Here is a 69654-nt window from a genome sequence, read left to right on the forward strand (position 1 = left end):
GATAAACAGGAGGCTGGAAACAGAATGGGAGAAACAGGAGTCTGGAAACAGAGGGGCAGTAAAAGGAGTCTGGAAACAGACGGGCAGAAACAGGAGGCAGGAAACAGAGGGGCAGAAACAGGAGTCTGGAAACAGAGGGGCAGAAACAGAAGGCTGGAAACAGAGGGGGAGAACCAGGAGGCTGGAAACAGAGGGGCAGAAACAGGAGGCTGGATACAGAGTGGCAGAAACAGGAGGCTGGAAACAGAGGGGGAGAAACAGGAGGCTGGAAACAGAGGGTGTGAAACAGCAGTCTGGAAACAGAGGGGGAGAAACAGGAGTCTGGAAATAGAGGGTGAGAAACAGGAGTCTGGAAACAGAGGGGCAGAAACAGGAGTCTGGAAACAGAGGCTGGGAAACAGGAGGCTGGAAACAGAGGGGGAGAAACAGGAGGCTGGAAACAGAGGGGCAGAAACAGGAGTCTGGAAACAGAGGCTGGGAAACAGGAGGCTGGAAACAGAGGGGGAGAAACAGGAGGCTGGAAACAGAGGGTTAGAAACAGGAGTCTGGAAACAGTCGGGGCAGAAACAGGAGTCTGGAAACAGAGGGGCAGAAACAGGAGGCTGGAAACAGAGGGGGAGAAACAGGAGGCTGGAAACAGAGGGTGAGAAACAGGAGTCCGGAAAGAGGGGTAAAAACAGGAGGCTGGAAACAGAGGGGGAGAAACAGGAGGCTGGAAACAGAGGGGCAGAAACAGGAGTCTGTTAACAGAGGGGCAGAAACAGGCGGCTGGAAACAGAGGGGCAGAAACAGGAGGCTGGAAACAAAGGGTGAGAAAAAGGAGTCTGGAAACAGAGGGGCAGAAACAGGAGTCTGGAAACAGAGGGGGAGAAACAGGAGGCAGGAAACAGAGGGGCAGAAACAGGAGGATAGAAACAAAGGGTGAGAAAAAGGAGTCTGGAAACAGAGGGGCAGAAACAGGAGTCTGGAAACAGAGGGGGTGAAACAGGAGGCAGGAAACAGAGGGGCAGAAACAGGAGTCTGGAAACAGAGGGGCAGAATCGGGAGTCTGGAAACAGAGGGGCAGAAACAGGAGGCTGGAAACAGAGGCTGGGAAACAGGAGGATGGAAACAGAGGGTGAGAGACAGGAGTCTGGAAACAGAGGGGCAGAAACAGGAGTCTGGAAACAGAGGAGCAGAAACAGGAGGCTGGACACAGAGGGGGAGAAACAGGAGGCTGGAAAGAGAGGGGGAGAAACAGGAGGCTGGAAACAGAGGGTGAGAAACAGGAGTCTGGAAACAGAGGGGGAGAAACAGGAGTCTGGAAACAGAGGGGGAGAAACAGGAGGCTGGAAACAGAGGGGCAGAAACAGGAGGCTGGAAACAGAGGGGCAGAAACAGGAGTCTGGAAACAGAGGGGCAGAAAGATGAGGCTGGAAACAGCGGGGGAGAAACAGGAGGCTGGAAACAGAGGGGCAGAAAGAGGAGGCTGGAAACAGAGGGGCAGAAACAGGAGGCGGGAAAAAGAGGGGCAGAAACAGGAGGCTGGAAATAGAGGGGGAGAAACAGGAGGCTGGAAACATAATGGGAGAAACAGCAGTCTGGAAACAGAGGTGGAGAAACAGGAGGTGGGAAACAGAGGGGGAGAAACAAGAGGCTGGAAACAGAGGGTCAGAAACAGGAGTCTGGAATCAGAGGGGCAGAGACAGGGGTCTGGAAACAGAGGGGCAGAAACAGGAGTATTGAAACAGAGGGGCAGAAACAGGAGGCTGGAAACAGAGGCGGGGAAACAGGAGGCTGGAAACCAGAGGGTGAGAAACAGGAGTCTGGAAACAGAGGGTGAGAAACAGGAGTCTGGAAACAGAGGGGGAGAAACATGAGGCTGGAAACAGAGGGGAAGAAACAGGAGTCTGGAATCAGAGGGGCAGAAGCAGGAGGCTGGAAACAGAGGGGGAGAAACAGGGGGCTGGAAACAGAGGGTGAGAAACAGGAGTCTGGAACCAGACGGGCAGAAACAGGAGTCTGGAAACAGAGGGGCAGAAACAGGAGTCTGGAATCAGAGGGGGAGAAACAGGAGGCTGGAAACAGAGGGGCAGAAACAGGAGGCTGGAAATAGAGGGGCAGAAACAGGAGGCTGGAAACAGAGGGGCAGAAACAGGAGTCTGGAAACAGAGGGGCAGAAACAGGAAGCTGGAAACAGAGGGGGAGAAACAGGAGGCTGGAAACAGAGGGGTAAAAACAGGAGTCTGGAAACACAGGGGGAGAAACAGGAGGCTGGAAACAGAGGAGGAGAAACAGGAGGCTGGAAACAGAGGGTGAGAATCAGGAGGCTGGAAACAGAGGGGCAGAAACAGGAGTCTGGAAACAAAGGGTGAGAAACAGGAGTCTGGAAATTAGAGGGGGAGAAACAGGAGGCTGGAAACTGAGGGGGAGAAACAGGAGGCTGGAAACAGAGGGTGAGAAGCAGGAGGCTGGAAACAGAGGGGCAGAAACAGGATTCTGGAAACAAAGAGTGAGAAACAGGAGGCTGGATACAGAGGGGCAGAAACAGGAGGCTGGAAACAGAGGGGGAGAAACAGGAGGCTGGAAACCAGAGGGTGAGAAACAGGAGTCTGGAAACAGAGGGGGAGAAACAGGAGTCTGGAAACAGAGGGGGAGAAACATGAGGCTGGAAACAGAGGGGAAGAAACAGGAGTCTGGAATCAGAGGGGCAGAAACAGGAGGCTGGAAACAGAGGGGGAGAAATAGGAGGCTGGAAACAGAGGGTGAGAAACAGGAGTCTGGAACCAGACGGGCAGAAACAGGAGTCTGGAAACAAAGGGGGAGAAACAGGAGGCTGGAAACAGAGGGGCAGAAACAGGAGGCTGGAAATAGAGGGGCAGAAACAGGAGGCTGGAAACAGAGGGGCAGAAACAGGAGTCTGGAAACAGAGGAGCAGAAACAGGAAGCTGGAAACAGAGGGGGAGAAACAGGAGGCTGGAAACAGAGGGGTAAAAACAGGAGTCTGGAAACACAGGGGGAGAAACAGGAGGCTGGAAACAGAGGAGGAGAAACAGGAGGCTGGAAACAGAGGGTGAGAATCAGGAGGCTGGAAACAGAGGGGGAGAAACAGGAGGCTGGAAACACAGGGGGAGAAACAGGAGGCTGGAAACAGAGGGTGAGAAACAGGAGGCTGGAAACAGAGGGGCAGAAACAGGAGTCTGGAAACAAAGGGTGAGAAACAGGAGTCTGGAAGTAGAGGGGGAGAAACAGGAGGCTGGAAACTGACGGGGAGAAACAGGAGGCTGGAAACAGAGGGTGAGAAACAGGAGGCTGGAAACAGAGGGGCAGAAACAGGAGGCTGGAAACAGAGGGGCAGAAACAGGAGTCTGGAAACAGAGGGGGAGAAACAGGAGGCAGGAAATAGTGGGGCAGAAACAGGAGGCTGGAAACAGAGTGGGAGAAACAGGAGGCTGGGAACAGAGGGTGAGAAACAGGAGGCTGGAAACAGAGGGGGAGAAACAGGAGGCTGGAAACAGAGGGTGAGAATCAGGACTCTGGAAACAGAGGGGCAGAAACAGGAGTCTGGAAACAGAGGGGCCGAAGCAGGAGCCTGGAAACAGAGGGGCAGAAACAGGAGGCGAGAAAAAGAGGGGAAGAAACAGGAGGCTGGAAATAGAGGGGGAGAAACAGGAGGCTGGAAACAGAGGGTGAGAAACAGGAGTCTGGAAACAGAGGGCGAGAAACAGGAGGCTGGAAACAGAGGGGGAGAAACAGGAGGCTGGAGACAGAGTGGGAGAAACAGGAGGCTGGAAACAGATGGAGAGAAAAAGGAGTCAGGAAACAGAGGGGCAGAAACAGGAGTCTGGAAACAGAGGGGCAGAAACAGGAGTCTGGAAACAGAGGGGGAGAAACAGGAGGCTGGAAACAGAGGGGCAGAAACAGGAGTCTGGAAACAGAGGGGCAGAAACAGCATGCTGGAAACAGAGGCTGGGAAACAGTAGGCTGGAATCAGAGCGGCAGAAACAGGAGGCTGGAAACAGAGGATGGGAAACAGGAGGCTGGAAACAGAGGGGGAGAAACAGGAGTCTGGAAACAGAGGGGCAGAAACAGGAGTCTGGAAACAGAGGGGCAGAGACAGGAGACTGGAAACAGAGGGGCAGAAACAGGAGGCTGGAAACAGAGGGGCAGAAACAGGAGTCTGGAAACAGAGGGGCAGAAACAGCAGGCAGGAAACAGAGGGGCAGAAACAGGAGTCTGGAAACAGAGGGGCAGAAACAGGAGGCTGGAAAAGGAGGGGGAGAAACAGGAGGCTGGAAACAGAGGGGCAGAAACAGGAGTCTGGAAACAGAGGGGCAGAAACAGGAGGCTGGAAACAGAGGCTGGGAAATAGTTGGCTGGAATCAGAGGGGCAGAAACAGGACGCTGGAAACAGAGGCTGGGAAACAGGAGGCTGGAAACAGAGGGTGAGAATCAGGTCTCTGGAAACAGAGGGGCAGAAACAGGAGTCTGGAAACAGGGGGGCAGAAACTGGAGTCTTGAAACAGTGGGGGAGAAACAGGAGGCTGGAAACAGAGGGGCAGAAACAGGAGTCTGGAAACAAAGGGGCACAAACAGGAGGCTGGAAACAGAGGGGCAGAAACAGGAGTCTGGAAACAGAGGGGCAGAAACAGGAGTCTGGAAACAGAGGAGAAGAAACAGGAGTCTAGAAACAGAGGGGCAGAAACAGGATGCTGGAAACAGAGGGGGAGAAACAGGAGTCCGGAAACAGAGGGGTAAAAACAGGAGGCTGGAAACAGAGGGGGAGAAACAGGAGGCTGGAAACAGAGGGGGAGAAACAGGCGTCTGGAAACAGATGGGGAGAAACAGGAGTCTGGAAACAGAGGGGCAGAAACAGGAGTCTGTTAACAGAGGGGCAGAAACAGGCGGCTGGAAACAGAGGGGCAGAAACAGGAGGCTGGAAACAAAGGGTGAGAAACAGGAGTCTGGAAACAGAGGGGCAGAAACAGGAGTCTAAAAAGAGGGGGAGAAACAGGAGGCTGGAAACAGAGGGGCACAAACAGGAGTCTGGAAACAGAGGGACAGAATCAGGAGTCTGGAAACAGAGGGGCAGAAACAGGAGGCTGGAAACAGAGGGGGAGAAACAGGAGGCAGGAAACAGAGGGTGAGAATCAGGACTCTGGAAACAGAGGGGCAGAAACAGGAGTCTGGAAACAGAGGGGCCGAAGCAGGAGCCTGGAAACAGAGGGGCAGAAACAGGAGGCGGGAAAAAGAGGGGAAGAAACAGGAGGCTGGAAATAGAGGGGGAGAAACAGGAGGCTGGAAACAGAGGGTGAGAAACAGGAGTCTGGAAACAGAGGGCGAGAAACAGGAGGCTGGAAACAGAGGGGGAGAAACAGGAGGCTGGAGACAGAGTGGGAGAAACAGGAGGCTGGAAACAGATGGAGAGAAAAAGGAGTCAGGAAACAGAGGGGCAGAAACAGGAGTCTGGAAACAGAGGGGCAGAAACAGGAGTCTGGAAACAGAGGGGGAGAAACAGGAGGCTGGAAACAGAGGGGCAGAAACAGGAGTCTGGAAACAGAGGGGCAGAAACAGGAGGCTGGAAACAGAGGCTGGGAAACAGTAGGCTGGAATCAGAGCGGCAGAAACAGGAGGCTGGAAACAGAGGCTGGGAAACAGGAGGCTGGAAACAGAGGGGGAGAAACAGGAGTCTGGAAACAGAGGGGCAGAAACAGGAGGCTGGAAACAGAGGGGCAGAAACAGGAGTCTGGAAACAGAGGGGCAGAAACAGCAGGCAGGAAACAGAGGGGCAGAAACAGGAGTCTGGAAACAGAGGGGCAGAAACAGGAGGCTGGAAAAGGAGGGGGAGAAACAGGAGGCTGGAAACAGAGGGGCAGAAACAGGAGTCTGGAAACAGAGGGGCAGAAACAGGAGGCTGGAAACAGAGGCTGGGAAACAGTTGGCTGGAATCAGAGGGGCAGAAACAGGACGCTGGAAACAGAGGCTGGGAAACAGGAGGCTGGAAACAGAGGGTGAGAATCAGGTCTCTGGAAACAGAGGGGCAGAAACAGGAGTCTGGAAACAAAGGGGCACAAACAGGAGGCTGGAAACAGAGGGGCAGAAACAGGAGTCTGGAAACAAAGGGGCACAAACAGGAGGCTGGAAACAGAGGGGCAGAAACAGGAGTCTGGAAACAGAGGAGAAGAAACAGGAGTCTAGAAACAGAGGGGCAGAAACAGGATGCTGGAAACAGAGGGGGAGAAACAGGAGTCCGGAAACAGAGGGGTAAAAACAGGAGGCTGGAAACAGAGGGGGAGAAACAGGAGGCTGGAAACAGAGGGGGAGAAACAGGCGTCTGGAAACAGATGGGGAGAAACAGGAGTCTGGAAACAGAGGGGCAGAAACAGGAGTCTGTTAACAGAGGGGCAGAAACAGGCGGCTGGAAACAGAGGGGCAGAAACAGGAGGCTGGAAACAAAGGGTGAGAAACAGGAGTCTGGAAACAGAGGGGCAGAAACAGGAGTCTAAAAAGAGGGGGAGAAACAGGAGGCTGGAAACAGAGGGGCACAAACAGGAGTCTGGAAACAGAGGGACAGAATCAGGAGTCTGGAAACAGAGGGGCAGAAACAGGAGGCTGGAAACAGAGGCTGGGAAACAGAGGCTGGAAACAGAGGGGGAGAAACAGGAGGCTGGAAACAGACGGTGAGAGACAGGAGTCAGGAAACAGAGGGGCAGAAACTGGCGTCTGGAAACAGAGGGGCAGAAACAGAAGGCTGGAAACAGCGGGGGAGAAACAGGAGGCTGGAAACAGAGGAGCAGAAACAGGAGGCTGGAAACAGAGGGGCAGGAAGAGGAGGCGGGAAAAAGAGGGGCAGAAACAGGAAGCTGGAAACAGAGGGGGATAAACAGGAGGCTGGAAACAGAATGGGAGAAACAGGAGTCTGGATGCAGAGGGGCAGAAACAGGAGGCTGGAATCAGAGGGGGAGAAACAGGAGGCTGGAAACAGAGGGTGAGAAACAGGAGTCTGGAATCAGAGGGGCAGAGACAAGAGTCTGGAAACAGAGGGGCAGAAACAGGAGTCTGGAAAAAGAGGGGCAGAAACAGGAGGCTGGAAACAGAGGGGCAGAAACAGGAGTCTGGAAATAGAGGGGCAGAAACAGGAGGCTGGAAACAGAGGGGGAGAAACAGGAGGCTGGAAACAGAGGGGCAGAAACAGGGGGCTGGATACAGAGGGGCAGAAACAGGAGGCTGGAAACAGAGGGGGAGAAACAGGAGGCTGGAAACAGAGGGTGTGAAACAGGAGTCTGGAAACAGAGGGGGAGAAACAGGAGTCTGGAAATAGAGGGTGAGAAACAGGAGTCTGGAAACAGAGGGGCAGAAACAGGAGTCTGGAAACAGAGGCTGGGAAACAGGAGGCTGGAAAGAGAGGGGCAGAAACAGGAGTCTGGAAACAGAGTGGCAGAAACAGGAGGCTGCAAACAGAGGGGGAGAAACAGGAGGCTGGAAACAGAGGGTGAGAAACAGGAGTCCGGAAAGAGGGGTAAAAACAGGAGGCTGGAAACAGAGGGGGAGAAACAGGAGGCTGGAAACAGAGGGGCAGAAACAGGAGTCTGTTAACAGAGGGGCAGAAACAGGCGGCTGGAAACAGAGGGGCAGAAACAGGAGGCTGGAAACAAAGGGTGAGAAAAAGGAGTCTGGAAACAGAGGGGCAGAAACAGGAGTCTGGAAACAGAGGGGGAGAAACAGGAGGCAGGAAACAGAGGGGCAGAAACAGGAGTCTGGAAACAGAGGGGCAGAATCGGGAGTCTGGAAACAGAGGGGCAGAAAAACGAGGCTGGAAACAGAGGCTGGGAAACAGGAGGATGGAAACAGAGGGTGAGAGACAGGAGTCTGGAAACAGAGGGGCAGAAACAGGAGACTGGAAATAGAGGAGCAGAAACAGGAGGCTGGACACAGAGGGGCAGAAACAGGAGGCTGGAAACAGAGGAGGAGAAACAGGAGGCTGGAAACAGAGGGTGAGAAACTGGAGTCTGGAAACAGAGGGGGAGAAACAGTAGTCTGGAAACAGAGGGGCCGAAGCAGGAGCCTGGAAACAGAGGGGCAGAAACAGGAGGCGGGAAAAAGAGGGGCAGAAACAGGAGGCTGGAAATAGATGGGGGGAAACAGGAGGCTGGAAACAGAGGGTGAGAAACAGGAGTCTGGAAACAGTGGGGGAGAAACAGGAGGCTGGAAACAGAGGGGGAGAGACAGGAGGCTGGAAACAGAGGGGCAGAAACAGGAGGCTGGAAACAGAGGGGCAGAAACAGGAGGCGGGAAAAAGAGGGGCAGAAACAGGAGGCTGGAAATAGATGGGGGGAAACAGGAGACTGGAAACAGAGGGTGAGAAACAGGAGTCTGGAAACAGTGGGGGAGAAACAGTAGGCTGGAAACAGAGGGGGAGAAACAGGAGTCTGGAAACAGAGGGGCAGAAACAGGAGGCTGGAAACAGAGGGGCAGAAACAGGACGCTGGACACAGAGGGGGAGAAACAGGAGGCTGGAAACAGAGGGTGAGAAACAGGAGTCCGGAAACAGAGGGGTAAAAACAGGAGGCTGGAAACAGAGGGGGAGAAACAGGAGGCTGGAAACAGAGGGGCAGGAACAGGAGTCTGTTAACAGAGGGGCAGAAACAGGCGGCTGGAAACAGAGGGGCAGAAACAGGAGGCTGGAAACAAAGGGAGAGAAAAAGGAGTCTGGAAACACAGGGGCAGAAACAGGAGTCTGGAAACAGAGGGGGAGAAACAGGAGGCAGGAAACAGAGGGGCAGAAACAGGAGTCTGGAAACAGAGGGGCAGAATCGGGAGTCTGGAAACAGAGGGGCAGAAACAGGAGGCTGGAAACAGAGGCTGGGAAAGAGGAGGATGGAAACAGAGGGGGAGAAACTGGAGGCTGGAAACAGAGGGTGAGAGACAGGAGTCTGGAAACAGAGGGGCAGAAACAGGAGTCTGGAAACAGAGGGGCAGAAACAGGAGGCTGGAAACAGAGGGTGAGAAACAGGAGTCTGGAAACAGAGGGGGAGAAACAGGAGTCTGGAAACAGAGGGGGAGAAACAGGAGGCTGGAAACAGAGGGGGTGAAACAGGAGTCTGGAAACAGAGGGGCAGAAACAGGAGGCTGGAAACAGAGGGGCAGAAATAGGAGTCTGGAAACAGAGGGGCAGAAACATGAGGCTGGAAACAGCGGGGGAGAAACAGGAGTCTGGAAACAGAGGGGCAGAAACAGAAGGATGGAAACAGCGGGGGAGAAACAGGAGGCTGGAAACAGAGGAGCAGAAACAGGAGGCTGGAAACAGAGGGGCAGGAACAGGAGGCGGGAAAAAGAGGGGCAGAAACAGGAGGCTGGAAACAGAGGGGGATAAACAGGAGGCTGGAAACAGAATGGGAGAAACAGGAGTCTGGAAACAGAGGGGCAGTAAAAGGAGTCTGGAAACAGACGGGCAGAAACAGGAGGCAGGAAACAGAGGGGCAGAAACAGGAGGCTGGAAACAGAGGGGCAGAAACAGGAGTCTGGAAACAGAGGGGCAGAAACAGCAGGCAGGAAACAGAGGGGGAGAAACAGGCGTCTGGAAACAGATGGGGAGAAACAGGAGTCTGGAAACAGAGGGGCAGAAACAGGAGTCTGTTAACAGAGGGGCAGAAACAGGCGGCTGGAAACAGAGGGGCAGAAACAGGAGGCTGGAAACAAAGGGTGAGAAACAGGAGTCTGGAAACAGAGGGGCAGAAACAGGAGTCTAAAAAGAGGGGGAGAAACAGGAGGCTGGAAACAGAGGGGCACAAACAGGAGTCTGGAAACAGAGGGACAGAATCAGGAGTCTGGAAACAGAGGGGCAGAAACAGGAGGCTGGAAACAGAGGCTGGGAAACAGAGGCTGGAAACAGAGGGGGAGAAACAGGAGGCTGGAAACAGACGGTGAGAGACAGGAGTCAGGAAACAGAGGGGCAGAAACTGGCGTCTGGAAACAGAGGGGCAGAAACAGAAGGCTGGAAACAGCGGGGGAGAAACAGGAGGCTGGAAACAGAGGAGCAGAAACAGGAGGCTGGAAACAGAGGGGCAGGAAGAGGAGGCGGGAAAAAGAGGGGCAGAAACAGGAAGCTGGAAACAGAGGGGGATAAACAGGAGGCTGGAAACAGAATGGGAGAAACAGGAGTCTGGATGCAGAGGGGCAGAAACAGGAGGCTGGAATCAGAGGGGGAGAAACAGGAGGCTGGAAACAGAGGGTGAGAAACAGGAGTCTGGAATCAGAGGGGCAGAGACAAGAGTCTGGAAACAGAGGGGCAGAAACAGGAGTCTGGAAACAGAGGGGCAGAAACAGGAGGCTGGAAACAGAGGGGCAGAAACAGGAGTCTGGAAATAGAGGGGCAGAAACAGGAGGCTGGAAACAGAGGGGGAGAAACAGGAGGCTGGAAACAGAGGGGCAGAAACAGGGGGCTGGATACAGAGGGGCAGAAACAGGAGGCTGGAAACAGAGGGGGAGAAACAGGAGGCTGGAAACAGAGGGTGTGAAACAGGAGTCTGGAAACAGAGGGGGAGAAACAGGAGTCTGGAAATAGAGGGTGAGAAACAGGAGTCTGGAAACAGAGGGGCAGAAACAGGAGTCTGGAAACAGAGGCTGGGAAACAGGAGGCTGGAAAGAGAGGGGCAGAAACAGGAGTCTGGAAACAGAGTGGCAGAAACAGGAGGCTGCAAACAGAGGGGGAGAAACAGGAGGCTGGAAACAGAGGGTGAGAAACAGGAGTCCGGAAAGAGGGGTAAAAACAGGAGGCTGGAAACAGAGGGGGAGAAACAGGAGGCTGGAAACAGAGGGGCAGAAACAGGAGTCTGTTAACAGAGGGGCAGAAACAGGCGGCTGGAAACAGAGGGGCAGAAACAGGAGGCTGGAAACAAAGGGTGAGAAAAAGGAGTCTGGAAACAGAGGGGCAGAAACAGGAGTCTGGAAACAGAGGGGGAGAAACAGGAGGCAGGAAACAGAGGGGCAGAAACAGGAGTCTGGAAACAGAGGGGCAGAATCGGGAGTCTGGAAACAGAGGGGCAGAAAAACGAGGCTGGAAACAGAGGGTGAGAGACAGGAGTCTGGAAACAGAGGGGCAGAAACAGGAGACTGGAAATAGAGGAGCAGAAACAGGAGGCTGGACACAGAGGGGCAGAAACAGGAGGCTGGAAACAGAGGAGGAGAAACAGGAGGCTGGAAACAGAGGGTGAGAAACTGGAGTCTGGAAACAGAGGGGGAGAAACAGTAGTCTGGAAACAGAGGGGCCGAAGCAGGAGCCTGGAAACAGAGGGGCAGAAACAGGAGGCGGGAAAAAGAGGGGCAGAAACAGGAGGCTGGAAATAGATGGGGGGAAACAGGAGGCTGGAAACAGAGGGTGAGAAACAGGAGTCTGGAAACAGTGGGGGAGAAACAGGAGGCTGGAAACAGAGGGGGAGAGACAGGAGGCTGGAAACAGAGGGGCAGAAACAGGAGGCTGGAAACAGAGGGGCAGAAACAGGAGGCGGGAAAAAGAGGGGCAGAAACAGGAGGCTGGAAATAGATGGGGGGAAACAGGAGACTGGAAACAGAGGGTGAGAAACAGGAGTCTGGAAACAGTGGGGGAGAAACAGGAGGCTGGAAACAGAGGGGGAGAAACAGGAGTCTGGAAACAGAGGGGCAGAAACAGGAGGCTGGAAACAGAGGGGCAGAAACAGGACGCTGGACACAGAGGGGGAGAAACAGGAGGCTGGAAACAGAGGGTGAGAAACAGGAGTCCGGAAACAGAGGGGTAAAAACAGGAGGCTGGAAACAGAGGGGCAGAAACAGGAGGCTGGAAACAGAGGCTGGGAAACAGAGGCTGGAAACAGAGGGGGAGAAACAGGAGGCTGGAAACAGACGGTGAGAGACAGGAGTCAGGAAACAGAGGGGCAGAAACTGGCGTCTGGAAACAGAGGGGCAGAAACAGAAGGCTGGAAACAGCGGGGGAGAAACAGGAGGCTGGAAACAGAGGAGCAGAAACAGGAGGCTGGAAACAGAGGGGCAGGAAGAGGAGGCGGGAAAAAGAGGGGCAGAAACAGGAAGCTGGAAACAGAGGGGCAGAAACAGGCGGCTGGAAACAGAGGGGCAGAAACAGGAGGCTGGAAACAAAGGGAGAGAAAAAGGAGTCTGGAAACACAGGGGCAGAAACAGGAGTCTGGAAACAGAGGGGGAGAAACAGGAGGCAGGAAACAGAGGGGCAGAAACAGGAGTCTGGAAACAGAGGGGCAGAATCGGGAGTCTGGAAACAGAGGAGCAGAAACAGGAGGCTGGAAACAGAGGCTGGGAAAGAGGAGGATGGAAACAGAGGGGGAGAAACTGGAGGCTGGAAACAGAGGGTGAGAGACAGGAGTCTGGAAACAGAGGGGCAGAAACAGGAGTCTGGAAACAGAGGGGCAGAAACAGGAGGCTGGAAACAGAGGGTGAGAAACAGGAGTCTGGAAACAGAGGGGGAGAAACAGGAGTCTGGAAACAGAGGGGGAGAAACAGGAGGCTGGAAACAGAGGGGGTGAAACAGGAGTCTGGAAACAGAGGGGCAGAAACAGGAGGCTGGAAACAGAGGGGCAGAAATAGGAGTCTGGAAACAGAGGGGCAGAAACATGAGGCTGGAAACAGCGGGGGAGAAACAGGAGTCTGGAAACAGAGGGGCAGAAACAGAAGGATGGAAACAGCGGGGGAGAAACAGGAGGCTGGAAACAGAGGAGCAGAAACAGGAGGCTGGAAACAGAGGGGCAGGAACAGGAGGCGGGAAAAAGAGGGGCAGAAACAGGAGGCTGGAAACAGAGGGGGATAAACAGGAGGCTGGAAACAGAATGGGAGAAACAGGAGTCTGGAAACAGAGGGGCAGTAAAAGGAGTCTGGAAACAGACGGGCAGAAACAGGAGGCAGGAAACAGAGGGGCAGAAACAGGAGTCTGGAAACAGAGGGGCAGAAACAGAAGGCTGGAAACAGAGGGGGAGAACCAGGAGGCTGGAAACAGAGGGGCAGAAACAGGAGGCTGGATACAGAGGGGCAGAAACAGGAGGCTGGAAACAGAGGGGGAGAAACAGGAGGCTGGAAACAGAGGGTGTGAAACAGCAGTCTGGAAACAGAGGGGGAGAAACAGGAGTCTGGAAATAGAGGGTGAGAAACAGGAGTCTGGAAACAGAGGGGCAGAAACAGGAGTCTGGAAACAGAGGCTGGGAAACAGGAGGCTGGAAACAGAGGGGGAGAAACAGGAGGCTGGAAACAGAGGGGCAGAAACAGGAGTCTGGAAACAGAGGCTGGGAAACAGGAGGCTGGAAACAGAGGGGGAGAAACAGGAGGCTGGAAACAGAGGATTAGAAACAGGAGTCTGGAAACAGTCGGGGCAGAAACAGGAGTCTGGAAACAGAGGGGCAGAAACAGGAGGCTGGAAACAGAGGGGGAGAAACAGGAGGCTGGAAACAGAGGGTGAGAAACAGGAGTCCGGAAAGAGGGGTAAAAACAGGAGGCTGGAAACAGAGGGGGAGAAACAGGAGGCTGGAAACAGAGGGGCAGAAACAGGAGTCTGTTAACAGAGGGGCAGAAACAGGCGGCTGGAAACAGAGGGGCAGAAACAGGAGGCTGGAAACAAAGGGTGAGAAAAAGGAGTCTGGAAACAGAGGGGCAGAAACAGGAGTCTGGAAACAGAGGGGGAGAAACAGGAGGCAGGAAACAGAGGGGCAGAAACAGGAGGATAGAAACAAAGGGTGAGAAAAAGGAGTCTGGAAACAGAGGGGGAGAAACAGGAGTCTGGAAACAGAGGGGGTGAAACAGGAGGCAGGAAACAGAGGGGCAGAAACAGGAGTCTGGAAACAGAGGGGCAGAATCGGGAGTCTGGAAACAGAGGGGCAGAAACAGGAGGCTGGAAACAGAGGCTGGGAAACAGGAGGATGGAAACAGAGGGTGAGAGACAGGAGTCTGGAAACAGAGGGGCAGAAACAGGAGTCTGGAAACAGAGGAGCAGAAACAGGAGGCTGGAAACAGAGGGGCAGAAACAGGACGCTGGACACAGAGGGGGAGAAACAGGAGGCTGGAAACAGAGGGTGAGAAACAGGAGTCCGGAAACAGAGGGGTAAAAACAGGAGGCTGGAAACAGAGGGGGAGAAACAGGAGGCTGGAAACAGAGGGGCAGGAACAGGAGTCTGTTAACAGAGGGGCAGAAACAGGCGGCTGGAAACAGAGGGGCAGAAACAGGAGGCTGGAAACAAAGGGAGAGAAAAAGGAGTCTGGAAACACAGGGGCAGAAACAGGAGTCTGGAAACAGAGGGGGAGAAACAGGAGGCAGGAAACAGAGGGGCAGAAACAGGAGTCTGGAAACAGAGGGGCAGAATCGGGAGTCTGGAAACAGAGGGGCAGAAACAGGAGGCTGGAAACAGAGGCTGGGAAAGAGGAGGATGGAAACAGAGGGGGAGAAACTGGAGGCTGGAAACAGAGGGTGAGAGACAGGAGTCTGGAAACAGAGGGGCAGAAACAGGAGTCTGGAAACAGAGGGGCAGAAACAGGAGGCTGGAAACAGAGGGTGAGAAACAGGAGTCTGGAAACAGAGGGGGAGAAACAGGAGTCTGGAAACAGAGGGGGAGAAACAGGAGGCTGGAAACAGAGGGGGTGAAACAGGAGTCTGGAAACAGAGGGGCAGAAACAGGAGGCTGGAAACAGAGGGGCAGAAATAGGAGTCTGGAAACAGAGGGGCAGAAACATGAGGCTGGAAACAGCGGGGGAGAAACAGGAGTCTGCAAACAGAGGGGCAGAAACAGAAGGATGGAAACAGCGGGGGAGAAACAGGAGGCTGGAAACAGAGGAGCAGAAACAGGAGGCTGGAAACAGAGGGGCAGGAACAGGAGGCGGGAAAAAGAGGGGCAGAAACAGGAGGCTGGAAACAGAGGGGGATAAACAGGAGGCTGGAAACAGAATGGGAGAAACAGGAGTCTGGAAACAGAGGGGCAGTAAAAGGAGTCTGGAAACAGACGGGCAGAAACAGGAGGCAGGAAACAGAGGGGCAGAAACAGGAGGCTGGAAACAGAGGGGCAGAAACAGGAGTCTGGAAACAGAGGGGCAGAAACAGCAGGCAGGAAACAGAGGGGGAGAAACAGGCGTCTGGAAACAGATGGGGAGAAACAGGAGTCTGGAAACAGAGGGGCAGAAACAGGAGTCTGTTAACAGAGGGGCAGAAACAGGCGGCTGGAAACAGAGGGGCAGAAACAGGAGGCTGGAAACAAAGGGTGAGAAACAGGAGTCTGGAAACAGAGGGGCAGAAACAGGAGTCTAAAAAGAGGGGGAGAAACAGGAGGCTGGAAACAGAGGGGCACAAACAGGAGTCTGGAAACAGAGGGACAGAATCAGGAGTCTGGAAACAGAGGGGCAGAAACAGGAGGCTGGAAACAGAGGCTGGGAAACAGAGGCTGGAAACAGAGGGGGAGAAACAGGAGGCTGGAAACAGACGGTGAGAGACAGGAGTCAGGAAACAGAGGGGCAGAAACTGGCGTCTGGAAACAGAGGGGCAGAAACAGAAGGCTGGAAACAGCGGGGGAGAAACAGGAGGCTGGAAACAGAGGAGCAGAAACAGGAGGCTGGAAACAGAGGGGCAGGAAGAGGAGGCGGGAAAAAGAGGGGCAGAAACAGGAAGCTGGAAACAGAGGGGGATAAACAGGAGGCTGGAAACAGAATGGGAGAAACAGGAGTCTGGATGCAGAGGGGCAGAAACAGGAGGCTGGAATCAGAGGGGGAGAAACAGGAGTCTGGAAACAGAGGGGCAGAAACAGGAGGCTGGAAACAGAGGGGCAGAAACAGGAGTCTGGAAATAGAGGGGCAGAAACAGGAGGCTGGAAACAGAGGGGGAGAAACAGGAGGCTGGAAACAGAGGGGCAGAAACAGGGGGCTGGATACAGAGGGGCAGAAACAGGAGGCTGGAAACAGAGGGGGAGAAACAGGAGGCTGGAAACAGAGGGTGTGAAACAGGAGTCTGGAAACAGAGGGGGAGAAACAGGAGTCTGGAAATAGAGGGTGAGAAACAGGAGTCTGGAAACAGAGGGGCAGAAACAGGAGTCTGGAAACAGAGGCTGGGAAACAGGAGGCTGGAAAGAGAGGGGCAGAAACAGGAGTCTGGAAACAGAGTGGCAGAAACAGGAGGCTGCAAACAGAGGGGGAGAAACAGGAGGCTGGAAACAGAGGGTGAGAAACAGGAGTCCGGAAAGAGGGGTAAAAACAGGAGGCTGGAAACAGAGGGGGAGAAACAGGAGGCTGGAAACAGAGGGGCAGAAACAGGAGTCTGTTAACAGAGGGGCAGAAACAGGCGGCTGGAAACAGAGGGGCAGAAACAGGAGGCTGGAAACAAAGGGTGAGAAAAAGGAGTCTGGAAACAGAGGGGCAGAAACAGGAGTCTGGAAACAGAGGGGGAGAAACAGGAGGCAGGAAACAGAGGGGCAGAAACAGGAGTCTGGAAACAGAGGGGCAGAATCGGGAGTCTGGAAACAGAGGGGCAGAAAAACGAGGCTGGAAACAGAGGCTGGGAAACAGGAGGATGGAAACAGAGGGTGAGAGACAGGAGTCTGGAAACAGAGGGGCAGAAACAGGAGACTGGAAATAGAGGAGCAGAAACAGGAGGCTGGACACAGAGGGGCAGAAACAGGAGGCTGGAAACAGAGGAGGAGAAACAGGAGGCTGGAAACAGAGGGTGAGAAACTGGAGTCTGGAAACAGAGGGGGAGAAACAGTAGTCTGGAAACAGAGGGGCCGAAGCAGGAGCCTGGAAACAGAGGGGCAGAAACAGGAGGCGGGAAAAAGAGGGGCAGAAACAGGAGGCTGGAAATAGATGGGGGGAAACAGGAGGCTGGAAACAGAGGGTGAGAAACAGGAGTCTGGAAACAGTGGGGGAGAAACAGGAGGCTGGAAACAGAGGGGGAGAGACAGGAGGCTGGAAACAGAGGGGCAGAAACAGGAGGCTGGAAACAGAGGGGCAGAAACAGGAGGCGGGAAAAAGAGGGGCAGAAACAGGAGGCTGGAAATAGATGGGGGGAAACAGGAGACTGGAAACAGAGGGTGAGAAACAGGAGTCTGGAAACAGTGGGGGAGAAACAGGAGGCTGGAAACAGAGGGGGAGAAACAGGAGTCTGGAAACAGAGGGGCAGAAACAGGAGGCTGGAAACAGAGGGGCAGAAACAGGACGCTGGACACAGAGGGGGAGAAACAGGAGGCTGGAAACAGAGGGTGAGAAACAGGAGTCCGGAAACAGAGGGGTAAAAACAGGAGGCTGGAAACAGAGGGGCAGAAACAGGAGGCTGGAAACAGAGGCTGGGAAACAGAGGCTGGAAACAGAGGGGGAGAAACAGGAGGCTGGAAACAGACGGTGAGAGACAGGAGTCAGGAAACAGAGGGGCAGAAACTGGCGTCTGGAAACAGAGGGGCAGAAACAGAAGGCTGGAAACAGCGGGGGAGAAACAGGAGGCTGGAAACAGAGGAGCAGAAACAGGAGGCTGGAAACAGAGGGGCAGGAAGAGGAGGCGGGAAAAAGAGGGGCAGAAACAGGAAGCTGGAAACAGAGGGGCAGAAACAGGCGGCTGGAAACAGAGGGGCAGAAACAGGAGGCTGGAAACAAAGGGAGAGAAAAAGGAGTCTGGAAACACAGGGGCAGAAACAGGAGTCTGGAAACAGAGGGGGAGAAACAGGAGGCAGGAAACAGAGGGGCAGAAACAGGAGTCTGGAAACAGAGGGGCAGAATCGGGAGTCTGGAAACAGAGGGGCAGAAACAGGAGGCTGGAAACAGAGGCTGGGAAAGAGGAGGATGGAAACAGAGGGGGAGAAACTGGAGGCTGGAAACAGAGGGTGAGAGACAGGAGTCTGGAAACAGAGGGGCAGAAACAGGAGTCTGGAAACAGAGGGGCAGAAACAGGAGGCTGGAAACAGAGGGTGAGAAACAGGAGTCTGGAAACAGAGGGGGAGAAACAGGAGTCTGGAAACAGAGGGGGAGAAACAGGAGGCTGGAAACAGAGGGGGTGAAACAGGAGTCTGGAAACAGAGGGGCAGAAACAGGAGGCTGGAAACAGAGGGGCAGAAATAGGAGTCTGGAAACAGAGGGGCAGAAACATGAGGCTGGAAACAGCGGGGGAGAAACAGGAGTCTGGAAACAGAGGGGCAGAAACAGGAGGCTGGAAACAGAGGGGCAGAAACAGGACGCTGGACACAGAGGGGGAGAAACAGGAGGCTGGAAACAGAGGGTGAGAAACAGGAGTCCGGAAACAGAGGGGTAAAAACAGGAGGCTGGAAACAGAGGGGCAGAAACAGGAGGCTGGAAACAGAGGCTGGGAAACAGAGGCTGGAAACAGAGGGGGAGAAACAGGAGGCTGGAAACAGACGGTGAGAGACAGGAGTCAGGAAACAGAGGGGCAGAAACTGGCGTCTGGAAACAGAGGGGCAGAAACAGAAGGCTGGAAACAGCGGGGGAGAAACAGGAGGCTGGAAACAGAGGAGCAGAAACAGGAGGCTGGAAACAGAGGGGCAGGAAGAGGAGGCGGGAAAAAGAGGGGCAGAAACAGGAAGCTGGAAACAGAGGGGCAGAAACAGGCGGCTGGAAACAGAGGGGCAGAAACAGGAGGCTGGAAACAAAGGGAGAGAAAAAGGAGTCTGGAAACACAGGGGCAGAAACAGGAGTCTGGAAACAGAGGGGGAGAAACAGGAGGCAGGAAACAGAGGGGCAGAAACAGGAGTCTGGAAACAGAGGGGCAGAATCGGGAGTCTGGAAACAGAGGAGCAGAAACAGGAGGCTGGAAACAGAGGCTGGGAAAGAGGAGGATGGAAACAGAGGGGGAGAAACTGGAGGCTGGAAACAGAGGGTGAGAGACAGGAGTCTGGAAACAGAGGGGCAGAAACAGGAGTCTGGAAACAGAGGGGCAGAAACAGGAGGCTGGAAACAGAGGGTGAGAAACAGGAGTCTGGAAACAGAGGGGGAGAAACAGGAGTCTGGAAACAGAGGGGGAGAAACAGGAGGCTGGAAACAGAGGGGGTGAAACAGGAGTCTGGAAACAGAGGGGCAGAAACAGGAGGCTGGAAACAGAGGGGCAGAAATAGGAGTCTGGAAACAGAGGGGCAGAAACATGAGGCTGGAAACAGCGGGGGAGAAACAGGAGTCTGGAAACAGAGGGGCAGAAACAGAAGGATGGAAACAGCGGGGGAGAAACAGGAGGCTGGAAACAGAGGAGCAGAAACAGGAGGCTGGAAACAGAGGGGCAGGAACAGGAGGCGGGAAAAAGAGGGGCAGAAACAGGAGGCTGGAAACAGAGGGGGATAAACAGGAGGCTGGAAACAGAATGGGAGAAACAGGAGTCTGGAAACAGAGGGGCAGTAAAAGGAGTCTGGAAACAGACGGGCAGAAACAGGAGGCAGGAAACAGAGGGGCAGAAACAGGAGTCTGGAAACAGAGGGGCAGAAACAGAAGGCTGGAAACAGAGGGGGAGAACCAGGAGGCTGGAAACAGAGGGGCAGAAACAGGAGGCTGGATACAGAGGGGCAGAAACAGGAGGCTGGAAACAGAGGGGGAGAAACAGGAGGCTGGAAACAGAGGGTGTGAAACAGCAGTCTGGAAACAGAGGGGGAGAAACAGGAGTCTGGAAATAGAGGGTGAGAAACAGGAGTCTGGAAACAGAGGGGCAGAAACAGGAGTCTGGAAACAGAGGCTGGGAAACAGGAGGCTGGAAACAGAGGGGGAGAAACAGGAGGCTGGAAACAGAGGGGCAGAAACAGGAGTCTGGAAACAGAGGCTGGGAAACAGGAGGCTGGAAACAGAGGGGGAGAAACAGGAGGCTGGAAACAGAGGGTTAGAAACAGGAGTCTGGAAACAGTCGGGGCAGAAACAGGAGTCTGGAAACAGAGGGGCAGAAACAGGAGGCTGGAAACAGAGGGGGAGAAACAGGAGGCTGGAAACAGAGGGTGAGAAACAGGAGTCCGGAAAGAGGGGTAAAAACAGGAGGCTGGAAACAGAGGGGGAGAAACAGGAGGCTGGAAACAGAGGGGCAGAAACAGGAGTCTGTTAACAGAGGGGCAGAAACAGGCGGCTGGAAACAGAGGGGCAGAAACAGGAGGCTGGAAACAAAGGGTGAGAAAAAGGAGTCTGGAAACAGAGGGGCAGAAACAGGAGTCTGGAAACAGAGGGGGAGAAACAGGAGGCAGGAAACAGAGGGGCAGAAACAGGAGGATAGAAACAAAGGGTGAGAAAAAGGAGTCTGGAAACAGAGGGGGAGAAACAGGAGTCTGGAAACAGAGGGGGTGAAACAGGAGGCAGGAAACAGAGGGGCAGAAACAGGAGTCTGGAAACAGAGGGGCAGAATCGGGAGTCTGGAAACAGAGGGGCAGAAACAGGAGGCTGGAAACAGAGGCTGGGAAACAGGAGGATGGAAACAGAGGGTGAGAGACAGGAGTCTGGAAACAGAGGGGCAGAAACAGGAGTCTGGAAACAGAGGAGCAGAAACAGGAGGCTGGACACAGAGGGGGAGAAACAGGAGGCTGGAAAGAGAGGGGGAGAAACAGGAGGCTGGAAACAGAGGGTGAGAAACAGGAGTCTGGAAACAGAGGGGGAGAAACAGGAGTCTGGAAACAGAGGGGGAGAAACAGGAGGCTGGAAACAGAGGGGCAGAAACAGGAGGCTGGAAACAGAGGGGCAGAAACAGGAGTCTGGAAACAGAGGGGCAGAAAGATGAGGCTGGAAACAGCGGGGGAGAAACAGGAGGCTGGAAACAGAGGGGCAGAAAGAGGAGGCTGGAAACAGAGGGGCAGAAACAGGAGGCGGGAAAAAGAGGGGCAGAAACAGGAGGCTGGAAATAGAGGGGGAGAAACAGGAGGCTGGAAACATAATGGGAGAAACAGCAGTCTGGAAACAGAGGTGGAGAAACAGGAGGCGGGAAACAGAGGGGGAGAAACAAGAGGCTGGAAACAGAGGGTCAGAAACAGGAGTCTGGAATCAGAGGGGCAGAGACAGGGGTCTGGAAACAGAGGGGCAGAAACAGGAGTATTGAAACAGAGGGGCAGAAACAGGAGGCTGGAAACAGAGGCGGGGAAACAGGAGGCTGGAAACCAGAGGGTGAGAAACAGGAGTCTGGAAACAGAGGGTGAGAAACAGGAGTCTGGAAACAGAGGGGGAGAAACATGAGGCTGGAAACAGAGGGGAAGAAACAGGAGTCTGGAATCAGAGGGGCAGAAGCAGGAGGCTGGAAACAGAGGGGGAGAAACAGGGGGCTGGAAACAGAGGGTGAGAAACAGGAGTCTGGAACCAGACGGGCAGAAACAGGAGTCTGGAAACAGAGGGGCAGAAACAGGAGTCTGGAATCAGAGGGGGAGAAACAGGAGGCTGGAAACAGAGGGGCAGAAACAGGAGGCTGGAAATAGAGGGGCAGAAACAGGAGGCTGGAAACAGAGGGGCAGAAACAGGAGTCTGGAAACAGAGGGGCAGAAACAGGAAGCTGGAAACAGAGGGGGAGAAACAGGAGGCTGGAAACAGAGGGGTAAAAACAGGAGTCTGGAAACACAGGGGGAGAAACAGGAGGCTGGAAAAAGAGGAGGAGAAACAGGAGGCTGGAAACAGAGGGTGAGAATCAGGAGGCTGGAAACAGAGGGGCAGAAACAGGAGTCTGGAAACAAAGGGTGAGAAACAGGAGTCTGGAAATTAGAGGGGGAGAAACAGGAGGCTGGAAACTGAGGGGGAGAAACAGGAGGCTGGAAACAGAGGGTGAGAAACAGGAGGCTGGAAACAGAGGGGCAGAAACAGGATTCTGGAAACAAAGAGTGAGAAACAGGAGTCTGGAAATAGAGGGGGAGAAACAGGAGGCTGGAAACTGACGGGGAGAAACAGGAGGCTGGAAACAGAGGGTGAGAAACAGGAGGCTGGAAACAGAGGGGCAGAAACAGGAGGCTGGAAACAGAGGGGCAGAAACAGGAGTCTGGAAACAGAGGGGGAGAAACAGGAGGCAGGAAACAGTGGGGCAGAAACAGGAGGCTGGAAACAGAGTGGGAGAAACAGGAGGCTGGGAACAGAGGGTGAGAAACAGGAGGCTGGAAACAGAGGGGGAGAAACAGGAGGCTGGAAACAGAGGGTGAGAATCAGGACTCTGGAAACAGAGGGGCAGAAACAGGAGTCTGGAAACAGAGGGGCCGAAGCAGGAGCCTGGAAACAGAGGGGCAGAAACAGCATGCTGGAAACAGAGGCTGGGAAACAGTAGGCTGGAATCAGAGCGGCAGAAACAGGAGGCTGGAAACAGAGGGTGAGAAACAGGAGTCTGAAAAAAGAGGGGGAGAAACAGGAGTCTGGAAACAGAGGGGGAGAAACAGGAGGCTGGAAACAGAGGGTGAGAAACAGGAGTCTGGAAACAGAGGGGCAGAAACAGGAGGCTGGAAACACAGGGGCAGAAACAGGAGTCTGGAAACAGAGGGGCAGAAACATGAGGCTGGAAACAGCGGGGGAGAAACAGGAGGCTGGAAACAGAGGGGCAGAAACAGGAGGCTGGAAACAGAGGGGCAGAGACAGGAGGCGGGAAAAAGAGGGGCAGAAACAGGAAGCTGGAAACAGAGGGGGAGAAACAGGAGGCTGGAAACATTATGGGAGAAACAGCAGTCTGGAAACAGAGGTGGAGAAACAGGAGGCTGGAAACAGGGGGAGAAACAAGAGGCTGGAAACAGAGGGTCAGAAACAGGAGTCTGGAATCAGAGGGGCAGAGACAGGGGTCTGGAAACAGAGGAGCAGAAACAGGAGTATTGAAATAGAGGGGCAGAAACAGGAGGCTGGAAACAGAGGCGGGGAAACAGGAAGCTGGAAACAGAGGGGCAGAAACAGGAGGCTGGATACAGAGGGGCAGAAACAGGAGGCTGGAAACAGAGGGGGAGAAACAGGAGGCTGGAAACCAGAGGGTGAGAAACAGGAGTCTGGAAACAGAGGGGGAGAAACAGGAGTCTGGAAACAGAGGGGGAGAAACATGAGGCTGGAAACAGAGGGGAAGAAACAGGAGTCTGGAATCAGAGGGGCAGAAACAGGAGGCTGGAATCAGAGGGGGAGAAATAGGAGGCTGGAAACAGAGGGTGAGAAACAGGAGTCTGGAACGAGACGGGCAGAAACAGGAGTCTGGAAACAAAGGGGGAGAAACAGGAGGCTGGAAACAGAGGGGCAGAAACAGGAGGCTGGAAATAGAGGGGCAGAAACAGGAGGCTGGAAACAGAGGGGTAAAAACAGGAGTCTGGAAACACAGGGGGAGAAACAGGAGGCTGGAAACAGAGGAGGAGAAACAGGAGGCTGGAAACAGAGGGTGAGAATCAGGAGGCCGGAAACAGAGGGGGAGAAACAGGAGGCTGGAAACTGAGGGGGAGAAACAGGAGGCTGGAAACAGAGGGTGAGAAACAGGAGGCTGGAAACAGAGGGGCAGAAACAGGAGTCTGGAAACAAAGGGTGAGAAACAGGAGTCTGGAAATAGAGGGGCAGAAACAGGAGGCTGGAAACTGACGGGGAGAAACAGGAGGCTGGAAACAGAGGGTGAGAAACAGGAGGCTGGAAACAGAGGGGCAGAAACAGGAGGCTGGAAACAGAGGGGCAGAAACAGGAGTCTGGAAACAGAGGGGGAGAAACAGGAGGCAGGAAATAGTGGGGCAGAAACAGGAGGCTGGAAACAGAGTGGGAGAAACAGGAGGCTGGGAACAGAGGGTGAGAAACAGGAGGCTGGAAACAGAGGGGGAGAAACAGGAGGCTGGAAACAGAGGGTGAGAATCAGGACTCTGGAAACAGAGGGGCAGAAACAGGAGTCTGGAAACAGAGGGGCCGAAGCAGGAGCCTGGAAACAGAGGGGCAGAAACAGGAGGCGGGAAAAAGAGGGGAAGAAACAGGAGGCTGGAAATAGAGGGGGAGAAACAGGAGGCTGGAAACAGAGGGTGAGAAACAGGAGTCTGGAAACAGAGGGCGAGAAACAGGAGGCTGGAAACAGAGGGGGAGAAACAGGAGGCTGGAGACAGAGTGGGAGAAACAGGAGGCTGGAAACAGATGGAGAGAAAAAGGAGTCAGGAAACAGAGGGGCAGAAACAGGAGTCTGGAAACAGAGGGGCAGAAACAGGAGTCTGGAAACAGAGGGGGAGAAACAGGAGGCTGGAAACAGAGGGGCAGAAACAGGAGTCTGGAAACAGAGGGGCAGAAACAGCATGCTGGAAACAGAGGCTGGGAAACAGTAGGCTGGAATCAGAGCGGCAGAAACAGGAGGCTGGAAACAGAGGCTGGGAAACAGGAGGCTGGAAACAGAGGGGGAGAAACAGGAGTCTGGAAACAGAGGGGCAGAAACAGGAGTCTGGAAACAGAGGGGCAGAGACAGGAGACTGGAAACAGAGGGGCAGAAACAGGAGGCTGGAAACAGAGGGGCAGAAACAGGAGTCTGGAAACAGAGGGGCAGAAACAGCAGGCAGGAAACAGAGGGGCAGAAACAGGAGTCTGGAAACAGAGGGGCAGAAACAGGAGGCTGGAAAAGGAGGGGGAGAAACAGGAGGCTGGAAACAGAGGGGCAGAAACAGGAGTCTGGAAACAGAGGGGCAGAAACAGGAGGCTGGAAACAGAGGCTGGGAAACAGTTGGCTGGAATCAGAGGGGCAGAAACAGGACGCTGGAAACAGAGGCTGGGAAACAGGAGGCTGGAAACAGAGGGTGAGAATCAGGTCTCTGGAAACAGAGGGGCAGAAACAGGAGTCTGGAAACAGGGGGGCAGAAACTGGAGTCTTGAAACAGTGGGGGAGAAACAGGAGGCTGGAAACAGAGGGGCAGAAACAGGAGTCTGGAAACAAAGGGGCACAAACAGGAGGCTGGAAACAGAGGGGCAGAAACAGGAGTCTGGAAACAGAGGAGAAGAAACAGGAGTCTAGAAACAGAGGGGCAGAAACAGGATGCTGGAAACAGAGGGGGAGAAACAGGAGTCCGGAAACAGAGGGGTAAAAACAGGAGGCTGGAAACAGAGGGGGAGAAACAGGAGGCTGGAAACAGAGGGGGAGAAACAGGCGTCTGGAAACAGATGGGGAGAAACAGGAGTCTGGAAACAGAGGGGCAGAAACAGGAGTCTGTTAACAGAGGGGCAGAAACAGGCGGCTGGAAACAGAGGGGCAGAAACAGGAGGCTGGAAACAAAGGGTGAGAAACAGGAGTCTGGAAACAGAGGGGCAGAAACAGGAGTCTGGAAACAGAGGGACAGAATCAGGAGTCTGGAAACAGAGGGGCAGAAACAGGAGGCTGGAAACAGAGGGGGAGAAACAGGAGGCTGGAAACAGAGGGTGAGAATCAGGACTCTGGAAACAGAGGGGCAGAAACAGGAGTCTGGAAACAGAGGGGCCGAAGCAGGAGCCTGGAAACAGAGGGGCAGAAACAGGAGGCGGGAAAAAGAGGGGAAGAAACAGGAGGCTGGAAATAGAGGGGGAGAAACAGGAGGCTGGAAACAGAGGGTGAGAAACAGGAGTCTGGAAACAGAGGGCGAGAAACAGGAGGCTGGAAACAGAGGGGGAGAAACAGGAGGCTGGAGACAGAGTGGGAGAAACAGGAGGCTGGAAACAGATGGAGAGAAAAAGGAGTCAGGAAACAGAGGGGCAGAAACAGGAGTCTGGAAACAGAGGGGCAGAAACAGGAGTCTGGAAACAGAGGGGGAGAAACAGGAGGCTGGAAACAGAGGGGCAGAAACAGGAGTCTGGAAACAGAGGGGCAGAAACAGCATGCTGGAAACAGAGGCTGGGAAACAGTAGGCTGGAATCAGAGCGGCAGAAACAGGAGGCTGGAAACAGAGGGTGAGAAACAGGAGTCTGAAAAAAGAGGGGGAGAAACAGGAGTCTGGAAACAGAGGGGGAGAAACAGGAGGCTGGAAACAGAGGGTGAGAAACAGGAGTCTGGAAACAGAGGGGCAGAAACAGGAGGCTGGAAACACAGGGGCAGAAACAGGAGTCTGGAAACAGAGGGGCAGAAACATGAGGCTGGAAACAGCGGGGGAGAAACAGGAGGCTGGAAACAGAGGGGCAGAAACAGGAGGCTGGAAACAGAGGGGCAGAGACAGGAGGCGGGAAAAAGAGGGGCAGAAACAGGAAGCTGGAAACAGAGGGGGAGAAACAGGAGGCTGGAAACATTATGGGAGAAACAGCAGTCTGGAAACAGAGGTGGAGAAACAGGAGGCTGGAAACAGGGGGAGAAACAAGAGGCTGGAAACAGAGGGTCAGAAACAGGAGTCTGGAATCAGAGGGGCAGAGACAGGGGTCTGGAAACAGAGGAGCAGAAACAGGAGTATTGAAATAGAGGGGCAGAAACAGGAGGCTGGAAACAGAGGCGGGGAAACAGGAAGCTGGAAACAGAGGGGCAGAAACAGGAGGCTGGATACAGAGGGGCAGAAACAGGAGGCTGGAAACAGAGGGGGAGAAACAGGAGGCTGGAAACCAGAGGGTGAGAAACAGGAGTCTGGAAACAGAGGGGGAGAAACAGGAGTCTGGAAACAGAGGGGGAGAAACATGAGGCTGGAAACAGAGGGGAAGAAACAGGAGTCTGGAATCAGAGGGGCAGAAACAGGAGGCTGGAAACAGAGGGGGAGAAATAGGAGGCTGGAAACAGAGGGTGAGAAACAGGAGTCTGGAACGAGACGGGCAGAAACAGGAGTCTGGAAACAAAGGGGGAGAAACAGGAGGCTGGAAACAGAGGGGCAGAAACAGGAGGCTGGAAATAGAGGGGCAGAAACAGGAGGCTGGAAACAGAGGGGCAGAAACAGGAGTCTGGAAACAGAGGAGCAGAAACAGGAAGCTGGAAACAGAGGGGGAGAAACAGGAGGCTGGAAACAGAGGGGTAAAAACAGGAGTCTGGAAACACAGGGGGAGAAACAGGAGGCTGGAAACAGAGGAGGAGAAACAGGAGGCTGGAAACAGAGGGTGAGAATCAGGAGGCCGGAAACAGAGGGGGAGAAACAGGAGGCTGGAAACTGAGGGGGAGAAACAGGAGGCTGGAAACAGAGGGTGAGAAACAGGAGGCTGGAAACAGAGGGGCAGAAACAGGAGTCTGGAAACAAAGGGTGAGAAACAGGAGTCTGGAAATAGAGGGGCAGAAACAGGAGGCTGGAAACTGACGGGGAGAAACAGGAGGCTGGAAACAGAGGGTGAGAAACAGGAGGCTGGAAACAGAGGGGCAGAAACAGGAGGCTGGAAACAGAGGGGCAGAAACAGGAGTCTGGAAACAGAGGGGGAGAAACAGGAGGCAGGAAATAGTGGGGCAGAAACAGGAGGCTGGAAACAGAGTGGGAGAAACAGGAGGCTGGGAACAGAGGGTGAGAAACAGGAGGCTGGAAACAGAGGGGGAGAAACAGGAGGCTGGAAACAGAGGGTGAGAATCAGGACTCTGGAAACAGAGGGGCAGAAACAGGAGTCTGGAAACAGAGGGGCCGAAGCAGGAGCCTGGAAACAGAGGGGCAGAAACAGGAGGCGGGAAAAAGAGGGGAAGAAACAGGAGGCTGGAAATAGAGGGGGAGAAACAGGAGGCTGGAAACAGAGGGTGAGAAACAGGAGTCTGGAAACAGAGGGCGAGAAACAGGAGGCTGGAAACAGAGGGGGAGAAACAGGAGGCTGGAGACAGAGTGGGAGAAACAGGAGGCTGGAAACAGATGGAGAGAAAAAGGAGTCAGGAAACAGAGGGGCAGAAACAGGAGTCTGGAAACAGAGGGGCAGAAACAGGAGTCTGGAAACAGAGGGGGAGAAACAGGAGGCTGGAAACAGAGGGGCAGAAACAGGAGTCTGGAAACAGAGGGGCAGAAACAGCATGCTGGAAACAGAGGCTGGGAAACAGTAGGCTGGAATCAGAGCGGCAGAAACAGGAGGCTGGAAACAGAGGCTGGGAAACAGGAGGCTGGAAACAGAGGGGGAGAAACAGGAGTCTGGAAACAGAGGGGCAGAAACAGGAGTCTGGAAACAGAGGGGCAGAGACAGGAGACTGGAAACAGAGGGGCAGAAACAGGAGGCTGGAAACAGAGGGGCAGAAACAGGAGTCTGGAAACAGAGGGGCAGAAACAGCAGGCAGGAAACAGAGGGGCAGAAACAGGAGTCTGGAAACAGAGGGGCAGAAACAGGAGGCTGGAAAAGGAGGGGGAGAAACAGGAGGCTGGAAACAGAGGGGCAGAAACAGGAGTCTGGAAACAGAGGGGCAGAAACAGGAGGCTGGAAACAGAGGCTGGGAAACAGTTGGCTGGAATCAGAGGGGCAGAAACAGGACGCTGGAAACAGAGGCTGGGAAACAGGAGGCTGGAAACAGAGGGTGAGAATCAGGTCTCTGGAAACAGAGGGGCAGAAACAGGAGTCTGGAAACAGGGGGGCAGAAACTGGAGTCTTGAAACAGTGGGGGAGAAACAGGAGGCTGGAAACAGAGGGGCAGAAACAGGAGTCTGGAAACAAAGGGGCACAAACAGGAGGCTGGAAACAGAGGGGCAGAAACAGGAGTCTGGAAACAGAGGAGAAGAAACAGGAGTCTAGAAACAGAGGGGCAGAAACAGGATGCTGGAAACAGAGGGGGAGAAACAGGAGTCCGGAAACAGAGGGGTAAAAACAGGAGGCTGGAAACAGAGGGGGAGAAACAGGAGGCTGGAAACAGAGGGGGAGAAACAGGCGTCTGGAAACAGATGGGGAGAAACAGGAGTCTGGAAACAGAGGGGCAGAAACAGGAGTCTGTTAACAGAGGGGTAGAAACAGGCGGCTGGAAACAGAGGGGCAGAAACAGGAGGCTGGAAACAAAGGGTGAGAAACAGGAGTCTGGAAACAGAGGGGCAGAAACAGGAGTCTGGAAACAGAGGGACAGAATCAGGAGTCTGGAAACAGAGGGGCAGAAACAGGAGGCTGGAAACAGAGGGGGAGAAACAGGAGGCTGGAAACAGAGGGTGAGAATCAGGACTCTGGAAACAGAGGGGCAGAAACAGGAGTCTGGAAACAGAGGGGCCGAAGCAGGAGCCTGGAAACAGAGGGGCAGAAACAGGAGGCGGGAAAAAGAGGGGAAGAAACAGGAGGCTGGAAATAGAGGGGGAGAAACAGGAGGCTGGAAACAGAGGGTGAGAAACAGGAGTCTGGAAACAGAGGGCGAGAAACAGGAGGCTGGAAACAGAGGGGGAGAAACAGGAGGCTGGAGACAGAGTGGGAGAAACAGGAGGCTGGAAACAGATGGAGAGAAAAAGGAGTCAGGAAACAGAGGGGCAGAAACAGGAGTCTGGAAACAGAGGGGCAGAAACAGGAGTCTGGAAACAGAGGGGGAGAAACAGGAGGCTGGAAACAGAGGGGCAGAAACAGGAGTCTGGAAACAGAGGGGCAGAAACAGCATGCTGGAAACAGAGGCTGGGAAACAGTAGGCTGGAATCAGAGCGGCAGAAACAGGAGGCTGGAAACAGAGGCTGGGAAACAGGAGGCTGGAAACAGAGGGGGAGAAACAGGAGTCTGGAAACAGAGGGGCAGAAACAGGAGTCTGGAAACAGAGGGGCAGAGACAGGAGACTGGAAACAGAGGGGCAGAAACAGGAGTCTGGAAACAGAGGGGCAGAAACAGCAGGCAGGAAACAGAGGGGCAGAAACAGGAGTCTGGAAACAGAGGGGCAGAAACAGGAGGCTGGAAAAGGAGGGGGAGAAACAGGAGGCTGGAAACAGAGGGGCAGAAACAGGAGTCTGGAAACAGAGGGGCAGAAACAGGAGGCTGGAAACAGAGGCTGGGAAACAGTTGGCTGGAATCAGAGGGGCAGAAACAGGACGCTGGAAACAGAGGCTGGGAAACAGGCGGCTGGAAACAGAGGGTGAGAATCAGGTCTCTGGAAACAGAGGGGCAGAAACAGGAGTCTGGAAACAAGGGGGCAGAAACTGGAGTCTTGAAACAGTGGCGGAGAAACAGGAGGCTGGAAACAGAGGGGCAGAAACAGGAGTCGGGAAACAAAGGGGCACAAACAGTAGTCTGGAAACAGAGGGGCAGAAACAGGAGGCGGGAAAAAGAGGGGCAGAAACAGGAGGCTGGAAATAGATGGGGGGAAACAGGAGGCTGGAAACAGAGGGGCAGAAACAGGAGGCGGGAAAAAGAGGGGCAGAAACAGGAGGCTGGAAATAGATGGGGGGAAACAGGAGGCTGGAAACAGAGGGTGAGAAACAGGGGTCTGGAAACAGTGGGGGAGAAACAGGAGGCTGGAAACAGAGGCTGGGAAACAGGAGGATGGAAACAGAGGGTGAGAGACAGGAGTCTGGAAACAGAGGGGCAGAAACAGGAGTCTGGAAACAGAGGAGCAGAAACAGGAGGATGGACACAGAGGGGCAGAAACAGGAGGCTGGAAACAGAGGAGGAGAAACAGGAGGCTGGAAACAGAGGGTGAGAAACTGGAGTCTGGAAACAGAGGGGGTGAAACAGTAGTCTGGAAACAGACGGGCCGAAGCAGGAGCCTGGAAACAGAGGGGCAGAAACAGGAGGCGGGAAAAAGAGGGGCAGAAACAGGAGGCTGGAAATAGATGGGGGGAAACAGGAGGCTGGAAACAGAGGGTGAGAAACAGGAGTCTGGAAACAGTGGGGGAGAAACAGGAGGCTGGAAACAGAGGGGGAGAGACAGGAGGCTGGAAACAGAGGGGCAGAAACAGGAGGCTGGAAACAGAGGGGAAGAAACAGGAGGCTGGAAACAGAGGGGCAGAAACAGGAGGCGGGAAAAAGAGGGGCAGAAACAGGAGGCTGGAAATAGATGGGGGGAAACATGAGGCTGGAAACAGAGGGTGAGAAACAGGGGTCTGGAAACAGTGGGGGAGAAACAGGAGGCTGGAAACAGAGGGGGAGAAACAGGAGACTGGAAACAGAGGCTGGGAAACAGGAGGCTGGAAACAGATGGGGGGAAACAGGAGGCTGGAAACAGAGGGTGAGAATCAGGTCTCTGCAAACAGAGGGGCAGAAACAGGAGTCTGGAAACAGGGGGGCAGAAACTGGAGTCTTGAAACAGTGGCGGAGAAACAGGAGGCTGGAAACAGAGGGGCAGAAACAGGAGTCGGGAAACAAAGGGGCACAAACAGGAGGCTGGAAACAGAGGGGCAGAAACAGGAGTCTGGAAACAGAGGAGAAGAAACAGGAGTCTAGAAACAGAGGGGCAGAAACAGGATGCTGGAAACAGAGGGGGAGAAACAGGAGTCCGGAAACAGAGGGGTAAAAACAGGAGGCTGGAAACAGAGGGGGAGAAACAGGAGGCTGGAAACAGAGGGGGAGAAACAGGCGTCTGGAAACAGATGGGGAGAAACAGGAGTCTGGAAACAGAGGGGCAGAAACAGGAGTCTGTTAACAGAGGGGCAGAAACAGGCGGCTGGAAACAGAGGGGCAGAAACAGGAGGCTGGAAACAGAGGGTGAGAAACAGGAGTCTGGAAACAGAGGGGCAGAAACAGGAGTCTAAAAAGAGGGGGAGAAACAGGAGGCTGGAAACAGAGGGGCACAAACAGGAGTCTGGAAACAGAGGGACAGAATCAGGAGTCTGGAAACAGAGGGGCAGAAACAGGAGGCTGGAAACAAAGGCTGGGAAACAGAGGCTGGAAACAGAGGGGGAGAAACAGGAGGCTGGAAACAGACGGTGAGAGACAGGAGTCTGGAAACAGAGGGGCAGAAACAGGCGTCTGGAAACAGAGGGGCAGAAACAGAAGGCTGGAAACAGCGGGGGAGAAACAGGAGGCTGGAAACAGAGGAGCAGAAACAGGAGGCTGGAAACAGAGGGGCAGGAAGAGGAGGCGGGAAAAAGAGGGGCAGAAACAGGAAGCTGGAAACAGAGGGGCAGAAACAGGAGGCTGGAAACAGAGGGGCAGAAACAGGAGTCTGGAAATAGAGGGGCAGAAACAGGAGGCTGGAAACAGAGGGGGAGAAACAGGAGGCTGGAAACAGAGGGGCAGAAACAGGGGGCTGGATACAGAGGGGCAGAAACAGGAGGCTGGAAACAGAGGGGGAGAAACAGGAGGCTGGAAACAGAGGGTGTGAAACAGGAGTCTGGAAACAGAGGGGCAGAAACAGGAGTCTGGAAACAGAGGCTGGGAAACAGGAGGCTGGAAAGAGAGGGGGAGAAACAGGAGGCTGGAAACAGAGGGTGAGAAACAGGAGTCTGGAAACAATCGGGGCACAAACAGGAGTCTGGAAACAGAGGGGCAGAAACAGGAGGCTGGAAACAGAGTGGCAGAAACAGGAGGCTGCAAACAGACGGGGAGAAACAGGAGGCTGGAAACAGAGGGTGAGAAACAGGAATCCGGAAACAGAGGGGTAAAAACAGGAGGCTGGAAACAGAGGGGGAGAAACAGGAGGCTGGAAACAGAGGGGCAGGAACAGGAGTCTGTTAACAGAGGGGCAGAAACAGGCGGCTGGAAACAGAGGGGCAGAAATAGGAGGCTGGAAACAAAGGGAGAGAAAAAGGAGTCTGGAAACAGAGGGGCAGAAACAGGAGTCTGGAAACAGAGGGGGAGAAACAGGAGGCAGGAAACAGAGGGGCAGAAACAGGAGTCTGGAAACAGAGGGGCAGAATTGGGAGTCTGGAAACAGAGGGGCAGAAACAGGAGGCTGGAAACAGAGGCTGGGAAAGAGAAGGATGGAAACAGAGGGGGAGAAACTGGAGGCTGGAAACAGAGGGTGAGAGACAGGAGTCTGGAAACAGAGGGGCAGAAACAGGAGGCTGGAAACAAAGGGTGAGAAAAAGGAGTCTGGAAACAGTGGGGCAGAAACAGGAGTCTGGAAACAGAGGGGGAGAAACAGGAGGCAGGAAACAGAGGGGCAGAAACAGGAGTCTGGAAACAGAGGGGCAGAATCGGGAGTCTGGAAACAGAGGGGCAGAAACAGGAGGCTGGAAACAGAGGCTGGGAAACAGGAGGATGGAAACAGAGGGTGAGAGACAGGAGTCTGGAAACAGAGGGGCAGAAACAGGAGGCTGGAAACAGAGGAGGAGAAACAGGAGGCTGGAAACAGAGGGTGAGAAACTGGAGTCTGGAAACAGAGGGGGAGAAACAGTAGTCTGGAAACAGAGGGGCCGAAGCAGGAGCCTGGAAACAGAGGGGCAGAAACAGGAGGCGGGAAAAAGAGGGGCAGAAACAGGAGGCTGGAAATACATGGGGGGAAACAGGAGGCTGGAAACAGAGGGTGAGAAACAGGACTCTGGAAACAGTGGGGGAGAAACAGGAGGCTGGAAACAGAGGGGAAAGACAGGAGGCTGGAAACAGAGGAGCAGAAACAGGAGGCTGGAAACAGAGGGGCAGAAACAGGAGGCCGGAAAAAGAGGGGCAGAAACAGGAGGCTGGAAATAGATGGGGGGAAACAGGAGGCTGGAAACAGAGGGTGAGAAACAGGAGTCTGGAAACAGTGGGGGAGAAACAGGAGGCTGGAAACAGAGGGGGAGAAACAGGAGTCTGGAAACAGTGGGGGAGAAACAGGAGGCTGGAAACAGAGGGGGAGAAACAGGAGTCTGGAAACAGAGGGGCAGAAACAGGAGGCTGGAAACAGAGGGGCAGAAACAGGACGCTGGACACAGAGGCTGGGAAACAGGAGGCTGGAAACAGAGGGTGAGAATCAGGTCTCTGGAAACAGAGGGGCAGAAACAGGAGTCTGGAAACAGGGGGGCAGAAACTGGAGTCTTGAAACAGTGGGGGAGAAACAGGAGGCTGGAAACAGAGGGTGAGAAACTGGAGTCTGGAAACAGAGGGGGAGAAACAGTAGTCTGGAAACAGACGGGCCGAAGCAGGAGCCTGGAAACAGAGGGGCAGAAACAGGAGGCGGGAAAAAGAGGGGCAGAAACAGGAGGCTGGAAATAGATGGGGGGAAACAGGCGTCTGGAAACAGATGGGGAGAAACAGGAGTCTGGAAACAGAGGGGCAGAAACAGGAGTCTGTTAACAGAGGGGCAGAAACAGGCGGCTGGAAACAGAGGGGCAGAAACAGGAGGCTGGAAACAGAGGGTGAGAAACAGGAGTCTGGAAACAGAGGGGCAGAAACAGGAGTCTAAAAAGAGGGGGAGAAACAGGAGGCTGGAAACAGAGGGGCACAAACAGGAGTCTGGAAACAGAGGGACAGAATCAGGAGTCTGGAAACAGAGGGGCAGAAACAGGCGTCTGGAAACAGAGGGGCAGAAACAGAAGGCTGGAAACAGCGGGGGAGAAACAGGAGGCTGGAAACAGAGGAGCAGAAACAGGAGGCTGGAAACAGAGGGGCAGGAAGAGGAGGCGGGAAAAAGAGGGGCAGAAACAGGAAGCTGGAAACAGAGGGGCAGAAACAGGAGGCTGGAAACAGAGGGGCAGAAACAGGAGTCTGGAAATAGAGGGGCAGAAACAGGAGGCTGGAAACAGAGGGGGAGAAACAGGAGGCTGGAAACAGAGGGTGTGAAACAGGAGTCTGGAAACAGAGGGGCAGAAACAGGAGTCTGGAAACAGAGGCTGGGAAACAGGAGGCTGGAAAGAGAGGGGGAGAAACAGGAGGCTGGAAACAGAGGGTGAGAAACAGGAGTCTGGAAACAATCGGGGCACAAACAGGAGTCTGGAAACAGAGGGGCAGAAACAGGAGGCTGGAAACAGAGTGGCAGAAACAGGAGGCTGCAAACAGACGGGGAGAAACAGGAGGCTGGAAACAGAGGGTGAGAAACAGGAATCCGGAAACAGAGGGGTAAAAACAGGAGGCTGGAAACAGAGGGGGAGAAACAGGAGGCTGGAAACAGAGGGGCAGGAACAGGAGTCTGTTAACAGAGGGGCAGAAACAGGCGGCTGGAAACAGAGGGGCAGAAACAGGAGGCTGGAAACAAAGGGAGAGAAAAAGGAGTCTGGAAACAGAGGGGCAGAAACAGGAGTCTGGAAACAGAGGGGGAGAAACAGGAGGCAGGAAACAGAGGGGCAGAAACAGGAGTCTGGAAACAGAGGGGCAGAATCGGGAGTCTGGAAACAGAGGGGCAGAAACAGGAGGCTGGAAACAGAGGCTGGGAAAGAGGAGGATGGAAACAGAGGGGGAGAAACTGGAGGCTGGAAACAGAGGGTGAGAGACAGGAGTCTGGAAACAGAGGGGCAGAAACAGGAGGCTGGAAACAAAGGGTGAGAAAAAGGAGTCTGGAAACATTGGGGCAGAAACAGGAGTCTGGAAACAGAGGGGGAGAAACAGGAGGCAGGAAACAGAGGGGCAGAAACAGGAGTCTGGAAACAGAGGGGCAGAATCGGGAGTCTGGAAACAGAGGGGCAGAAACAGGAGGCTGGAAACAGAGGCTGGGAAACAGGAGGACGGAAACAGAGGGTGAGAGACAGGAGTCTGGAAACAGAGGGGCAGAAACAGGAGTCTGGAAACAGAGGAGCAGAAACAGGAGGCTGGACACAGAGGGGCAGAAACAGGAGGCTGGAAACAGAGGAGGAGAAACAGGAGGCTGGAAACAGAGGGTGAGAAACTGGAGTCTGGAAACAGAGGGGGAGAAACAGTAGTCTGGAAACAGAGGGGCCGAAGCAGGAGCCTGGAAACAGAGGAGCAGAAACAGGAGGCGGGAAAAAGAGGGGCAGAAACATGAGGCTGGAAATAGATGGGGGGAAACAGGAGGCTGGAAACAGAGGGTGAGAAACAGGAGTCTGGAAACAGTGGGGGAGAAACAGGAGGCTGGAAACAGAGGGGGAGAGACAGGAGGCTGGAAACAGAGGGGCAGAAACAGGAGGCTGGAAACAGAGGGGCAGAAACAGGAGGCGGGAAAAAGAGGGGCAGAAACAGGAGGCTGGAAATAGATGGGGGGAAACAGGAGGCTGGAAACAGAGGGTGAGAAACAGGGGTCGGGAAACAGTGGGGGAGAAACAGGAGGCTGGAAACAGAGGGGGAGAAACAGGAGTCTGGAAACAGAGGGGCAGAAACAGGAGGCTGGAAACAGAGGGGCAGAAACAGGACGCTGGAAACAGAGGCTGGGAAACAGGAGGCTGGAAACAGAGGGTGAGAATCAGGTCTCTGGAAACAGAGGGGCAGAAACAGGAGTATGGAAACAGGGGGGCAGAAACTGGAGTCTTGAAACAGTGGCGGAGAAACAGGAGGCTGGAAACAGAGGGGCAGAAACAGGAGTCGGGAAACAAAGGGGCACAAACAGGAGGCTGGAAACAGAGGGGCAGAAACAGGAGTCTGGAAACAGAGGAGAAGAAACAGGAGTCTAGAAACAGAGGGGCAGAAACAGGATGCTGGAAACAGAGGGGGAGAAACAGGAGTCCGGAAACAGAGGGGTAAAAACAGGAGGCTGGAAACAGAGGGGGAGAAACAGGAGGCTGGAAACAGAAGGGGAGAAACAGGCGTCTGGAAACAGATGGGGAGAAACAGGAGTCTGGAAACAGAGGGGCAGAAACAGGAGTCTGTTAACAGAGGGGCAGAAACAGGCGGCTGGAAACAGAGGGGCAGAAACAGGAGGCTGGAAACAGAGGGTGAGAAACAGGAGTCTGGAAACAGAGGGGCAGAAACAGGAGTCTAAAAAGAGGGGGAGAAACAGGAGGCTGGAAACAGAGGGGCACAAACAGGAGTCTGGAAACAGAGGGACAGAATCAGGAGTCTGGAAACAGAGGGGCAGAAACAGGAGGCTGGAAACAGAGGCTGGGAAACAGAGGCTGGAAACAGAGGGGGAGAAACAGGAGGCTGGAAACAGACGGTGAGAGACAGGAGTCTGGAAACAGAGGGGCAGAAACAGGCGTCTGGAAACAGAGGGGCAGAAACAGAAGGCTGGAAACAGCGGGGGAGAAACAGGAGGCTGGAAACAGAGGAGCAGAAACAGGAGGCAGGAAACAGAGGGGCAGGAAGAGGAGGCGGGAAAAAGAGGGGCAGAAACAGGAAGCTGGAAACAGAGGGGGATAAACAGGAGGCTGGAAATAGAGGGGCAGAAACAGGAGTCTGGAAATAGAGGGGCAGAAACAGGAGGCTGGAAACAGAGGGGGAGAAACAGGAGTCTGGAAACAGAGGGGCAGAAACAGGAGTCTGTTAACAGAGGGGCAGAAACAGGCGGCTGGAAACAGAGGGGCAGAAACAGGAGGCTGGAAACAAAGGGTGAGAAACAGGAGTCTGGAAACAGAGGGGCAGAAACAGGAGTCTAAAAAGAGGGGGAGAAACAGGAGGCTGGAAACAGAGGGGCACAAACAGGAGTCTGGAAACAGAGGGACAGAATCAGGAGTCTGGAAACAGAGGGGCAGAAACAGGAGGCTGGAAACAGAGGCTGGGAAACAGAGGCTGGAAACAGAGGGGGAGAAACAGGAGGCTGGAAACAGACGGTGAGAGACAGGAGTCTGGAAACAGAGGGGCAGAAACAGGCGTCTGGAAACAGAGGGGCAGAAACAGAAGGCTGGAAACAGCGGGGGAGAAACAGGAGGCTGGAAACAGAGGAGCAGAAACAGGAGGCAGGAAACAGAGGGGCAGGAAGAGGAGGCGGGAAAAAGAGGGGCAGAAACAGGAAGCTGGAAACAGAGGGGGATAAACAGGAGGCTGGAAATAGAGGGGCAGAAACAGGAGTCTGGAAATAGAGGGGCAGAAACAGGAGGCTGGAAACAGAGGGGGAGAAACAGGAGGCTGGAAACAGAGGGGCAGAAACAGGGGGCTGGATACAGAGGGGCAGAAACAGGAGGCTGCAAACAGAGGGGGAGAAACAGGAGGCTGGAAACAGAGGGTGAGAAACAGGAATCCGGAAACAGAGGGGTAAAAACAGGAGGCTGGAAACAGAGGGGGAGAAACAGGAGGCTGGAAACAGAGGGGCAGGAACAGGAGTCTGTTAACAGAGGGGCAGAAACAGGCGGCTGGAAACAGAGGGGCAGAAACAGGAGGCTGGAAACAAAGGGAGAGAAAAAGGAGTCTGGAAACGGAGGGGCAGAAACAGGAGTCTGGAAACAGAGGGGGAGAAACAGGAGGCAGGAAACAGAGGGGCAGAAACAGGAGTCTGGAAACAGAGGGGCAGAATCGGGAGTCTGGAAACAAAGGGGCAGAAACAGGAGGCTGGAAACAGAGGCTGGGAAAGAGGAGGATGGAAACAGAGGGGGAGAAACTGGAGGCTGGAAACAGAGGGTGAGAGACAGGAGTCTGGAAACAGAGGGGCAGAAACAGGAGTCTGGAAACAGAGGGGCAGAAACAGGAGGCTGGACACAGAGGGGCAGAAACAGGAGGCTGGAAACAGAGGGTGAGAAACAGGAGTCTGGAAACAGAGGGGGAGAAACAGGAGTCTGGAAACAGAGGGGGAGAAACAGGAGGCTGAAAACAGAGGATGAGAAACAGGAGTCTGGAAACAGAGGGGCAGAAACAGGAGGCTGGAAACAGAGGGGCAGAAACAGGAGTCTGGAAACAGAGGGGCAGAAACATGAGGCTGGAAACAGCGGGGGAGAAACAGGAGTCTGGAAACAGAGGAGCAGAAACAGGAGGCTGGAAACAGAGGGGCAGGAACAGGAGGCGGGAAAAAGAGGGGCAGAAACAGGAGGCTGGAAACAGAGGGGGATAAACAGGAGGCTGGAAACAGAATGGGAGAAACAGGAGTCTGGAAACAGAGGGGCAGAAACAGGAGGCTGGAATCAGAGGGGGAGAAACAGGAGGCTGGAAACAGAGGGTGAGAAACAGGAGTCTGGAATCAGAGGGGCAGAGACAGGAGTCTGGAAACAGAGGGGCAGAAAAAGGAGTCTGGAAACAGACGGGCAGAAACAGGAGGCTGGAAACAGAGGGGCAGAAACAGGAGTATGGAAACAGAGGGGCAGAAACAGCAGGCTGGAAACAGAGGGGGAGAAACAGGAGGCTGGAAACAGAGGGGCAGAAACAGGAGGCTGGATACAGAGGGGCAGAAACAGGAGGCTGGAAACAGAGGGGGAGAAACAGGAGGCTGGAAACAGAGGGTGTGAAACAGCAGTCTGGAAACAGAGGGGGAGAAACAGGAGTCTGGAAATAGAGGGTGAGAAACAGGAGTCTGGAAACAGAGGGGCAGAAACAGGAGTCTGGAAACAGAGGCTGGAAAACAGGAGGCTGGAAACAGAGGGGGAGAAACAGGAGGCTGGAAACAGAGGGTGAGAAACAGGAGTCTGGAAACAGTCGGGGCAGAAACAGGAGTCTGGAAACAGAGGGGCAGAAACTGGAGGCTGGAAACAGAGGGGGAGAAACAGGAGGCTGGAAACAGAGGGTGAGAAACAGGAGTCCGGTAAGAGGGGTAAAAACAGGAGGCTGGAAACAGAAGGGGAGAAACAGGAGGCTGGAAACAGAGGGGCAGAAACAGGAGTCTGTTAACAGAGGGGCAGAAACAGGCGACTGGAAACAGAGGGGCAGAAACAGGAGGCTGGAAACAAAGGGTGAGAAAAAGGAGTGTGGAAACAGAGGGGCAGAAACAGGAGTCTGGAAACAGAGGGGGAGAAACAGGAGGCAGGAAACAGAGGGGCAGAAACAGGAGTCTGGAAACAGAGGGGCAGAATCGGGAGTCTGGAAACAGAGGGGCAGAAACAGGAGGCTGGAAACAGAGGCTGGGAAACAGGAGGATGGAAACAGAGGGTGAGAGACAGGAGTCTGGAAACAGAGGGGCAGAAACAGGAGTCTGGAAACAGAGGAGCAGAAACAGGAGGCTGGACACAGAGGGGCAGAAAGAGGAGGCTGGAAACAGAGGGGGAGAAACAGGAGGCTGGAAACAGAGGGTGAGAAACTGGAGTCTGGAAACAGAGGGGGAGAAACAGTAGTCTGGAAACAGAGGGGCCGAAGCAGGAGCCTGGAAACAGAGGGGCAGAAACAGGAGGCGGGAAAAAGAGGGGCAGAAACAGGAGGCTGGAAATAGATGGGGGGAAACAGGAGGCTGGAAACAGAGGGTGAGAAACAGGAGTCTGGAAACAGTGGGGGAGAAACAGGAGGCTGGAAACAGAGGGGGAGAGACAGGAGGCTGGAAACAGAGGGTGAGAAACAGGAGGCTGGAAACAGAGGGGCAGAAACAGGAGGCTGGAAACAGCGGGGGAGAAACAGGAGCCTGGAAACAGAGGGGCAGAAACAGGAGGCTGGAAACAGAGCGGCGGAAACAGGAGGTGAGAAAAAGAGGGGTAGAAACAGGAGGCTGGAAACAGAGGGGGAGAACAGGAGGCTGGAAACAGAATGGGAGAAACTGGAGTCTGGAAACAGAGGGGCAGAAACAGGAGACTGGACAGAGGGGGAGAAACAGGAGGCTGGAAACAGAGGGTGAGAAACAGGAGTCTGGAAACAGAGGGGTCGAAACAGGAGTCTGGAAACAGAGGGGCAGAAACAGTAGGCGGGAAAAAGACGGGCAGAAACAGGAGTCTGGAAACAGAGGCTGGGAAACAGGAGGCTGGAAACAGAGGGGCAGAAACAGGAGGCTGGAAACAGAGTGGGAGAAACAGGAGGCTGGAAACAGAGGGGCAGAAACAGTAGGCTGGAAACAGAGGGGCAGAAACAGGAGGCTGGAAAGAGCGGGGGAGAAACAGGAGGCTGGAAACAGAGGGGCAGAAACAGGAGGCTGGAAACAGAGGCTGGGAAACAAGAGGCTGGAAACAGAGGGGGAGAAACAGCAGGCTGGAAAAAGAGGGTGAGAGACAGGAGTCTGGAAACAGAGGGGCAGAAACAGGAGTCTGGAAACAGAGGGGCAGAAACAGGAGGCTGGATGCAGAGGGGCAGAAACAGGAGGCTGGAAACAGAGGGGGAGAAACAGGAGTCTGGAAACAGAGGGGCAGAAACAGGAGGCTGGAAACAGAGGGGCAGAAACAGGACGCTGGAAACAGAGGCTGGGAAACAGGAGGCTGGAAACAGAGGGTGAGAATCAGGTCTCTGGAAAAAGAGGAGCAGAAACAGGAGTCTGGAAACAGGGGGGCAGAAACTGGAGTCTTGAAACAGTCGGGGAGAAACAGGAGGCTGGAAACAGAGGGGCAGAAACAGGTGTCTGGAAACAAAGGGGCACAAACAGGAGGCTGGAAACAGAGGGGCAGAAACAGGAGTCTGGAAACAGAGGAGAAGAAACAGGAGTCTAGAAACAGAGGGGCAGAAACAGGATGCTGGAAACAGAGGGGGAGAAACAGGAGTCCGGAAACAGAGGGGTAAAAACAAGAGGCTGGAAACAGAGGGGGAGAAACAGGAGGCTGGAAACAGAGGGGGAGAAACAGGCGTCTGGAAACAGATGGGGAGAAACAGGAGTCTGGAAACAGAGGGGCAGAAACAGGAGTCTGTTAACAGAGGGGCAGAAACAGGCGGCTGGAAACAGAGGGGCAGAAACAGGAGGCTGGAAACAAAGGGTGAGAAACAGGAGTCTGGAAACAGAGGGGCAGAAACAGGAGTCTAAAAAGAGGGGGAGGAACAGGGGGCTGGAAACAGAGGGGCACAAACAGGAGTCTGGAAACAGAGGGACAGAATCAGGAGTCTGGAAACAGAGGGGCAGAAACAGGAGGCTGGAAACAGAGGCTGGGAAACAGAGGCTGGAAACAGAGGGGGATAAACAGGAGGCAGGAAACAGAATGGGAGAAACAGGAGTCTGGAAACAGAGGGGCAGAAACAGGAGGCTGGAATCAGAGGGGGAGAAACAGGAGGCTGGAAACAGAGGGTGAGAAACAGGAGTCTGGAATCAGAGGGGCAGAGACAAGAGTCTGGAAACAGAGGGGCAGAAACAGGAGTCTGGAAACAGAGGGGCAGAAACAGGAGGCTGGAAACAGAGGGGCAGAAACAGGAGTCTGGAAATAGAGGGGCAGAAACAGGAGGCTGGAAACAGAGGGGGAGAAACAGGAGGCTGGAAACAGAGGGGCAGAAACAGGGGAATGGATACAGAGGGGCAGAAACAGGAGGCTGGAAACAGAGGGGGAGAAACAGGAGGCTGGAAACAGAGGGTGTGAAACAGGAGTCTGGAAACAGAGGGGCAGAAACAGGAGTCTGGAAACAGAGGCTGGAAAACAGGAGGCTGGAAAGAGAGGGGGAGAAACAGGAGGCTGAAAACAGAGGGTGAGAAACAGGAGTCTGGAAACAATCGGGGCACAAACAGGAGTCTGGAAACAGAGGGGCAGAAACAGGAGGCTGGAAACAGAGTGGCAGAAACAGGAGGCTGCAAACAGAGGGGGAGAAACAGGAGGCTGGAAACAGAGGGTGAGAAACAGGAGTCCGGAAACAGAGGGGTAAAAACAGGAGGCTGGAAACAGAGGGGAAGAAACAGGAGGCTGGAAACAGAGGGGCAGGAACAGGAGTCTGTTAACAGAGGGGCAGAAACAGGCGGCTGGAAACAGAGGGGCAGAAACAGGAGGCTGGAAACAAAGGGAGAGAAAAAGGAGTCTGGAAACAGAGGGGCAGAAGCAGGAGTCTGGAAACAGAGGGGGAGAAACAGGAGGCTGGAAACAGAGGAGCAGAAACTGGAGGCTGGAAACAGAGGGGCAGGAACAGGAGGCGGGAAAAAGAGGGGCAGAAACAGGAGGCGGGAAACAGAGGGGGATAAACAGGAGGCTGGAAACAGAATGGGAGAAACAGGAGTCTGGAAACAGAGGGGCAGAAACAGGAGGCTGGAATCAGAGGGGGAGAAACAGGAGGCTGGAAACAGAGGGTGAGAAACAGGAGTCTGGAATCAGAGGAGCAGAGACAGGAGTCTGGAAACAGAGGGGCAGAAAAAGGAGTCTGGAAACAGACGGGCAGAAACAGGAGGCTGGAAACAGAGGGGCAGAAACAGGAGGCTGGAAACAGAGGGGGAGAAACAGGAGGCTGGAAACAGAGGGGCAGAAACAGGAGGCTGGATACAGAGGGGCAGAAACAGGAGGCTGGAAACAGAGGGGGAGAAACAGGAGGCTGGAAACAGAGGGTGTGAAACAGCAGTCTGGAAACAGAGGGGGAGAAACAGGAGTCTGGAAATAGAGGGGCAGAAACAGGAGTCTGGAAACAGAGGGGCAGAAACAGGAGTCTGGAAACAGAGGCTGGGAAACAGGAGGCTGGAAACAGAGGGGGAGAAACAGGAGGCTGGAAACAGAGGGTGAGAAACAGGAGTCTGGAAACAGTCGGGGCAGAAACAGGAGTCTGGAAACAGAGGGGCAGAAACAGGAGGCTGGAAACAGAGGGGGAGAAACAGGAGGCTGGAAACAGAGGGTGAGAAACAGGAGTCCGGTAAGAGGGGTAAAAACAGGAGGCTGGAAACAGAAGGGGAGAAACAGGAGGCTGGAAACAGAGGGGCAGAAACAGGAGGCTGGAAACAAAAGGTGAGAAAAAGGAGTGTGGAAACAGAGGGGCAGAAACAGGAGTCTGGAAACAGAGGGGGAGAAACAGGAGGCAGGAAACAGAGGGGCAGAAACAGGAGTCTGGAAACAGAGGGGCAGAATCGGGAGTCTGGAAACAGAGGGGCAGAAACAGGAGGCTGGAAACAGAGGCTGGGAAACAGGAGGATGGAAACAGAGGGTGAGAGACAGGAGTCTGCAAACAGAGGGGCAGAAACAGGAGTCTGGAAACAGAGGAGCAGAAACAGGAGGCTGGAAACAGAGGGGGAGAAACAGGAGGCTGGAAACAGAGGGGCAGAAACAGGAGTCCGGAAACAGAGGGGTAAAAACAGGAGGCTGGAAACAGAGGGGGAGAAACAGGAGGCTGGAAACAGTGGGGGAGAAACAGGCGTCTGGAAACAGATGGGGAGAAACAGGAGTCTGGAAACAGAGGGGCAGAAACAGGAGTCTGTTAACAGAGGGGCAGAAACAGGCGGCTGGAAACAGAGGGGCAGAAACAGGAGGCTGGAAACAGAGGGGCAGAAACAGGGGGCTGGAAAGAGAGGCTGGGAAACAGGAGGCTGGAAACAGAGGGAGAGAAACAGGAGGCTGGAAACAGAGGGTGAGAAACAGGAGACTGGAAACAGAGGGTGAGAAACAGGAGTCTGGAAACAGAGGGGCAGAAACAGGAGTCGGGAAACAGAGGGGCAGAAACAGGAGGCTGGAAACAGCGGGGGAGAAACAGGAGCCTGGAAACAGAGGGGCAGAAACAGGAGGCTGGAAACAGAGCGGCAGAAACAGGAGGTGAGAAAAAGAGGGGTAGAAACAGGAGGCTGGAAACAGAGGGGGAGAACAGGAGGCTGGAAACAGAATGGGAGAAACAGGAGTCTGGAAACAGAGGGGCAGAAACAGGAGACTGGACAGAGGGGGAGAAACAGGAGGCTGGAAACAGAGGGTGAGAAACAGGAGTCTGGAAACAGAGGGGTCGAAACAGGAGTCTGGAAACAGAGGGGCAGAAACAGTAGGCGGGAAAAAGACGGGCAGAAACAGGAGTCTGGAAACAGAGGCTGGGAAACAGGAGGCTGGAAACAGAGGGGCAGAAACAGGAGGCTGGAAACAGAGTGGGAGAAACAGGAAGCTGGAAACAGAGGGGCAGAAACAGTAGGCTGGAAAGAGCGGGGGAGAAACAGGAGGCTGGAAACAGAGGGGCAGAAACAGGAGGCTGGAAACAGAGGCTGGGAAACAAGAGGCTGGAAACAGAGGGGGAGAAACAGCAGGCTGGAAACAGAGGGGGAGAAACAGGCGTCTGGAAACAGATGGGGAGAAACAGGAGTCTGGAAACAGAGGGGCAGAAACAGGAGTCTGTTAACAGAGGGGCAGAAACAGGTGGCTGGAAACAGAGGGGCAGAAACAGGTGGCTGGAAACAGAGGGGCAGAAACAGGAGGCTGGAAAGAAAGGGTGAGAAACAGGAGTCTGGAAACAGAGGGGCAGAAACAGGAGTCTAAAAAGAGGGGGAGAAACAGGAGGCTGGAAACAGAGGGGCACAAACAGGAGTCTGGAAACAGAGGGACAGAATCAGGAGTCTGGAAACAGAGGGGCAGAAACAGGAGGCTGGAAACAAAGGCTGGGAAACAGAGGCTGGAAACAGAGGGGGAGAAACAGGAGGCTGGAAACAGACGGTGAGAGACAGGAGTCTGGAAACAGAGTGGCAGAAACAGGCGTCTGGAAACAGAGGGGCAGAAACAGAAGGCTGGAAACAGCGGGGGAGAAACAGGAGGCTGGAAACAGAGGAGCAGAAACAGGAGGCTGGAAACAGAGGGGCAGGAAGAGGAGGCGGGAAAAAGAGGGGCAGAAACAGGAAGCTGGAAACAGAGGGGGATAAACAGGAGGCTGGAACCAGAATGGGAGAAACAGGAGTCTGGAAACAGAGGGGCAGAAACAGGAGGCTGGAATCAGAGGGGGAGAAACAGGAGGCTGGAAACAGAGGGTGAGAAACAGGAGTCTGGAAATAGAGGGTGAGAAACAGGAGTCTGGAAACAGAGGGGCAGAAACAGGAGTCTGGAAACAGAGGCTGGGAAACAGGAGGCTGGAAACAGTGGGGGAGAAACAGGAGGCTGGAAACAGAGGGGGAGAGACAGGAGGCTGGAAACAGAGTGGGAGAAACAGGAGGCTGGAAACAGATGGTGAGAAACAGGAGACAGGAAACAGAGGGGCAGAAACAGGAGTCTGGAAACAGAGGGTCAGAAACAGGAGTCTGGAAACAGAGGGGAAGAAACAGGAGGCTGGAAACAGAGGGGCAGAAACAGGAGTCCGGAAACAGAGGGGTAAAAACAGGAGGCTGGAAACAGAGGGGCAGAAACAGGAGTCTGGAAACAGAGGCTGGGAAACAGGAGGCTGGAAAGAGAGGGGGAGAAACAGGAGGCTGGAAACAGAGGGTGAGAAACAGGAGTCTGGAAACAATCGGGGCACAAACAGGAGTCTGGAAACAGAGGGGCAGAAACAGGAGGCTGGAAACAGAGTGGCAGAAACAGGAGGCTGCAAACAGAGCGGGAGAAACAGGAGGCTGGAAACAGAGGGTGAGAAACAGGAGTCCGGAAACAGAGGGGTAAAAACAGGAGGCTGGAAACAGAGGGGGAGAAACAGGAGGCTGGAAACAGAGGGGCAGGAACAGGAGTCTGTTAACAGAGGGGCAGAAACAGGCGGCTGGAAACAGAGGGGCAGAAACAGGGGGCTGGAAACAAAGGGAGAGAAAAAGGAGTCTGGAAACAGAGGGGCAGAAACAGGAGTCTGGAAACAGAGGGGGAGAAACAGGAGGCTGGAAACAGAGGAGCAGAAACAGGAGGCTGGAAACAGAGGGGCAGGAACAGGAGGCGGGAAAAAGAGGGGCAGAAACAGGAGGCTGGAAACAGAGGGGGATAAACAGGAGGCTGGAAACAGAATGGGAGAAACAGGAGTCTGGAAACAGAGGGGCAGAAACAGGAGGCTGGAATCAGAGGGGGAGAAACAGGAGGCTGGAAACAGAGGGTGAGAAACAGGAGTCTGGAATCAGAGGGGCAGAGACAGGAGTCTGGAAACAGAGGGGCAGAAAAAGGAGTCTGGAAACAGACGGGCAGAAACAGGAGGCTGGAAACAGAGGGGCAGAAACAGGAGTCTGGAAACAGAGGGGCAGAAACAGGAGGCTGGAAACAGAGGGGGAGAAACAGGAGGCTGGAAACAGAGGGGCAGAAACAGGAGGCTGGAAACAGAGGGGCAGGAAGAGGAGGCGGGAAAAAGAGGGGCAGAAACAGGAAGCTGGAAACAGAGGGGGATAAACAGGAGTCTGGAAACAGAGGGGCAGAAACAGGAGTCTGTTAACAGAGGGGCAGAAACAGGTGGCTGGAAACAGAGGAGCAGAAACAGGAGGCTGGAAACAAAGGGTGAGAAACAGGAGTCTGGAAACAGAGGGGCAGAAACAGGAGTCTAAAAAGAGGGGGAGAAACAGGAGGCTGGAAACAGAGGGGCACAAACAGGAGTCTGGAAACAGAGGGACAGAATCAGGAGTCTGGAAACAGAGGGGCAGAAACAGGAGGCTGGAAACAGAGGCTGGGAAACAGAGGCTGGAAACAGAGGGGGAGAAACAGGAGGCTGGAAACAGACGGTGAGAGACAGGAGTCTGGAAACAGAGGGGCAGAAACAGGCGTCTGGAAACAGAGGGGCAGAAACAGAAGGCTGGAAACAGCGGGGGAGAAACAGGAGGCTGGAAACAGAGGAGCAGAAACAGGAGGCTGGAAACAGAGGGGCAGGAAGAGGAGGCGGGAAAAAGAGGGGCAGAAACAGGAAGCTGGAAACAGAGGGGGATAAACAGGAGGCTGGAAACAGAATGGGAGAAACAGGAGTCTGGAAACAGAGGGGCAGAAACAGGAGGCTGGAATCAGAGGGGGAGAAACAGGAGGCTGGAAACAGAGGGTGAGAAACAGGAGTCTGGAAATAGAGGGTGAGAAACAGGAGTCTGGAAACAGTGGGGGAGAAACAGGAGGCTGGAAACAGAGGGGGAGAGACAGGAGGCTGGAAACAGAGTGGGAGAAACAGGAGGCTGGAAACAGATGGTGAGAAACAGGAGACAGGAAACAGAGGGGCAGAAACAGGAGTCTGGAAACAGAGGCTGGGAAACAGGAGGCTGGAAACAGTGGGGGAGAAACAGGAGGCTGGAAACAGAGGGGGAGAGACAGGAGGCTGGAAACAGAGTGGGAGAAACAGGAGGCTGGAAACAGGTGGTGAGAAACAGGAGACAGGAAACAGAGGGGCAGAAACAGGAGTCTGGAAACAGAGGGGCAGAAACAGGAGTCTGGAAACAGAGGGGAAGAAACAGGAGGCTGGAAACAGAGGGGCAGAAACAGGAGTCCGGAAACAGAGGGGTAAAAACAGGAGGCTGGAAACAGAGGGGGAGAAACAGGAGGCTGGAAACAGATGGGGAGAAACAGGCGTCTGGAAACAGATGGGGAGAAACAGGAGTCTGGAAACAGAGGGGCAGAAAAAGGAGTCTGTTAACAGAGGGGCAGAAACAGGCGGCTGGAAACAGAGGGGCAGAAACAGGAGGCTGGAAACAGAGGGGCAGAAACAGGGGGCTGGAAAGAGAGGCTGGGAAACAGGAGGCTGGAAACAGAGGGAGAGAAACAGGAGGCTGGAAAGAGAGGGGGAGAAACAGGAGGCTGGAAACAGAGGGTGAGAAACAGGAGTCTGGAAACAGAGGGGGAGAAACAGGAGTCTGGAAACAGAGGGGGAGAAACAGGAGGCTGGAAACAGAGGGGCAGAAACAGGAGGCTGGAAACAGAGGGGCAGAAACAGGAGTCTGGAAACAGAGGGGCAGAAAGATGAGGCTGGAAACAGCGGGGGAGAAACAGGAGGCTGGAAACAGAGGGGCAGAAAGAGGAGGCTGGAAACAGAGGGGCAGAAACAGGAGGCGGGAAAAAGAGGGGCAGAAACAGGAGGCTGGAAATAGAGGGGGAGAAACAGGAGGCTGGAAACATAATGGGAGAAACAGCAGTCTGGAAACAGAGGTGGAGAAACAGGAGGCGGGAAACAGAGGGGGAGAAACAAGAGGCTGGAAACAGAGGGTCAGAAACAGGAGTCTGGAATCAGAGGGGCAGAGACAGGGGTCTGGAAACAGAGGGGCAGAAACAGGAGTATTGAAACAGAGGGGCAGAAACAGGAGGCTGGAAACAGAGGCGGGGAAACAGGAGGCTGGAAACCAGAGGGTGAGAAACAGGAGTCTGGAAACAGAGGGTGAGAAACAGGAGTCTGGAAACAGAGGGGGAGAAACATGAGGCTGGAAACAGAGGGGAAGAAACAGGAGTCTGGAATCAGAGGGGCAGAAGCAGGAGGCTGGAAACAGAGGGGGAGAAACAGGGGGCTGGAAACAGAGGGTGAGAAACAGGAGTCTGGAACCAGACGGGCAGAAACAGGAGTCTGGAAACAGAGGGGCAGAAACAGGAGTCTGGAATCAGAGGGGGAGAAACAGGAGGCTGGAAACAGAGGGGCAGAAACAGGAGGCTGGAAATAGAGGGGCAGAAACAGGAGGCTGGAAACAGAGGGGCAGAAACAGGAGTCTGGAAACAGAGGGGCAGAAACAGGAAGCTGGAAACAGAGGGGGAGAAACAGGAGGCTGGAAACAGAGGGGTAAAAACAGGAGTCTGGAAACACAGGGGGAGAAACAGGAGGCTGGAAACAGAGGAGGAGAAACAGGAGGCTGGAAACAGAGGGTGAGAATCAGGAGGCTGGAAACAGAGGGGCAGAAACAGGAGTCTGGAAACAAAGGGTGAGAAACAGGAGTCTGGAAATTAGAGGGGGAGAAACAGGAGGCTGGAAACTGAGGGGGAGAAACAGGAGGCTGGAAACAGAGGGTGAGAAACAGGAGGCTGGAAACAGAGGGGCAGAAACAGGATTCTGGAAACAAAGAGTGAGAAACAGGAGTCTGGAAATAGAGGGGGAGAAACAGGAGGCTGGAAACTGACGGGGAGAAACAGGAGGCTGGAAACAGAGGGTGAGAAACAGGAGGCTGGAAACAGAGGGGCAGAAACAGGAGGCTGGAAACAGAGGGGCAGAAACAGGAGTCTGGAAACAGAGGGGGAGAAACAGGAGGCAGGAAACAGTGGGGCAGAAACAGGAGGCTGGAAACAGAGTGGGAGAAACAGGAGGCTGGGAACAGAGGGTGAGAAACAGGAGGCTGGAAACAGAGGGGGAGAAACAGGAGGCTGGAAACAGAGGGTGAGAATCAGGACTCTGGAAACAGAGGGGCAGAAACAGGAGTCTGGAAACAGAGGGGCCGAAGCAGGAGCCTGGAAACAGAGGGGCAGAAACAGCATGCTGGAAACAGAGGCTGGGAAACAGTAGGCTGGAATCAGAGCGGCAGAAACAGGAGGCTGGAAACAGAGGGTGAGAAACAGGAGTCTGAAAAAAGAGGGGGAGAAACAGGAGTCTGGAAACAGAGGGGGAGAAACAGGAGGCTGGAAACAGAGGGTGAGAAACAGGAGTCTGGAAACAGAGGGGCAGAAACAGGAGGCTGGAAACACAGGGGCAGAAACAGGAGTCTGGAAACAGAGGGGCAGAAACAGGAGGCTGGAAACAGAGGGGCAGAGACAGGAGGCGGGAAAAAGAGGGGCAGAAACAGGAAGCTGGAAACAGAGGGGGAGAAACAGGAGGCTGGAAACATTATGGGAGAAACAGCAGTCTGGAAACAGAGGTGGAGAAACAGGAGGCTGGAAACAGGGGGAGAAACAAGAGGCTGGAAACAGAGGGTCAGAAACAGGAGTCTGGAATCAGAGGGGCAGAGACAGGGGTCTGGAAACAGAGGAGCAGAAACAGGAGTATTGAAATAGAGGGGCAGAAACAGGAGGCTGGAAACAGAGGCGGGGAAACAGGAAGCTGGAAACAGAGGGGCAGAAACAGGAGGCTGGATACAGAGGGGCAGAAACAGGAGGCTGGAAACAGAGGGGGAGAAACAGGAGGCTGGAAACCAGAGGGTGAGAAACAGGAGTCTGGAAACAGAGGGGGAGAAACAGGAGTCTGGAAACAGAGGGGGAGAAACATGAGGCTGGAAACAGAGGGGAAGAAACAGGAGTCTGGAATCAGAGGGGCAGAAACAGGAGGCTGGAAACAGAGGGGGAGAAATAGGAGGCTGGAAACAGAGGGTGAGAAACAGGAGTCTGGAACGAGACGGGCAGAAACAGGAGTCTGGAAACAAAGGGGGAGAAACAGGAGGCTGGAAACAGAGGGGCAGAAACAGGAGGCTGGAAATAGAGGGGCAGAAACAGGAGGCTGGAAACAGAGGGGTAAAAACAGGAGTCTGGAAACACAGGGGGAGAAACAGGAGGCTGGAAACAGAGGAGGAGAAACAGGAGGCTGGAAACAGAGGGTGAGAATCAGGAGGCCGGAAACAGAGGGGGAGAAACAGGAGGCTGGAAACTGAGGGGGAGAAACAGGAGGCTGGAAACAGAGGGTGAGAAACAGGAGGCTGGAAACAGAGGGGCAGAAACAGGAGTCTGGAAACAAAGGGTGAGAAACAGGAGTCTGGAAATAGAGGGGCAGAAACAGGAGGCTGGAAACTGACGGGGAGAAACAGGAGGCTGGAAACAGAGGGTGAGAAACAGGAGGCTGGAAACAGAGGGGCAGAAACAGGAGGCTGGAAACAGAGGGGCAGAAACAGGAGTCTGGAAACAGAGGGGGAGAAACAGGAGGCAGGAAATAGTGGGGCAGAAACAGGAGGCTGGAAACAGAGTGGGAGAAACAGGAGGCTGGGAACAGAGGGTGAGAAACAGGAGGCTGGAAACAGAGGGGGAGAAACAGGAGGCTGGAAACAGAGGGTGAGAATCAGGACTCTGGAAACAGAGGGGCAGAAACAGGAGTCTGGAAACAGAGGGGCCGAAGCAGGAGCCTGGAAACAGAGGGGCAGAAACAGGAGGCGGGAAAAAGAGGGGAAGAAACAGGAGGCTGGAAATAGAGGGGGAGAAACAGGAGGCTGGAAACAGAGGGTGAGAAACAGGAGTCTGGAAACAGAGGGCGAGAAACAGGAGGCTGGAAACAGAGGGGGAGAAACAGGAGGCTGGAGACAGAGTGGGAGAAACAGGAGGCTGGAAACAGATGGAGAGAAAAAGGAGTCAGGAAACAGAGGGGCAGAAACAGGAGTCTGGAAACAGAGGGGCAGAAACAGGAGTCTGGAAACAGAGGGGGAGAAACAGGAGGCTGGAAACAGAGGGGCAGAAACAGGAGTCTGGAAACAGAGGGGCAGAAACAGCATGCTGGAAACAGAGGCTGGGAAACAGTAGGCTGGAATCAGAGCGGCAGAAACAGGAGGCTGGAAACAGAGGCTGGGAAACAGGAGGCTGGAAACAGAGGGGGAGAAACAGGAGTCTGGAAACAGAGGGGCAGAAACAGGAGTCTGGAAACAGAGGGGCAGAGACAGGAGACTGGAAACAGAGGGGCAGAAACAGGAGGCTGGAAACAGAGGGGCAGAAACAGGAGTCTGGAAACAGAGGGGCAGAAACAGCAGGCAGGAAACAGAGGGGCAGAAACAGGAGTCTGGAAACAGAGGGGCAGAAACAGGAGGCTGGAAAAGGAGGGGGAGAAACAGGAGGCTGGAAACAGAGGGGCAGAAACAGGAGTCTGGAAACAGAGGGGCAGAAACAGGAGGCTGGAAACAGAGGCTGGGAAACAGTTGGCTGGAATCAGAGGGGCAGAAACAGGACGCTGGAAACAGAGGCTGGGAAACAGGAGGCTGGAAACAGAGGGTGAGAATCAGGTCTCTGGAAACAGAGGGGCAGAAACAGGAGTCTGGAAACAGGGGGGCAGAAACTGGAGTCTTGAAACAGTGGGGGAGAAACAGGAGGCTGGAAACAGAGGGGCAGAAACAGGAGTCTGGAAACAAAGGGGCACAAACAGGAGGCTGGAAACAGAGGGGCAGAAACAGGAGTCTGGAAACAGAGGAGAAGAAACAGGAGTCTAGAAACAGAGGGGCAGAAACAGGATGCTGGAAACAGAGGGGGAGAAACAGGAGTCCGGAAACAGAGGGGTAAAAACAGGAGGCTGGAAACAGAGGGGGAGAAACAGGAGGCTGGAAACAGAGGGGGAGAAACAGGCGTCTGGAAACAGATGGGGAGAAACAGGAGTCTGGAAACAGAGGGGCAGAAACAGGAGTCTGTTAACAGAGGGGCAGAAACAGGCGGCTGGAAACAGAGGGGCAGAAACAGGAGGCTGGAAACAAAGGGTGAGAAACAGGAGTCTGGAAACAGAGGGGCAGAAACAGGAGTCTGGAAACAGAGGGACAGAATCAGGAGTCTGGAAACAGAGGGGCAGAAACAGGAGGCTGGAAACAGAGGGGGAGAAACAGGAGGCTGGAAACAGAGGGTGAGAATCAGGACTCTGGAAACAGAGAGGCAGAAACAGGAGTCTGGAAACAGAGGGGCCGAAGCAGGAGCCTGGAAACAGAGGGGCAGAAACAGGAGGCGGGAAAAAGAGGGGAAGAAACAGGAGGCTGGAAATAGAGGGGGAGAAACAGGAGGCTGGAAACAGAGGGTGAGAAACAGGAGTCTGGAAACAGAGGGCGAGAAACAGGAGGCTGGAAACAGAGGGGGAGAAACAGGAGGCTGGAGACAGAGTGGGAGAAACAGGAGGCTGGAAACAGATGGAGAGAAAAAGGAGTCAGGAAACAGAGGGGCAGAAACAGGAGTCTGGAAACAGAGGGGCAGAAACAGGAGTCTGGAAACAGAGGGGGAGAAACAGGAGGCTGGAAACAGAGGGGCAGAAACAGGAGTCTGGAAACAGAGGGGCAGAAACAGCATGCTGGAAACAGAGGCTGGGAAACAGTAGGCTGGAATCAGAGCGGCAGAAACAGGAGGCTGGAAACAGAGGGTGAGAAACAGGAGTCTGAAAAAAGAGGGGGAGAAACAGGAGTCTGGAAACAGAGGGGGAGAAACAGGAGGCTGGAAACAGAGGGTGAGAAACAGGAGTCTGGAAACAGAGGGGCAGAAACAGGAGGCTGGAAACACAGGGGCAGAAACAGGAGTCTGGAAACAGAGGGGCAGAAACATGAGGCTGGAAACAGCGGGGGAGAAACAGGAGGCTGGAAACAGAGGGGCAGAAACAGGAGGCTGGAAACAGAGGGGCAGAGACAGGAGGCGGGAAAAAGAGGGGCAGAAACAGGAAGCTGGAAACAGAGGGGGAGAAACAGGAGGCTGGAAACATTATGGGAGAAACAGCAGTCTGGAAACAGAGGTGGAGAAACAGGAGGCTGGAAACAGGGGGAGAAACAAGAGGCTGGAAACAGAGGGTCAGAAACAGGAGTCTGGAATCAGAGGGGCAGAGACAGGGGTCTGGAAACAGAGGAGCAGAAACAGGAGTATTGAAATAGAGGGGCAGAAACAGGAGGCTGGAAACAGAGGCGGGGAAACAGGAAGCTGGAAACAGAGGGGCAGAAACAGGAGGCTGGATACAGAGGGGCAGAAACAGGAGGCTGGAAACAGAGGGGGAGAAACAGGAGGCTGGAAACCAGAGGGTGAGAAACAGGAGTCTGGAAACAGAGGGGGAGAAACAGGAGTCTGGAAACAGAGGGGGAGAAACATGAGGCTGGAAACAGAGGGGAAGAAACAGGAGTCTGGAATCAGAGGGGCAGAAACAGGAGGCTGGAAACAGAGGGGGAGAAATAGGAGGCTGGAAACAGAGGGTGAGAAACAGGAGTCTGGAACGAGACGGGCAGAAACAGGAGTCTGGAAACAAAGGGGGAGAAACAGGAGGCTGGAAACAGAGGGGCAGAAACAGGAGGCTGGAAATAGAGGGGCAGAAACAGGAGGCTGGAAACAGAGGGGCAGAAACAGGAGTCTGGAAACAGAGGAGCAGAAACAGGAAGCTGGAAACAGAGGGGGAGAAACAGGAGGCTGGAAACAGAGGGGTAAAAACAGGAGTCTGGAAACACAGGGGGAGAAACAGGAGGCTGGAAACAGAGGAGGAGAAACAGGAGGCTGGAAACAGAGGGTGAGAATCAGGAGGCCGGAAACAGAGGGGGAGAAACAGGAGGCTGGAAACTGAGGGGGAGAAACAGGAGGCTGGAAACAGAGGGTGAGAAACAGGAGGCTGGAAACAGAGGGGCAGAAACAGGAGTCTGGAAACAAAGGGTGAGAAACAGGAGTCTGGAAATAGAGGGGCAGAAACAGGAGGCTGGAAACTGACGGGGAGAAACAGGAGGCTGGAAACAGAGGGTGAGAAACAGGAGGCTGGAAACAGAGGGGCAGAAACAGGAGGCTGGAAACAGAGGGGCAGAAACAGGAGTCTGGAAACAGAGGGGGAGAAACAGGAGGCAGGAAATAGTGGGGCAGAAACAGGAGGCTGGAAACAGAGTGGGAGAAACAGGAGGCTGGGAACAGAGGGTGAGAAACAGGAGGCTGGAAACAGAGGGGGAGAAACAGGAGGCTGGAAACAGAGGGTGAGAATCAGGACTCTGGAAACAGAGGGGCAGAAACAGGAGTCTGGAAACAGAGGGGCCGAAGCAGGAGCCTGGAAACAGAGGGGCAGAAACAGGAGGCGGGAAAAAGAGGGGAAGAAACAGGAGGCTGGAAATAGAGGGGGAGAAACAGGAGGCTGGAAACAGAGGGTGAGAAACAGGAGTCTGGAAACAGAGGGCGAGAAACAGGAGGCTGGAAACAGAGGGGGAGAAACAGGAGGCTGGAGACAGAGTGGGAGAAACAGGAGGCTGGAAACAGATGGAGAGAAAAAGGAGTCAGGAAACAGAGGGGCAGAAACAGGAGTCTGGAAACAGGGGGGCAGAAACAGGAGTCTGGAAACAGAGGGGGAGAAACAGGAGGCTGGAAACAGAGGGGCAGAAACAGGAGTCTGGAAACAGAGGGGCAGAAACAGCATGCTGGAAACAGAGGCTGGGAAACAGTAGGCTGGAATCAGAGCGGCAGAAACAGGAGGCTGGAAACAGAGGCTGGGAAACAGGAGGCTGGAAACAGAGGGGGAGAAACAGGAGTCTGGAAACAGAGGGGCAGAAACAGGAGTCTGGAAACAGAGGGGCAGAGACAGGAGACTGGAAACAGAGGGGCAGAAACAGGAGGCTGGAAACAGAGGGGCAGAAACAGGAGTCTGGAAACAGAGGGGCAGAAACAGCAGGCAGGAAACAGAGGGGCAGAAACAGGAGTCTGGAAACAGAGGGGCAGAAACAGGAGGCTGGAAAAGGAGGGGGAGAAACAGGAGGCTGGAAACAGAGGGGCAGAAACAGGAGTCTGGAAACAGAGGGGCAGAAACAGGAGGCTGGAAACAGAGGCTGGGAAACAGTTGGCTGGAATCAGAGGGGCAGAAACAGGACGCTGGAAACAGAGGCTGGGAAACAGGAGGCTGGAAACAGAGGGTGAGAATCAGGTCTCTGGAAACAGAGGGGCAGAAACAGGAGTCTGGAAACAGGGGGGCAGAAACTGGAGTCTTGAAACAGTGGGGGAGAAACAGGAGGCTGGAAACAGAGGGGCAGAAACAGGAGTCTGGAAACAAAGGGGCACAAACAGGAGGCTGGAAACAGAGGGGCAGAAACAGGAGTCTGGAAACAGAGGAGAAGAAACAGGAGTCTAGAAACAGAGGGGCAGAAACAGGATGCTGGAAACAGAGGGGGAGAAACAGGAGTCCGGAAACAGAGGGGTAAAAACAGGAGGCTGGAAACAGAGGGGGAGAAACAGGAGGCTGGAAACAGAGGGGGAGAAACAGGCGTCTGGAAACAGATGGGGAGAAACAGGAGTCTGGAAACAGAGGGGCAGAAACAGGAGTCTGTTAACAGAGGGGCAGAAACAGGCGGCTGGAAACAGAGGGGCAGAAACAGGAGGCTGGAAACAAAGGGTGAGAAACAGGAGTCTGGAAACAGAGGGGCAGAAACAGTAGTCTGGAAACAGAGGGACAGAATCAGGAGTCTGGAAACAGAGGGGCAGAAACAGGAGGCTGGAAACAGAGGGGGAGAAACAGGAGGCTGGAAACAGAGGGTGAGAATCAGGACTCTGGAAACAGAGGGGCAGAAACAGGAGTCTGGAAACAGAGGGGCCGAAGCAGGAGCCTGGAAACAGAGGGGCAGAAACAGGAGGCGGGAAAAAGAGGGGAAGAAACAGGAGGCTGGAAATAGAGGGGGAGAAACAGGAGGCTGGAAACAGAGGGTGAGAAACAGGAGTCTGGAAACAGAGGGCGAGAAACAGGAGGCTGGAAACAGAGGGGGAGAAACAGGAGGCTGGAGACAGAGTGGGAGAAACAGGAGGCTGGAAACAGATGGAGAGAAAAAGGAGTCAGGAAACAGAGGGGCAGAAACAGGAGTCTGGAAACAGAGGGGCAGAAACAGGAGTCTGGAAACAGAGGGGGAGAAACAGGAGGCTGGAAACAGAGGGGCAGAAACAGGAGTCTGGAAACAGAGGGGCAGAAACAGCATGCTGGAAACAGAGGCTGGGAAACAGTAGGCTGGAATCAGAGCGGCAGAAACAGGAGGCTGGAAACAGAGGCTGGGAAACAGGAGGCTGGAAACAGAGGGGGAGAAACAGGAGTCTGGAAACAGAGGGGCAGAAACAGGAGTCTGGAAACAGAGGGGCAGAAACAGCAGGCAGGAAACAGAGGGGCAGAAACAGGAGTCTGGAAACAGAGGGGCAGAAACAGGAGGCTGGAAAAGGAGGGGGAGAAACAGGAGGCTGGAAACAGAGGGGCAGAAACAGGAGTCTGGAAACAGAGGGGCAGAAACAGCAGGCAGGAAACAGAGGGGCAGAAACAGGAGTCTGGAAACAGAGGGGCAGAAACAGGAGGCTGGAAAAGGAGGGGGAGAAACAGGAGGCTGGAAACAGAGGGGCAGAAACAGGAGTCTGGAAACAGAGGGGCAGAAACAGGAGGCTGGAAACAGAGGCTGGGAAACAGTTGGCTGGAATCAGAGGGGCAGAAACAGGACGCTGGAAACAGAGGCTGGGAAACAGGCGGCTGGAAACAGAGGGTGAGAATCAGGTCTCTGGAAACAGAGGGGCAGAAACAGGAGTCTGGAAACAAGGGGGCAGAAACTGGAGTCTTGAAACAGTGGCGGAGAAACAGGAGGCTGGAAACAGAGGGGCAGAAACAGGAGTCGGGAAACAAAGGGGCACAAACAGTAGTCTGGAAACAGAGGGGCAGAAACAGGAGGCGGGAAAAAGAGGGGCAGAAACAGGAGGCTGGAAATAGATGGGGGGAAACAGGAGGCTGGAAACAGAGGGGCAGAAACAGGAGGCGGGAAAAAGAGGGGCAGAAACAGGAGGCTGGAAATAGATGGGGGGAAACAGGAGGCTGGAAACAGAGGGTGAGAAACAGGGGTCTGGAAACAGTGGGGGAGAAACAGGAGGCTGGAAACAGAGGCTGGGAAACAGGAGGATGGAAACAGAGGGTGAGAGACAGGAGTCTGGAAACAGAGGGGCAGAAACAGGAGTCTGGAAACAGAGGAGCAGAAACAGGAGGATGGACACAGAGGGGCAGAAACAGGAGGCTGGAAACAGAGGAGGAGAAACAGGAGGCTGGAAACAGAGGGTGAGAAACTGGAGTCTGGAAACAGAGGGGGTGAAACAGTAGTCTGGAAACAGACGGGCCGAAGCAGGAGCCTGGAAACAGAGGGGCAGAAACAGGAGGCGGGAAAAAGAGGGGCAGAAACAGGAGGCTGGAAATAGATGGGGGGAAACAGGAGGCTGGAAACAGAGGGTGAGAAACAGGAGTCTGGAAACAGTGGGGGAGAAACAGGAGGCTGGAAACAGAGGGGGAGAGACAGGAGGCTGGAAACAGAGGGGCAGAAACAGGAGGCTGGAAACAGAGGGGAAGAAACAGGAGGCTGGAAACAGAGGGGCAGAAACAGGAGGCGGGAAAAAGAGGGGCAGAAACAGGAGGCTGGAAATAGATGGGGGGAAACATGAGGCTGGAAACAGAGGGTGAGAAACAGGGGTCTGGAAACAGTGGGGGAGAAACAGGAGGCTGGAAACAGAGGGGGAGAAACAGGAGACTGGAAACAGAGGCTGGGAAACAGGAGGCTGGAAACAGATGGGGGGAAACAGGAGGCTGGAAACAGAGGGTGAGAATCAGGTCTCTGCAAACAGAGGGGCAGAAACAGGAGTCTGGAAACAGGGGGGCAGAAACTGGAGTCTTGAAACAGTGGCGGAGAAACAGGAGGCTGGAAACAGAGGGGCAGAAACAGGAGTCGGGAAACAAAGGGGCACAAACAGGAGGCTGGAAACAGAGGGGCAGAAACAGGAGTCTGGAAACAGAGGAGAAGAAACAGGAGTCTAGAAACAGAGGGGCAGAAACAGGATGCTGGAAACAGAGGGGGAGAAACAGGAGTCCGGAAACAGAGGGGTAAAAACAGGAGGCTGGAAACAGAGGGGGAGAAACAGGAGGCTGGAAACAGAGGGGGAGAAACAGGCGTCTGGAAACAGATGGGGAGAAACAGGAGTCTGGAAACAGAGGGGCAGAAACAGGAGTCTGTTAACAGAGGGGCAGAAACAGGCGGCTGGAAACAGAGGGGCAGAAACAGGAGGCTGGAAACAGAGGGTGAGAAACAGGAGTCTGGAAACAGAGGGGCAGAAACAGGAGTCTAAAAAGAGGGGGAGAAACAGGAGGCTGGAAACAGAGGGGCACAAACAGGAGTCTGGAAACAGAGGGACAGAATCAGGAGTCTGGAAACAGAGGGGCAGAAACAGGAGGCTGGAAACAAAGGCTGGGAAACAGAGGCTGGAAACAGAGGGGGAGAAACAGGAGGCTGGAAACAGACGGTGAGAGACAGGAGTCTGGAAACAGAGGGGCAGAAACAGGCGTCTGGAAACAGAGGGGCAGAAACAGAAGGCTGGAAACAGCGGGGGAGAAACAGGAGGCTGGAAACAGAGGAGCAGAAACAGGAGGCTGGAAACAGAGGGGCAGGAAGAGGAGGCGGGAAAAAGAGGGGCAGAAACAGGAAGCTGGAAACAGAGGGGCAGAAACAGGAGGCTGGAAACAGAGGGGCAGAAACAGGAGTCTGGAAATAGAGGGGCAGAAACAGGAGGCTGGAAACAGAGGGGGAGAAACAGGAGGCTGGAAACAGAGGGGCAGAAACAGGGGGCTGGATACAGAGGGGCAGAAACAGGAGGCTGGAAACAGAGGGGGAGAAACAGGAGGCTGGAAACAGAGGGTGTGAAACAGGAGTCTGGAAACAGAGGGGCAGAAACAGGAGTCTGGAAACAGAGGCTGGGAAACAGGAGGCTGGAAAGAGAGGGGGAGAAACAGGAGGCTGGAAACAGAGGGTGAGAAACAGGAGTCTGGAAACAATCGGGGCACAAACAGGAGTCTGGAAACAGAGGGGCAGAAACAGGAGGCTGGAAACAGAGTGGCAGAAACAGGAGGCTGCAAACAGACGGGGAGAAACAGGAGGCTGGAAACAGAGGGTGAGAAACAGGAATCCGGAAACAGAGGGGTAAAAACAGGAGGCTGGAAACAGAGGGGGAGAAACAGGAGGCTGGAAACAGAGGGGCAGGAACAGGAGTCTGTTAACAGAGGGGCAGAAACAGGCGGCTGGAAACAGAGGGGCAGAAATAGGAGGCTGGAAACAAAGGGAGAGAAAAAGGAGTCTGGAAACAGAGGGGCAGAAACAGGAGTCTGGAAACAGAGGGGGAGAAACAGGAGGCAGGAAACAGAGGGGCAGAAACAGGAGTCTGGAAACAGAGGGGCAGAATTGGGAGTCTGGAAACAGAGGGGCAGAAACAGGAGGCTGGAAACAGAGGCTGGGAAAGAGGAGGATGGAAACAGAGGGGGAGAAACTGGAGGCTGGAAACAGAGGGTGAGAGACAGGAGTCTGGAAACAGAGGGGCAGAAACAGGAGGCTGGAAACAAAGGGTGAGAAAAAGGAGTCTGGAAACAGTGGGGCAGAAACAGGAGTCTGGAAACAGAGGGGGAGAAACAGGAGGCAGGAAACAGAGGGGCAGAAACAGGAGTCTGGAAACAGAGGGGCAGAATCGGGAGTCTGGAAACAGAGGGGCAGAAACAGGAGGCTGGAAACAGAGGCTGGGAAACAGGAGGATGGAAACAGAGGGTGAGAGACAGGAGTCTGGAAACAGAGGGGCAGAAACAGGAGGCTGGAAACAGAGGAGGAGAAACAGGAGGCTGGAAACAGAGGGTGAGAAACTGGAGTCTGGAAACAGAGGGGGAGAAACAGTAGTCTGGAAACAGAGGGGCCGAAGCAGGAGCCTGGAAACAGAGGGGCAGAAACAGGAGGCGGGAAAAAGAGGGGCAGAAACAGGAGGCTGGAAATACATGGGGGGAAACAGGAGGCTGGAAACAGAGGGTGAGAAACAGGACTCTGGAAACAGTGGGGGAGAAACAGGAGGCTGGAAACAGAGGGGAAAGACAGGAGACTGGAAACAGAGGAGCAGAAACAGGAGGCTGGAAACAGAGGGGCAGAAACAGGAGGCCGGAAAAAGAGGGGCAGAAACAGGAGGCTGGAAATAGATGGGGGGAAACAGGAGGCTGGAAACAGAGGGTGAGAAACAGGAGTCTGGAAACAGTGGGGGAGAAACAGGAGGCTGGAAACAGAGGGGGAGAAACAGGAGTCTGGAAACAGTGGGGGAGAAACAGGAGGCTGGAAACAGAGGGGGAGAAACAGGAGTCTGGAAACAGAGGGGCAGAAACAGGAGGCTGGAAACAGAGGGGCAGAAACAGGACGCTGGACACAGAGGCTGGGAAACAGGAGGCTGGAAACAGAGGGTGAGAATCAGGTCTCTGGAAACAGAGGGGCAGAAACAGGAGTCTGGAAACAGGGGGGCAGAAACTGGAGTCTTGAAACAGTGGGGGAGAAACAGGAGGCTGGAAACAGAGGGTGAGAAACTGGAGTCTGGAAACAGAGGGGGAGAAACAGTAGTCTGGAAACAGACGGGCCGAAGCAGGAGCCTGGAAACAGAGGGGCAGAAACAGGAGGCGGGAAAAAGAGGGGCAGAAACAGGAGGCTGGAAATAGATGGGGGGAAACAGGCGTCTGGAAACAGATGGGGAGAAACAGGAGTCTGGAAACAGAGGGGCAGAAACAGGAGTCTGTTAACAGAGGGGCAGAAACAGGCGGCTGGAAACAGAGGGGCAGAAACAGGAGGCTGGAAACAGAGGGTGAGAAACAGGAGTCTGGAAACAGAGGGGCAGAAACAGGAGTCTAAAAAGAGGGGGAGAAACAGGAGGCTGGAAACAGAGGGGCACAAACAGGAGTCTGGAAACAGAGGGACAGAATCAGGAGTCTGGAAACAGAGGGGCAGAAACAGGCGTCTGGAAACAGAGGGGCAGAAACAGAAGGCTGGAAACAGCGGGGGAGAAACAGGAGGCTGGAAACAGAGGAGCAGAAACAGGAGGCTGGAAACAGAGGGGCAGGAAGAGGAGGCGGGAAAAAGAGGGGCAGAAACAGGAAGCTGGAAACAGAGGGGCAGAAACAGGAGGCTGGAAACAGAGGGGCAGAAACAGGAGTCTGGAAATAGAGGGGCAGAAACAGGAGGCTGGAAACAGAGGGGGAGAAACAGGAGGCTGGAAACAGAGGGTGTGAAACAGGAGTCTGGAAACAGAGGGGCAGAAACAGGAGTCTGGAAACAGAGGCTGGGAAACAGGAGGCTGGAAAGAGAGGGGGAGAAACAGGAGGCTGGAAACAGAGGGTGAGAAACAGGAGTCTGGAAACAATCGGGGCACAAACAGGAGTCTGGAAACAGAGGGGCAGAAACAGGAGGCTGGAAACAGAGTGGCAGAAACAGGAGGCTGCAAACAGACGGGGAGAAACAGGAGGCTGGAAACAGAGGGTGAGAAACAGGAATCCGGAAACAGAGGGGTAAAAACAGGAGGCTGGAAACAGAGGGGGAGAAACAGGAGGCTGGAAACAGAGGGGCAGGAACAGGAGTCTGTTAACAGAGGGGCAGAAACAGGCGGCTGGAAACAGAGGGGCAGAAACAGGAGGCTGGAAACAAAGGGAGAGAAAAAGGAGTCTGGAAACAGAGGGGCAGAAACAGGAGTCTGGAAACAGAGGGGGAGAAACAGGAGGCAGGAAACAGAGGGGCAGAAACAGGAGTCTGGAAACAGAGGGGCAGAATCGGGAGTCTGGAAACAGAGGGGCAGAAACAGGAGGCTGGAAACAGAGGCTGGGAAAGAGGAGGATGGAAACAGAGGGGGAGAAACTGGAGGCTGGAAACAGAGGGTGAGAGACAGGAGTCTGGAAACAGAGGGGCAGAAACAGGAGGCTGGAAACAAAGGGTGAGAAAAAGGAGTCTGGAAACATTGGGGCAGAAACAGGAGTCTGGAAACAGAGGGGGAGAAACAGGAGGCAGGAAACAGAGGGGCAGAAACAGGAGTCTGGAAACAGAGGGGCAGAATCGGGAGTCTGGAAACAGAGGGGCAGAAACAGGAGGCTGGAAACAGAGGCTGGGAAACAGGAGGACGGAAACAGAGGGTGAGAGACAGGAGTCTGGAAACAGAGGGGCAGAAACAGGAGTCTGGAAACAGAGGAGCAGAAACAGGAGGCTGGACACAGAGGGGCAGAAACAGGAGGCTGGAAACAGAGGAGGAGAAACAGGAGGCTGGAAACAGAGGGTGAGAAACTGGAGTCTGGAAACAGAGGGGGAGAAACAGTAGTCTGGAAACAGAGGGGCCGAAGCAGGAGCCTGGAAACAGAGGAGCAGAAACAGGAGGCGGGAAAAAGAGGGGCAGAAACATGAGGCTGGAAATAGATGGGGGGAAACAGGAGGCTGGAAACAGAGGGTGAGAAACAGGAGTCTGGAAACAGTGGGGGAGAAACAGGAGGCTGGAAACAGAGGGGGAGAGACAGGAGGCTGGAAACAGAGGGGCAGAAACAGGAGGCTGGAAACAGAGGGGCAGAAACAGGAGGCGGGAAAAAGAGGGGCAGAAACAGGAGGCTGGAAATAGATGGGGGGAAACAGGAGGCTGGAAACAGAGGGTGAGAAACAGGGGTCGGGAAACAGTGGGGGAGAAACAGGAGGCTGGAAACAGAGGGGGAGAAACAGGAGTCTGGAAACAGAGGGGCAGAAACAGGAGGCTGGAAACAGAGGGGCAGAAACAGGACGCTGGAAACAGAGGCTGGGAAACAGGAGGCTGGAAACAGAGGGTGAGAATCAGGTCTCTGGAAACAGAGGGGCAGAAACAGGAGTATGGAAACAGGGGGGCAGAAACTGGAGTCTTGAAACAGTGGCGGAGAAACAGGAGGCTGGAAACAGAGGGGCAGAAACAGGAGTCGGGAAACAAAGGGGCACAAACAGGAGGCTGGAAACAGAGGGGCAGAAACAGGAGTCTGGAAACAGAGGAGAAGAAACAGGAGTCTAGAAACAGAGGGGCAGAAACAGGATGCTGGAAACAGAGGGGGAGAAACAGGAGTCCGGAAACAGAGGGGTAAAAACAGGAGGCTGGAAACAGAGGGGGAGAAACAGGAGGCTGGAAACAGAAGGGGAGAAACAGGCGTCTGGAAACAGATGGGGAGAAACAGGAGTCTGGAAACAGAGGGGCAGAAACAGGAGTCTGTTAACAGAGGGGCAGAAACAGGCGGCTGGAAACAGAGGGGCAGAAACAGGAGGCTGGAAACAGAGGGTGAGAAACAGGAGTCTGGAAACAGAGGGGCAGAAACAGGAGTCTAAAAAGAGGGGGAGAAACAGGAGGCTGGAAACAGAGGGGCACAAACAGGAGTCTGGAAACAGAGGGACAGAATCAGGAGTCTGGAAACAGAGGGGCAGAAACAGGAGGCTGGAAACAGAGGCTGGGAAACAGAGGCTGGAAACAGAGGGGGAGAAACAGGAGGCTGGAAACAGACGGTGAGAGACAGGAGTCTGGAAACAGAGGGGCAGAAACAGGCGTCTGGAAACAGAGGGGCAGAAACAGAAGGCTGGAAACAGCGGGGGAGAAACAGGAGGCTGGAAACAGAGGAGCAGAAACAGGAGGCAGGAAACAGAGGGGCAGGAAGAGGAGGCGGGAAAAAGAGGGGCAGAAACAGGAAGCTGGAAACAGAGGGGGATAAACAGGAGGCTGGAAATAGAGGGGCAGAAACAGGAGTCTGGAAATAGAGGGGCAGAAACAGGAGGCTGGAAACAGAGGGGGAGAAACAGGAGTCTGGAAACAGAGGGGCAGAAACAGGAGTCTGTTAACAGAGGGGCAGAAACAGGCGGCTGGAAACAGAGGGGCAGAAACAGGAGGCTGGAAACAAAGGGTGAGAAACAGGAGTCTGGAAACAGAGGGGCAGAAACAGGAGTCTAAAAAGAGGGGGAGAAACAGGAGGCTGGAAACAGAGGGGCACAAACAGGAGTCTGGAAACAGAGGGACAGAATCAGGAGTCTGGAAACAGAGGGGCAGAAACAGGAGGCTGGAAACAGAGGCTGGGAAACAGAGGCTGGAAACAGAGGGGGAGAAACAGGAGGCTGGAAACAGACGGTGAGAGACAGGAGTCTGGAAACAGAGGGGCAGAAACAGGCGTCTGGAAACAGAGGGGCAGAAACAGAAGGCTGGAAACAGCGGGGGAGAAACAGGAGGCTGGAAACAGAGGAGCAGAAACAGGAGGCAGGAAATAGAGGGGCAGGAAGAGGAGGCGGGAAAAAGAGGGGCAGAAACAGGAAGCTGGAAACAGAGGGGGATAAACAGGAGGCTGGAAATAGAGGGGCAGAAACAGGAGTCTGGAAATAGAGGGGCAGAAACAGGAGGCTGGAAACAGAGGGGGAGAAACAGGAGGCTGGAAACAGAGGGGCAGAAACAGGGGGCTGGATACAGAGGGGCAGAAACAGGAGGCTGCAAACAGAGGGGGAGAAACAGGAGGCTGGAAACAGAGGGTGAGAAACAGGAATCCGGAAACAGAGGGGTAAAAACAGGAGGCTGGAAACAGAGGGGGAGAAACAGGAGGCTGGAAACAGAGGGGCAGGAACAGGAGTCTGTTAACAGAGGGGCAGAAACAGGCGGCTGGAAACAGAGGGGCAGAAACAGGAGGCTGGAAACAAAGGGAGAGAAAAAGGAGTCTGGAAACGGAGGGGCAGAAACAGGAGTCTGGAAACAGAGGGGGAGAAACAGGAGGCAGGAAACAGAGGGGCAGAAACAGGAGTCTGGAAACAGAGGGGCAGAATCGGGAGTCTGGAAACAAAGGGGCAGAAACAGGAGGCTGGAAACAGAGGCTGGGAAAGAGGAGGATGGAAACAGAGGGGGAGAAACTGGAGGCTGGAAACAGAGGGTGAGAGACAGGAGTCTGGAAACAGAGGGGCAGAAACAGGAGTCTGGAAACAGAGGGGCAGAAACAGGAGGCTGGACACAGAGGGGCAGAAACAGGAGGCTGGAAACAGAGGGTGAGAAACAGGAGTCTGGAAACAGAGGGGGAGAAACAGGAGTCTGGAAACAGAGGGGGAGAAACAGGAGGCTGAAAACAGAGGATGAGAAACAGGAGTCTGGAAACAGAGGGGCAGAAACAGGAGGCTGGAAACAGAGGGGCAGAAACAGGAGTCTGGAAACAGAGGGGCAGAAACATGAGGCTGGAAACAGCGGGGGAGAAACAGGAGTCTGGAAACAGAGGAGCAGAAACAGGAGGCTGGAAACAGAGGGGCAGGAACAGGAGGCGGGAAAAAGAGGGGCAGAAACAGGAGGCTGGAAACAGAGGGGGATAAACAGGAGGCTGGAAACAGAATGGGAGAAACAGGAGTCTGGAAACAGAGGGGCAGAAACAGGAGGCTGGAATCAGAGGGGGAGAAACAGGAGGCTGGAAACAGAGGGTGAGAAACAGGAGTCTGGAATCAGAGGGGCAGAGACAGGAGTCTGGAAACAGAGGGGCAGAAAAAGGAGTCTGGAAACAGACGGGCAGAAACAGGAGGCTGGAAACAGAGGGGCAGAAACAGGAGTATGGAAACAGAGGGGCAGAAACAGCAGGCTGGAAACAGAGGGGGAGAAACAGGAGGCTGGAAACAGAGGGGCAGAAACAGGAGGCTGGATACAGAGGGGCAGAAACAGGAGGCTGGAAACAGAGGGGGAGAAACAGGAGGCTGGAAACAGAGGGTGTGAAACAGCAGTCTGGAAACAGAGGGGGAGAAACAGGAGTCTGGAAATAGAGGGTGAGAAACAGGAGTCTGGAAACAGAGGGGCAGAAACAGGAGTCTGGAAACAGAGGCTGGAAAACAGGAGGCTGGAAACAGAGGGGGAGAAACAGGAGGCTGGAAACAGAGGGTGAGAAACAGGAGTCTGGAAACAGTCGGGGCAGAAACAGGAGTCTGGAAACAGAGGGGCAGAAACTGGAGGCTGGAAACAGAGGGGGAGAAACAGGAGGCTGGAAACAGAGGGTGAGAAACAGGAGTCCGGTAAGAGGGGTAAAAACAGGAGGCTGGAAACAGAAGGGGAGAAACAGGAGGCTGGAAACAGAGGGGCAGAAACAGGAGTCTGTTAACAGAGGGGCAGAAACAGGCGACTGGAAACAGAGGGGCAGAAACAGGAGGCTGGAAACAAAGGGTGAGAAAAAGGAGTGTGGAAACAGAGGGGCAGAAACAGGAGTCTGGAAACAGAGGGGGAGAAACAGGAGGCAGGAAACAGAGGGGCAGAAACAGGAGTCTGGAAACAGAGGGGCAGAATCGGGAGTCTGGAAACAGAGGGGCAGAAACAGGAGGCTGGAAACAGAGGCTGGGAAACAGGAGGATGGAAACAGAGGGTGAGAGACAGGAGTCTGGAAACAGAGGGGCAGAAACAGGAGTCTGGAAACAGAGGAGCAGAAACAGGAGGCTGGACACAGAGGGGCAGAAAGAGGAGGCTGGAAACAGAGGGGGAGAAACAGGAGGCTGGAAACAGAGGGTGAGAAACTGGAGTCTGGAAACAGAGGGGGAGAAACAGTAGTCTGGAAACAGAGGGGCCGAAGCAGGAGCCTGGAAACAGAGGGGCAGAAACAGGAGGCGGGAAAAAGAGGGGCAGAAACAGGAGGCTGGAAATAGATGGGGGGAAACAGGAGGCTGGAAACAGAGGGTGAGAAACAGGAGTCTGGAAACAGTGGGGGAGAAACAGGAGGCTGGAAACAGAGGGGGAGAGACAGGAGGCTGGAAACAGAGGGTGAGAAACAGGAGGCTGGAAACAGAGGGGCAGAAACAGGAGGCTGGAAACAGCGGGGGAGAAACAGGAGCCTGGAAACAGAGGGGCAGAAACAGGAGGCTGGAAACAGAGCGGCGGAAACAGGAGGTGAGAAAAAGAGGGGTAGAAACAGGAGGCTGGAAACAGAGGGGGAGAACAGGAGGCTGGAAACAGAATGGGAGAAACTGGAGTCTGGAAACAGAGGGGCAGAAACAGGAGACTGGACAGAGGGGGAGAAACAGGAGGCTGGAAACAGAGGGTGAGAAACAGGAGTCTGGAAACAGAGGGGTCGAAACAGGAGTCTGGAAACAGAGGGGCAGAAACAGTAGGCGGGAAAAAGACGGGCAGAAACAGGAGTCTGGAAACAGAGGCTGGGAAACAGGAGGCTGGAAACAGAGGGGCAGAAACAGGAGGCTGGAAACAGAGTGGGAGAAACAGGAGGCTGGAAACAGAGGGGCAGAAACAGTAGGCTGGAAACAGAGGGGCAGAAACAGGAGACTGGAAAGAGCGGGGGAGAAACAGGAGGCTGGAAACAGAGGGGCAGAAACAGGAGGCTGGAAACAGAGGCTGGGAAACAAGAGGCTGGAAACAGAGGGGGAGAAACAGCAGGCTGGAAAAAGAGGGTGAGAGACAGGAGTCTGGAAACAGAGGGGCAGAAACAGGAGTCTGGAAACAGAGGGGCAGAAACAGGAGGCTGGATGCAGAGGGGCAGAAACAGGAGGCTGGAAACAGAGGGGGAGAAACAGGAGTCTGGAAACAGAGGGGCAGAAACAGGAGGCTGGAAACAGAGGGGCAGAAACAGGACGCTGGAAACAGAGGCTGGGAAACAGGAGGCTGGAAACAGAGGGTGAGAATCAGGTCTCTGGAAAAAGAGGAGCAGAAACAGGAGTCTGGAAACAGGGGGGCAGAAACTGGAGTCTTGAAACAGTCGGGGAGAAACAGGAGGCTGGAAACAGAGGGGCAGAAACAGGTGTCTGGAAACAAAGGGGCACAAACAGGAGGCTGGAAACAGAGGGGCAGAAACAGGAGTCTGGAAACAGAGGAGAAGAAACAGGAGTCTAGAAACAGAGGGGCAGAAACAGGATGCTGGAAACAGAGGGGGAGAAACAGGAGTCCGGAAACAGAGGGGTAAAAACAAGAGGCTGGAAACAGAGGGGGAGAAACAGGAGGCTGGAAACAGAGGGGGAGAAACAGGCGTCTGGAAACAGATGGGGAGAAACAGGAGTCTGGAAACAGAGGGGCAGAAACAGGAGTCTGTTAACAGAGGGGCAGAAACAGGCGGCTGGAAACAGAGGGGCAGAAACAGGAGGCTGGAAACAAAGGGTGAGAAACAGGAGTCTGGAAACAGAGGGGCAGAAACAGGAGTCTAAAAAGAGGGGGAGAAACAGGGGGCTGGAAACAGAGGGGCACAAACAGGAGTCTGGAAACAGAGGGACAGAATCAGGAGTCTGGAAACAGAGGGGCAGAAACAGGAGGCTGGAAACAGAGGCTGGGAAACAGAGGCTGGAAACAGAGGGGGATAAACAGGAGGCAGGAAACAGAATGGGAGAAACAGGAGTCTGGAAACAGAGGGGCAGAAACAGGAGGCTGGAATCAGAGGGGGAGAAACAGGAGGCTGGAAACAGAGGGTGAGAAACAGGAGTCTGGAATCAGAGGGGCAGAGACAAGAGTCTGGAAACAGAGGGGCAGAAACAGGAGTCTGGAAACAGAGGGGCAGAAACAGGAGGCTGGAAACAGAGGGGCAGAAACAGGAGTCTGGAAATAGAGGGGCAGAAACAGGAGGCTGGAAACAGAGGGGGAGAAACAGGAGGCTGGAAACAGAGGGGCAGAAACAGGGGAATGGATACAGAGGGGCAGAAACAGGAGGCTGGAAACAGAGGGGGAGAAACAGGAGGCTGGAAACAGAGGGTGTGAAACAGGAGTCTGGAAACAGAGGGGCAGAAACAGGAGTCTGGAAACAGAGGCTGGAAAACAGGAGGCTGGAAAGAGAGGGGGAGAAACAGGAGGCTGAAAACAGAGGGTGAGAAACAGGAGTCTGGAAACAATCGGGGCACAAACAGGAGTCTGGAAACAGAGGGGCAGAAACAGGAGGCTGGAAACAGAGTGGCAGAAACAGGAGGCTGCAAACAGAGGGGGAGAAACAGGAGGCTGGAAACAGAGGGTGAGAAACAGGAGTCCGGAAACAGAGGGGTAAAAACAGGAGGCTGGAAACAGAGGGGAAGAAACAGGAGGCTGGAAACAGAGGGGCAGGAACAGGAGTCTGTTAACAGAGGGGCAGAAACAGGCGGCTGGAAACAGAGGGGCAGAAACAGGAGGCTGGAAACAAAGGGAGAGAAAAAGGAGTCTGGAAACAGAGGGGCAGAAGCAGGAGTCTGGAAACAGAGGGGGAGAAACAGGAGGCTGGAAACAGAGGAGCAGAAACTGGAGGCTGGAAACAGAGGGGCAGGAACAGGAGGCGGGAAAAAGAGGGGCAGAAACAGGAGGCGGGAAACAG

The sequence above is a fragment of the Carcharhinus amblyrhynchos genome, chromosome 8, assembly GCF_965287045.1.
Source record: "Carcharhinus amblyrhynchos chromosome 8, sCarAmb.v2.hapA, whole genome shotgun sequence".
NCBI classification, from domain to species: Eukaryota; Metazoa; Chordata; class Chondrichthyes; order Carcharhiniformes; family Carcharhinidae; genus Carcharhinus; species Carcharhinus amblyrhynchos.